This window comes from Cyprinodon tularosa, unplaced genomic scaffold (genome assembly GCF_016077235.1).
Source record: "Cyprinodon tularosa strain WSP-4 unplaced genomic scaffold, ASM1607723v1 ctg154, whole genome shotgun sequence".
Taxonomy (NCBI): Eukaryota; Metazoa; Chordata; class Actinopteri; order Cyprinodontiformes; family Cyprinodontidae; genus Cyprinodon; species Cyprinodon tularosa.
The window spans coordinates 613,443-684,345 of record NW_024038375.1 but is presented as its reverse complement, the minus strand read 5'-3'; the positions used below and the strand labels follow the sequence as shown (position 1 = coordinate 684,345).

Sequence of the window (70,903 nt, the reverse complement as noted above, 5' to 3'; positions counted from 1 at the left end):
TCAGTTTATGTTTAAGGTTTCAGTTTATGTTTAAGGAGAACGTGGGGATTAATGTTAGGCAACTAATGTCAGCATCTAAAAACTGCAGCTGAAAACATCTCTAATATTTTGATCATCATGGTTCTTAATACACATCAATGGTTGTGAGTTAAGTCCTGAAGCCAATCTGAGCTCTTAGTTTCCTCTGATAATAAACAAATCAAAACCTCACTATTAGATACAGAAATTTAAGTTCTGTTAAATAGAACCCTGACTAAGAAACATGTTCCATACAACATTGAGGAGAAGAAAGGTAAAAATTTGATCAAACATCAGGGACAACTTGCTAAAAATGAGATATACCACTCCTAACTCAGCAATGCCGGCCTAATAAATGGCTTAGAGTTTACAGGTCTGAGATTAATCACAGAATACATATAATTTAAATAAACTATTTCACGTACATATCTAATGTGGGTTGGGGGTTTTTCTATCTAAACTTTAAATCATCTTAGTCTAGCACCTCCTGGCGTAAAACTTATTCACAAAACTACCCCAATAAGGCGTGCTTCTACAGCCCTTAAAGCTTGTTCTTATTCTTCGCTGAGGTCATCTGATGTCAGCGGGTTTTCTTCCAAAATTTAAGATTGTCATCTTAGCAGTGAGAACCAGCCAAAAGTGGAAAACCAGGTTTTTAAATAATTTTATTTAAAAAAAATCCAAATTTACCTGACCCCATATTAAAAAAGAGGTGTTCTATAGGCTTTATAGTTTATTATGGCACCCTTGGCAGTAAGAACTTTTTAAATTGAACTAGAACCAGAATCTCTTCCATTGCTGTAAAGGAAGTTTGGCCTTAGCTTCTTCACAGACCTGTTTTAATAAAGCCTTATAAAAAGGCCTATGTCATGGACAGCCTGTTTAAGGTCATGCATCTTAGTTCTGTCTAAGTTTGATCTTTGGCTTGGCCAGTCCAAAACCATTTAATTTTTCAATTTGTAGCTCTATAGAGGTTGACTTATTGAATGCTTCAAAATTAGATCACAAACAGATGGCCAGAAATGTTTGCTATAGTTAGAGAGCAGGAAAAAATTTGACCATCACCGTATATGATTCTACCTTACACCTTTTTTATTAATGATTTGGTACTTTCACACCATATTTAAGAGGATGCAAACCCTAAAAAAAAATTGAAATTTTCCTTCACAGTCCAAAGAATATTATCATCCAAATTGTGGAGAATCATTTGGACGACCTTAAGTACTGAGGACAATAATAATATCAATTCAATTCAGTTTATTTATATAGCGCCAAATTCACAACACATGTCATCTCAAGGCACTTTACAGTTCAACCAGATCATACAGTCAAATTGATACAAAGTTTTCTATCTAAGGAAAACCAGTTGATTGCATTGACTCATTGACTCAAATACAATCCCCCACACTAAGCATGCTTGTAGTATCACAAAGGACTATTTTAGTTTGGATAGATATTTTTAAAGAATAAAATCATAACGGGGGAAATTACATTTTTAGAGCACTGTCTTTAATCTGAGTGGATTAGCTTCTCTTTTTGCTTGTTGTTTTGGGAATAATGCAAAAAAAAAAAAAAAAATCTTCCTCGAAACACAGCATCTATATTTTTTGATACCCAAAGAGATCCACTTTGGCCTCATCTCACTACATGGTATTCTACCAGCATCACTGGCTTGGCTAACATTAAATTAGATTCTATATGCTTTTTCTTCATTAATGGAGTCTTGTGCAGCTTGCTATTCTAAAGTCTTCCTAAGGCTTTCAACAAGTTGTGCTTTGTTTTTGCAGAGCTTTTTAGATTTGTTTTTACAGATCTTTCAGAAAACTGGAACAGGGTAACTGGTCCTAGCGGGTTTATGTTGAAATATTTATATTTCCACTTCAATATTATGGCTCCAATTGTGCCATTTAAAACATTCATAATATCAAAGATGAATAACTTGCTTTGGTTTATTTTGATGTGTGGATAACTGAGTTGTTTTTAACATCTGCTGTCACTTTTCCCTATCAATAAGATTAGAAAATTTTTCACTAAGAAAGTGGGTTTAAAAGTTGTTTTTTCCAGTGTAAGTAATCATTTATCTGCAACGTACCAGGCTTGATTTCAGTTAAAACTAAGTGGATTTGTGTTAGCTCCTATTCAACTCCAAATATTTAAGTAGAATAATGCAAACAGTTGAGCCTTCGATTTGATTATGGAGGAAAGCTGCTCTTTACAATAAGAAGCAAACCCTTACTTCTCACCTTTCACCAAACGTCACCCCAAGCCTCTCAAAAGAAGATTGACTGAACTATCAGTGTTGTTACGCGAGTCACACTACATCAAGCTGTAATCCATCAAAACTCTAAATGCAAGCTCCCTAATCTCCATAGCCTGCTGGATTTCACTGATGCTAAATTGGTGCTGGATGACGTGATGACCGACTGTGGGATATTTTGATTAAATCCATGTAATGAAACCTGATGGACTTAAAACAGAAGTAAAACCATCTTTGTGATCATATACCTCTTCTCATGCAATATGTAGCTTTACATACTGTTGCCTTCCTGGAACTGGAGAGATTATTGTGTGAATATTATTGGATTATTAATGTTATTTTTGTTTTAAATACTGTTAATAAAATAGAAGATTGTGAAGACTTTCTCAAAGTCACAGCTGCTTGAAAATGTAAAATGTACAAATATTTAAGTTAAAGTTTACTGTTCAGGGATTTGTTTTAGGGGGGGTGTTCTTTGGGTCAATGCTCACAATATTGGTCCTCCAGTTTATTTATGCCCCCCTCCAAAAAGTTTACTTTCTCTGTTTTTCTCTGTTAAATGTGGTAAATACAAAAATATATAAATCTATAAATATGCTCCTCTAATCCTAGGGGCCACCTGCCTTGCAGTAAAAATTCGGTAGATGACCAGCTTCTTTTCCATTCAGTGCAGACTGAAACAGATTCATTCCTAAAGCTAATTATTTCCTTAAATCATATCAATAGTCCAGTATCACACCAGATAAGTATAATTTTTATAATTTGTTTATCAGTGTTTCCTTCCCCTACAAAATTATAAATCTCGTTGTGAGCATTATAACAGTATTTCCTAGCTTTTCTTTACCAAAGCAGAAACTCTTGAATGTTTTTTTTTCGTTGGGGGTCGGGGGGTCTCCTATGCAGTCTTTCCATTGTGCTTTACACTAAAACTTGTGTCTTTAATCTCTTTAATGCTTGCATTTAAAGCTTGGTGTATTATTGCTTTTGCCTGCTGTGTCACCACCTATCCCAGCACTAATTAGTACTCCAAGAAAGAAGCTAGCTGTATATACTTGAAGAAATAAATTTTCCTTGACACCATAAATTATTTTCTGCAAGCTGGTTTGTTGTGTTACAAACATATTACACAGTGGAAAAACTGGACTATCGATGTCCATAGTAAAGCGCATATTTACAGCTGTGCTGTGTTATACTGCAATAAACATTTTTGTGGAGGGGGGTGGTTAATGTGTGGGATTTTCTGTCATGGATACAAGAGAGTGGGCTAAAGACTATCCATAAACATTCAGTTTGCTGTGTTATAATAATCTTTATCATTCATAAAAAAACTTATTAGACCTTAAACTACTTAGGTTGTTGAACATTATATGCATACTTCATTAATAGTAGCTAGTTTGTCCTACTCATATTATAATCATCTTTATTAACACATACCACATGTTAAAATTACCTTTGGTTGGAGAAAATGGAAAGATACTGGGAGGCCAAGACTGTGTTTAATAAATGGAACAAAACACCTGTAACTGGGCTGAATTAGAAGAACCAGCATTTATAGATTAGAAACTTGCCAATTAAACAGTCTATTAGATAACACCCCATGTGGTAACAGATCGCGCTACTAAAGTGTGAGGAAGTGGATGCTCCTTGCACGAGTGGGCCAAAGATATAAAAGTTTATAGGATTCATGATTCAAGTTCTTTTTAAAAATTCTGCGATCATGTTGGCAAGAGCCTTAGTACTGATTTTTCTACCCCTTCCTCTGCCTGGCTTAGAATAAACATTTTTTTTTGTGGTAAGTTGTTTTGGAAAATCGTCCTTTTAGTTTAAGAAGCTCAGAACATAGGACCCAGAATTTAAGCAGATGACAAACGCTAATGACCGTGTAAGTCACTAACCTGATAAAGTTTAGTCTGAGCCTAGAATACAGAATGAAGTCTAGAGGGATTATTTCTCAGTAGCTTGCGGCAGAAGCCGCTTCCAGAGTTCCAGGAGAGAAGCAGAGCAACAATGAGCAGAAGCCAGAGGATGCAGAGGAGCAGAAAAAATCTGGAGGGATAATCCGAAGGCAGAGTCGAAGCAGGAACAGGTTTCCAGGCAAGAAGATCAGAAGTCCGAAGAAGAGCCGAAGGGATATCCAAGCGGGGGTTAGAAGACAGGTCCAAGGTCATTAGCAGGCAGAATCCGGATAACACTCCAAAAACAGATCAGGTAAATGAGCAGAACTGGGGCAATCAAAACTCAGAAGTCCGAGGACGGAAACCATTTAGGATCAGATAATCAGAAACACACATATTGCTAGAAAACTCTCACACTTGGCTTGAATAATCTGGCACAGGTGGCTGGAAACACGTGGCTTAAATAGAAAGCAGAAACAAGTGAATCTGATGAGTGACAATGAGTGCTGGGGGGAGCTAAGCAGATAGGAAAAAAGAGCCAAATACAGCCATCAGTGCCACGATCATAACATGTAGGGGGAACTTGGTATTACTGTGGATCATTTCTGGGGTAAAAAACTTTGAGAACTTTAGAGGAAAAGTCTGATCTTTGAATAGACAGCTGGATCTTGAAAGTCAGCTTCACCTTCTTTGGATCAAATCTGTTCTGAGGTATCATTGGAAGAACCACAGTCCTGCTAACTAGCTTCAGACTTTTCTTGCTTCAGCTGCTGCACTATCAAACAAACAGAGGTGGGTTGAGTACCCACAATTTATACTCAAGTAAGAGTAGCAGTATTTCATCGTATTTTTACTCAATAGTTAAAAAATAGCAGTCCATTATATGACTAAAGCAAGAGAAGGCAGGGCGAGTTTATACATGTAGCACAATTCAGAGCAAAGACAATTCAAAGTGCTTTTAATCAATTAAACAATAAAATAGAGGGAAATAAAAGCAGAAATAAAGCAAGTAAAGACAAAAATATGATAAAAACAAGTAGTAACCAAATAACACAGTTGAACCATAAACTGAAACTAATAATATCTTAGTTTCATTTCAATTCAGTTCATTTATATAGCAACAATTTACATGTCATCTCAAGGCACTTTACAGTTTACCAGATCACACAGTCAAATTGATTCACACTTTTCTATCTAAGGAAAACTACTTGATTGGGTGTTCTTGGGTGTTTTTCCCTTCTAGATTCGGAAGAGTGCCTGGGAACAGCCTGAGAAGAGCCTCCATTCATGCAGAGCTTTTGTTTCTATTGGCGTGGTACAGCATCAACCCCCCCCAGGCCAACAGCACCGTCCGGTACTGCTGGACTCAGCAAGACCCCGTCAGAATGATGGCGCAGCAGTTACAGTACATACCTCCTTTTTTGAAGAGAGTTCAAGTCCGAAATTATCCATTTTGTTTTCCAATGAACGGATGTTGGAAATCAGGAATGATGGAAGTGGTGGTCTGTGGGGATCTTTCTTTAACTTCGCAGTTACTCCCCCTCTGCAGCCGGTCAAAAATGTCAGTATTTAAAACATTTTGTGACCGTAGCTCCAGCAGGTGTTGCCGATCATAGATGCAGATTTGATGTCTAGTTTGTATTATTTTAAGCCGCATATTTTGTGAAATTGTCGAGAGCAGCTGCTCTTGGTCGGAGCCCTGGAGCGCCGCTATGGATGATATTTTATCAAAATTCTGCGGTCTGTCTGAAAACGTGTTCTATGTTTTTATAGAATGCACAAGACTAAAGACAATTTTAGCCTTTTAATTTGTGTTTTTAGACTTTTTGGGATGTTTTTACCAACGCTCTTTTTGTAGGAGAAGTTTAGTATAACAGAAGAAATAAGCCGAAGGCCCAAATTTAAAAATTTTGAAACAGTGAAGCCAAGATGGCCGTTTACCTGTCCTCTAGAGATAGTCTGCAGGAGGAGCTCACCTTGATGCCATGGCTCTGTGGAAGTGCAACGTTAAAGCCAGAATAAGTCTGGAGTTTTACTTCCAGAGTGCAAACATTGAGAATTTTATTCAGTTGTGGGGTTTTAACATTCTATGTACTTTGTCAGATGAGGGAAAACTACATTTAACAAGCTCTTCATTGAATGATTTTTAGTTTTTTTCTAGTTTTTACCTTAATAGTGATTTTTAACTGACACTTGTTTTACGTCAATTGTTTATTTGTTTTGAATTGTGTAAATATAGTGTTGTTAAAAGTCAAAAAATCTTCTTCTTCTTCCTCTCAGATGAAAACACAGAAGCATGGTGGAGGCCGCAAGTGAAATGGAGCTCTTTCTGTAAATTGACAGACTACAAAATTGTAGTAGCCATGTTTTCCTCAGCCATGTCATTGTCCAAATACGTCATTGCATTTTCTTTTTAGGCTTTCCGCACAAAAAATTGCACAAACTGCCAAAGCAGCGCCTTTTACTCTAGTGAGCTTCATATTTAACAGGAGGCATTGACCCTTCCGTCTTTTTTGTCTTCTACTCATTTGGCTTCCAGATAGACAAGTTCAAGTAGCGCTATCTCACTGCAGAGCTGAGTCCGACGTGGTTTTTACAAGTACAGTTTGAGAAGGTAGATCGAATCAGAGCATTGGGGCTCGCAATGCGAGAAAATACATTGTGTGCTGTGAACTTAGCCCCTACAGTTTCGTCATACAGTGTGAGCTGCAGCTGCTTGCATCGAATGAAAAAATCATACAGTGTATGCCCGGCTTTATAGTTAGGTCTAAGTCTTCTTACAAAACCAATGAGTTAAAGGTTAAAAACCTTTCATTTATCTGCTGACCTTCAGTCCTTCAAAAACAAGGAGTGTGGCAGTTTACCGTTATCATTAAGATAAACCCTCTTATAAAGAAGTTATGGAATTACTTTTTTCTATAGTAATAGTGACCGAGTGTGTTAAAGAAGTAGATGTTGCAGGGGTCTCAGGGCTTTTAAATTCAATTCAATTCAATTCTTTTATTAAAGGGATAGTTCGGTATTTTTGACATGAATCTGTATGGCATCCCCATCACCAGTGTCATGCAATCACACTGACTTACCCCTGGCAGCGTCCTGTGAGCAGAGTTATCGTCCAGTTTTGGTCAAGCCGAAAGTAGTCCTGCAGGTTTTTAGGAACAGCGAAATAAAAATTTTCTCTTCCCAAAACATTATGTGCCATGTCTCCTTCCGCGGCGGAGGGAGACATGGCTGTTGTTGGGCTCGCTGTCTGAATGACGGCGCGCACTGATACGAACAGAGAGAAAATAGGACCAATTGATAACGACGTGTGACTTTTTCCACTACAATGTTTTTGGGATGCGAAAATATCACTCTTTTGGACACATAATGTTTTGGGAAGAGAAACGTTTTATTTCGCTGTACCTAAAAACCTGCAGGACTACTTTCGGCTTGACCAAAACTGGACGATAACTCTGCTCACAGGACGCTGCCAGGGGTAAGTCAGTGTGATTGCATGCCGCTGGTGATCGGGATGCCATACAGATTCATGTCAAAAATACCGAACTATCCCTTTAAGGGATAGCCCCTTGAGATGATCCATCTCGTTTTCGAGGGGGTCCCAAGAACAACAGAGACAAACAATACACACAGTCACACATCCATACCAAAGCTCTTCATCACTACAAGCTAAACAGTCCAACATCTCTACACAAATATATTTATGCAGGTAAAGTCAGTTGTTCTTAATTAAAAAAGCAACACTTTGAAATATGGTTAGTTCTTTGTTCGACTCCCTCTAGTGATTTGCAACTGTTTTACTATTTGCATTATTTTCTTTCTGTGATGCTCCATTTTGTTTTTGCTTGTAGCATTTTTTTTGTGTGGTTTCTGCATATTTTTTGTTAGCATTTTACTTTGCTGATTGCAGGTTTTTGCTTCTATTTTTGTTTACAATTTTTTTGTTTGCAGCACTTTTCTGTTGCGCTTGTTTTTTTGTTTTTTTATGCCGCCGTGTTTTGGACTTTGCATCATATGTGTGTTTGAAGTGGGTTTTCACCTGTTTGCAGGTTGTTTTTTTGTTGTTATGTTTTGCATTTGTTTTTTATGCTTGCATGCCTGGAGTTTGCATCATATGTTTTTGCAGCTTGTTTCATGATTTACTGCACCTGTCAACCACTGTACAAATGCCTTTTTGAGATAATTTATTGAATACACTTATTTATTTTCATTCTTTAAACTATCCAAACTAAATACATTTATCAAACTGAAATTAGAAACAAATCCAAATTTACATTAAGACTTGTAAGTGACCATTAAATATACAGGTTTTATTTATACCTAATTAGATATTTTTTTTTAGCACAACCCTCTTTCGGGATAATGAACTCAAGGTCACAGACTGCACTCTTGATATTCTATGCAAACAGTGAAGATTACACACAAAGCAGAGTTACCGAAAATGTTTTCGATATTCACAACCTTTTTCTGTAGAGAATGAGTAGGTTGCCAAAGGAGCAGTTTTAGAGCAAGAGGGTTTGCATTAAAGAGTGCAATGGTATGGCAATAGTCGACTCACTTTCCCTGTACTCTGAGCCAGAATGGAAAGAACCATAGAGAAACTTATTTTCTCAGCTACTGCTGGCTTTGTCCACAGAACATCAGAAAACTGTATATTCTCAAAGAAGAAAGATCTACTCCAGATAAAATGTATGTATCGAATATCTACAGAATTCCGAGAGTAATCTAGAAACTTTGAGAGGGCTGACATATTCGGCAGACATTTCCTACAAATTGCAAAAGGGTGAACCTTTATTAAAAAGAAAGAAAAATAGGTATGAATCAACTTTAAACATTGAAGACTAGGATTATTTCAGGTTTTTATTAATCATGATTTTCCTTATATCATTCGTCAAAATAGCTAAATAGTACTGTAAAATGTACAGTGAGTAGATAATATTTGCACAATTGAACTTTTCTTACTATGTGTGACAGCAACTTAGTCCTTTAATAAAATATGTTTATTTATATAAACAGACAAAACTAAAAAAAAACAATGGTGGGTTATATAAAAAAAAGATCCATGAAATTAGTCATTTTGAGTTTTAAACTTAGTGCCAATAGTGAAGTAGTTCTCTATTAATTCTATTTGAATCAGGAAGGGAAACTTGTAAAACCTTTACTAAGTCTTCTAAGGAAGTCATTATGAATTCTTAGAATTAATTAAGGATGACTTCCTGCCGAGAGGCAAAGACAAAAAACAACAAGGTAAAGACTCAGGTTGACAAAAACTCAGCTTGACTCAGCTTGGCTAGAGTACCCAAAACTGGCAAACACTCTGGCGTCGAGGTAGTGGCAGTCAGCAGCTTAAGAGTCCTCCGGTAATGAGGCAACCATCTGCAGGTGTGTGAGAAGGCCAACGAGAACCAGGCGCCACCTGGTGGTGGAGGAAAACAAACAAACAACACAACCCACACAAACTGGATTCCTAGCAATGCCTTGTTCTTCAACTACTGAGCTTGCCTGTTCTTATCCGAACTTTTGTTCTCCAATTTGTTCAATAAATGCCTTTAAGGCAATCAATATCTGTCTTGCCTTGAATATTGGGCCTTTCTGTCCTGCTCCAGACAGTCGCAGACTTAAAATCTGTTCATTTATAAACAATATTAAGAAGCTCTACAGACTTTGAGTGTGCTTGATTTAACAAAATCCACCGGGTCGCCGGCAAACTCAGAACGCATGAAAATTACACTGGTAAAATGTTTACCCCCATAGACATGTTATACATAATTGGAAAGTTTAGATTCTCCACAATTCAACCACCAAGTTAATTTTATGGACATAGCTTGGGCCCCTTGAAGAGGCGTGGAGCTGACGGGCCACTGACGGGGCTTGGAGGCGTGAAGCACTCGCTGAGGGTCCTTGGTTGTGGAGCACCTCTGGAAGGCACAGAGCTTGCTCATTAAGAGGATCTTACTGGGGAGTGGAGACAATAACAGGGTCTGACTCGGGGGTGCAGATGCTAGCAGGGTCTGACTGGGGAATGGAGACGCTAACAGGTTCTGACTGGGGAATGGAGGTGCTAACAGGGTCTGACTGAGGAGCTAGGACTGGGTGGAGTAGGCTGAGTGGCTAGGAAACTGAGGGGAGGGAAGTGAGAAGGGAGGGCTGGCCCGCTAACGGGCTCCTCCGGCTCAGGGATTGGCCTGCTAATGGGCTCCTCCGGCTCGGGGACTGGCCCTCTAATGGGCTCTGGCACGCTAATGGGTTCCTGCTTGGGAAATGGCCCACGAAGGGGCTCCGGCTTGGGAAACGGCCCGCAAATTGGCTCAGGCTCAAGAAACAGCCCGGAAGGGGTTCTGGCTCGGGAACTGGAGATGGTGGAAGAGAAGGGAAAACCTCTTTCTCACCATAAAAAACTCAAAAAACTCAGATACTCTAACTCATGGGGAATGTGAACAAAATATTTGAGATGATCTGGGGCCAAATGATTGTTTTAACGCACTGAGAGGCGGTCAGAACTGGGAATCATGAAGGAGGCAGCTGAGACTACAAAGGAAACTAAGCTGGAATGGAGGTAAACCATTGCAGGCATCAGGCTGACCCACTGGAAAGGGAGCTGTGGCCTTTCTCCTCACTTAAAGGTCTGAATAGTTGACACTGCAGAGGGTGAGGAGGGAGTGGAGTCCAGTCCAGAGCAGTGGATGGAACTGATGGAGGAGAGGTAGAACAGGCAGAAGCTGCAGGTGATGTGAGTAATTGTGGTCGAGGTGGAGGAGGCTTACCAAAAAGCTGAGCAAAAGCAGCCTGATCATTCCACTCCACCTTTTTAAGTAGGGCATAAAAAAGGTGAAATTAAAAGTTTAAAAACCTAACCTTAAATTTAATTGCAGAAAAAAAGCTAAATTAATTAAAGAAAAGTATGTTGAGAAAAAAAGCAAAGGTATGTTGATGAGAAAAGAATGTGGTAAAGATGAACAACTTTATTCTTTATTCATTTTGAAACATTTGAAAAATCTTCCTTAAACTAACCATTGTTTCTTTACTCTTATTTCATATATTAATTTATCCTATTTATGTGATTGTTCTACCCCTTTTGGGAGCTTTTAGTTTTCAGTTATCAGTTGTTCTGATTTTGATCTTTGGTTTATTTTCCATTATATTCAAGCAGTCTTTAGTTACTCTGTGTTGTGCTTGATACTTGTACTCCACCTCTGCAGTCGCTCAGTGCTAGTTCCTTGTCATTGAGTTTGTAGTTCCTTCCTCGTCCCTGGCTTCCCACATGAGTTGCCGATGCTTTCTCTTTTTTTGGTACTTAGTATTATGTATTTTTGGATGTAAGCCTAAGTTTTCATTAAATCTACAAGATTCACCTCTGTCTCCTGGTCTCTGCCACCTTCTATTATAAAATTGTACTGATAGCACTGTAAGATAAAATAATGCATGTATTCCTGGATGAGGACTTAAATTCACAGTCTAAAATTTTATTACATTGTTGGGCGTGGAGGTAGAGCACATGACCCATATACCACCTGGCGCGGGATCAAGTCCTGGACTACTGATCTTTGCTTAATGTCTCCCAATGCTCTTGTAACTCACTTAATTTGTGCATGCTTTCAAAAATAAAGGCACTAGAGCCTAAAAAAATATCTTGAAAGAAGATTTTTTTTTTTAACAAATTGTTGTTTAACTGATAATGAATCTGACTCATATAAGTACACTATCTCTGTACTACTGATTTCTCTTTAATGTTTAAACATGTTCCTTGGTCTGCATGAAAGGGTTTGCTGTCAAAGTCCTGAAAAAAGTACACAAGCTGGACATTCAGTGTAAATAGTAAAGGTTAAAAAAACAACTCAGCCTGGGGCAGTTTGTGTGGGTTCGTGATGACTGGAAGGGGTGGAGTTTCTGTCATAAATGTTTTTCTAATGAAAATAGGAGATCTGGAGGTGGAGACTAATAGTAACAACAATGAATTCATATTAGTAGCAGCAAAAGTTGACTTTGGTGGAATCAGACATTTCTGCTGCCTTTTCTTGAATCTGTCAGGAGGTATAATGAGGAGAAAACGAGAACTCTACCTCTTATGTCTTTTCCTGGTTCTGGCTGCTGCTCTACCAGACAAGGTAAAGTCTGATGCAAAAATAACTTTATTGTATTTCTGAAATTTCATGAATAGCTTATGCTTCCATTTTCTCCGACTTCCATTCCTTCAGAATGTTTAAAGTTGTGTATTTGTCATTTTCTTGGGTACCCTTTTTTGTACCAAGAATATACTTGGAAATATGCAGTCACTATTCCTGTTTTTGGTACCCCAATTATACTTAATATTATGGGCTTTTTGATAATCACTGATGGGAATATTTATTTCTTATATTATGTGTAAATGGTGGTGACAGTGATTTTTGTTTTTGTTTTTTAAGCATATGCACTGATCGATCGATGGCACTTTTTTAAAATTTCGTTGTTCTTGTGACAATGACAATAAAGATAAATTGAATTGAATAAGATGGAGAAATAGAGCATCACTCCTATTATGTTCCAGTTACCTTTTTATGTAAACTTTGCATAAAAATCAGTTGCCACAAATTCTTAAAAACTGTTTTTGGCACCAGTGACCTTCATTTGACTTTCAGCTGACAGAAAAAGGGGGTTGAGTCAGAGGGAAAGGACAGGTTGGAGAGATCCTAAAAGCATAACTGCATCGAGGACTGATGCCTCTGTACAGTCTGTGAGTTTGAAGCTCTCTTGCACTACTGACCCCAATAGGCACCTCCGTCCTCCAAAAACCAATCCGGGAGGGGGGCCCCGTAAGCTGCACCACCTAGGGCCAGGGACAGGTGGCAGGGCCCGTGAGCCAACCACTTACCAGGACCAACATACTCCCCCTCTCCGCCAACAAACCCAAAAAATCAAAATATAAAATCTAACCTCCTTGGATAACCATCCTGCCTGTACCATGCTCCCCGGATGGAACCCACACCAGGAGAAGAAATAGACTGGAACCAAGATAGCAAGCCAGACATGGAGCCCTCGAAACATCAACATCTCCACAACCCCTCTCCCCATCTGAGCATGTAATCTCACCCCAAAACTACCATTCAAACCGCTCACAACACACATACGACAAAGAAACCCAGGCTGGGTTTGTCCCAACTCCCCCTTCCTCCCCTCCCCCCACTAGCAGAGTGCAAACCCCTTGAAGGGGAAAGCATCAGTCATTAATTTCCATTTCCCCCTACAAGCTCAACAGGCCCAGGATCCCCCAGTGCACCAGAGGCACTGGTAGGGTCAGAGCTAGGCTTGCACCTGCCCAAAACCCATGCAGTACCCCCCACAGAACCTGATCCCCCAACACCTCACCAGGACACCCACCCAAGGGGGACACACCATAGGAACCCCAAATCCCTGGACATACCCCAGGCCCACCCAGCGAAGCAAAGCTACCAGGCCAGTAACCCACATCTGTCAGCACAGTATCCCCCAAGAGCCCCGTGTGCAGCCAATACAGACCTCCCAAGTACCACCACCCCTGGCCCAAGTGGGGTCACAGACCACGGGCCCAGACCCACCAGGCACCCCACTCAGAGCCCCCCACCCCCTCTAATTCAATTCAATTAAGTTTATTTATATAGCGCCAATTCACAACACAAGTCATCTCAAGGCACTTTACAGTACAACCAGATCATACAGTCAAATTGATTCAAAGTTTTCTATCTAAGGAAAACCAGATGATTGCATTGACTCATTGACTCAAATACTGTCCCTCACACTAAGCATGGTTGTAGCGACAGTGGAGAGGAAAAACTACCTTTTAACAGGAAGAAACCTCCAGCAGAATCAAGCTCAGTGTGATTCTGCTGGAGGCCAACTGGGGTTCAAGGTGACAGAAGCAGAGACAAAAAAAGCAGCTGTAAAAGGCGTCCCCACCCAGGAAACACACAGCCAGGCAGACGAGCTCTGAGCTAGCTCCCATGTCACAGGATGAAGAGGGCACATCCACCCAGTCACGGACAGAGAAACAGGACTACACTGAAAAACAGGCCGATCTCCAGCATCTATAAACAAGGGTGTTAATGGAAGCAGCACAGCTGATATTTCTCTCCAAAGTGGTGTCACAGCCAAACAGGAACAGAAGAGGCAAAGCTACCATGAGAAAATGCAGAGAGAGCATAACGTTAGAGATTGAACTAACAGATTCTGCAGAATAGGTGAATAGAGAGAGAATGAAGCAGAATGATGAAATGGGGGTCCCTATGTCCTCCAGAAGTCTAAACCTATACCAGCATAACTATAGAGATAGCTCAGGATAACCTGAGCCTCTTTAACTATAAGCTTTATCAAAAAGGAAAGTTTTAAGCCTAGTCTTAAAAGTAGTAGTAGTTCCTGTGGAACCAACTACCAAAACTGGTAGTTGGTTCCACAGGAGAAGAGCCTGATAACTAAAAGATCTGCCTCCCATTCTATTTTTAGAAATTCTAGGAACCACTAGTAAACCTGCAGATTGATAGCCAAGTGCTCTGTTAGGAACATAAGGAACAATCATATCTCTGATATAAGATGGAGCTTGGCCATTTAAGGCTTTATATGTGAGAAGGAGGATTTTAAATTCTATTCTGGTTTTAACAGGAGAACAGAAGATTTGAAGAGAAGCCAGGATAGGAGAGATATGATCTCTCTTTTCAATTTTCATCAGAACTCTGGCTGCAGCATTTTGGATCAGCTGAAGGCTTTTAACAGTAACAGACGAACATCTAATTGATGGAGCCGATCAAAGGAGCCCAGAGAGATTGATCTGATGCAGTTGCAGATGCTGTCTCAAGAGTAATATGATCCAACAAAAGATCTCTATACTGATTGATACTAAGATTTTTTTTCACTTTTCCAATTCACAAGAATAGTTTTCTTTGCGATACACATGGCAGTGAAAACCATGCAATTTTTTTTTTTTCCGAAGAGCTCTCCTCATAGTTATCAAGCAAACAAACTGATGTGGAAGGTGAGATTTTACAAGCTCCTTACATATCTGAACCCAGAACCTCTGAACAGGTGTACATAGCCATAACGCATGAAAGTAATTGTCAGGATTGTGGCCTGTCAATGACTTTCCAAACAGGTGTGGGTGTATGTGTGTGGGGGGCAGAGCACACATTAGCTCAATGTCATGACCCCCTTTTTATCTTTATTTCATGTTAGCCTGCTTTTAATTTTCTTTTATTGTATTATCTAATTCATGTACAGCACTTTGAAATGCCTATGTAATAAAATGTGCTATACAAATATACTTGCCTTGCTTTTCCTAAAATAAAGTGAAAAGGTTATCATATCTGCTGATACAAATATATCTATTGGCAATATTATTGGGATTATTTTTTTTGTTTTAGATTAAAATATAAGATAAAGGGAACATTACAAATTATTTTACGTTATCATAATAAAAAAGATGATAGAGATTATAAGTAAATCTAAATCATTAACAAGTAAATACCTGAGCCTTACAAGTGGACATTATTTAAAGCACTAAAAGAGATTTTTTTAATAACTGTAGTTATTTTTTTAGTTTGTTTTTTTTTACAATTAAGGGTATTATTTTAGTATTTATTTACATTTGTTATAAGTATTGGACAAAGAATAATCAAAGCAGGTATATTTGCAACAACATCAATAAATGCTCCCTCTACAAAAATTTTATTTTCTAAGTTTGGATTTTCTTTTTATCATGAATATGTATCTCAGATCTCGTATATAATCTTGATTTCTCTGTTTAAACAGGATGACTGGGACATTTACAGCTTTCACATCAACTCTACTGTGACCAGTCGATTTGCCACCACCGTCATCACAAGTCGTGTGGCCAATCGAAAGGATGAATCAAAGGAAATTGAATTTCATGTCCAGATTCCCAAGAATGCCTTCATCAGTAAATTCAGAATGTATGTAACACACATTAATATAAAATGTTTGGTATTGAAAATAAACTATTTAACATGTTTTTCTATCCTCCTACTAATGACATACTGTAAATTTAAACTTTAAGTTCTTAAATTTCTAATTTAAAATGTTTGACATGATGCTTTAAACATATAATTATAAACCCATATGAAATCAGGTGCTTTTCTTCATTTTATTAATAGGGTTTGTTATTTTTTTTTTACTTTATATTTTATATAAAGAGACATATTTAAGAATTTGATTAATTCATCCGTCTGTTTTTTTTTTGTTTTTGTTTTTTTACAATGCTCATTGACGATGCTTTGTTAAACCATCTAGCTAACATATTTGTTTCTTTTACGAAACAGTTTCTTTTTCTTTAGTACGACAAATAAAAATGGTTAGAAGTTTCTTACAATCTATATGTAATGTCTTATCCAATATTATTCAAATTATATAAGAAGGAAATTAAAATATAATGTTAGCTCCATGTGAATTCCTCAAATTTTAGCTCCAACCTCCCTAGTCCCTACTATCTCTTCATTTTTCAATCGGTCAACCTTAATAACACTATGCAGAGTAGGAGAGGAGTTTCAGACTGCTGTGCTGAATATGGACAACCCTCAATGTCATAATGGGTGAAGCCCTCTGTTATAAAAACATGAAACCATATAAAGGTGTGTGCATTGGTACGAGTCACACAGAGTACAACTTAAAATAATACAGAAAACATATTGTTCCCACTAGTGGTTAAAAAGGGGAGGAGGTTCCTATGCGAACTAAATGGTCACTGAAACTTGCTGGTCCTAGTTCTTTCTTTACTGCCAACCCTATTTGGAGAGCACTATTTAAACCATTGGCACATTTCCGCTGTGGCTTTAGTGTCCTTACTAATTTGAGGTATTCAGACTGAGCCTTAGACTTCATCGTACTTGAATAATTTATTTATTTTTTAACTTTGCAGGTTTATTGATGGTCAGGTGTATGATGGAATTGTGAAAACTAAGGAGCAGGCTCAGCAGCAGTACACTGATGCTGTGTCCCGTGGCCAAAGTGCTGGGATTGTCAGGTATATGAACTGATGGATTTCATTTCAGTTATTTGTAGAGGAGTGTTCTTTTTAGATCTTACTTTGTCTATTGCTATATGTCCTTAGACTTAGACAACTTTTATTGTAATTTTGTATACATAGAGTGTATACAAACGATATTTCGTTTTGTACAGCTCTCATACCATTTCAATTTTTTTTATGTCCATGCTTAAAACATTTTACTGTGTCACTGTAAATTGGCATATTTCATGCAAACACTACAATTTGCTTTGCAGCTCTGTAGGGAGAACGATGGAGGAATTTAAAACTTCAGTAAATGTGGCAGCCCACAAAAAGGTGACCTTTGAGCTCACCTATGAGGAACTGCTGAAACGCACACATGGCATATATGAGATGCAGGTCCATGCTCGACCTATGAAGCCTGTCAAAGACTTCAAGGTACATAACTATTGAGAAAACTTATTTGTTAGAAGAAGCTTCAGTTATAAATGTAATGTCTTTTCTTGTTGATAAGCTTGACGTTTACATCTATGAGAAAGCTGGAATCAGTTTCGTTGATGTGAAAGGAGGACTGAGCACCAAAGCCCTGGCTAATGCCATCACCAAAACACAGACAGATGAACAGGTACAACCTATTCTTGTACTATAACATCTTCAGTTTATTATCTTTACCCAAATGAATAACCCTGCAACGCTGAAAATACCAGACAAAAAAAATTAACAAAACCTAAACAGAAAGATGGAAATTGGTCAGAAGGCTGACAACAGCCCAATTGCAACTCTGATGGATGCACAGGAAAATGTGGTTATAAAATGTGGTTGTTATAGGTTATGTTCTACATGGAACATAACATTTAAAGTATAGGAAAAGGCTTTACATGAATCATTATGTCCTTATTTTTTTCACATCATCTGACATTTTACCACTAATGTTTAGACTAGGCAAATCCAATGTATTTGAGCCACTAATAAAAGAAGTAGAAAAAAGGATTACATTAACTAAGTTATTTGGTTTGTAGGCTTGGGTGCATTTTTATCCAACTGAAGACCAACAAAAATCCTGTGAATATTGTGGTGAGGATGGTATGAATGGAGATCTGGTCATTGTTTATGATGTTAAACGAGACACAGGACTTGGAGACATCAAGGTAAAATAATCCAAATTTAGAGCTTTCAATAGGATTGTGCTATGAGATAATAATTTTTTCACAATCATACAAATATCCTTGTTAATGATCTTTTTTAACAAGTGCTGTTTAATTCTACTTTATTCTAGTTGACTTCGGATGGTTACTTTGTCCATCACTTTGCTCCATCTAATCTTACCAGAATACCAAAGAACGTTGTATTTGTTATTGATCAAAGTGGCTCAATGAACGGCAAGAAGATGGAACAGGTAGAGTAATTCTAAGTAACATTCTTTGTATTCATGCTTCAGGTGATCAATTCAAGAAAAAATAAAACATAAACTCTTATATGTTATTCCCTAATTTCTATCAATTTCTTTCTGTGCAGACCCGAACAGCTTTACTGCATATTTTGAATGACCTGGCAGAAAATGACTTCTTTGGTCTTATCACTTTTGACAGTGAAATATTTCACTGGAAACGAGAACTTGTTCAAGCCACAAGTGAAAATTTGCACTTAGCCAAAGAATTTGCACGTAATATTGTAGATAGAGGAGGTAAGAGGACTCTCTGAAATGTAATCTTAACATCTATCAGAAGGATTGTAGTGTAACAGCTATTCTTTTTTTAGCTACCGACATTAACGGAGCAATTTTGGAAGGAGCTCGCATGCTGAATGCACACCCCAGAGAAGGTTCAGCCTCCATTCTTATTCTACTCACAGATGGAGACCCAACCTCAGGTTAAAGAACACAGAAACGCACAGAGCCGTAAAATAGATCATTCCAGAAAAGGAAATGAATGGTGCTATACAGTATTTGATTTTTGATATACTTACTATGTTTGATAGTAAGTTGTGTAATTCCATAATTACATACTCGCCCTTGATCTTAGGTATCCTGTGATTTAATTAATTTCCCTTTGTGATTAATAAAGTATGTTTGAATTGCACTTGCATTGAATTTTGAAACTCTTAGAAAGTTACAGTACAGAGTTAGCAAATTCAGTGGTGTTTTCTTGTTTTCATAAACTTTAATTAAGTGCGTCCTTAATTCTTAGTTCTGTCATGACTAATCAAAGTCAACACATTAACTGATGTGGTGTTGATCTTTTTGAATGTGTGCAATGTGTGTGCTTCCACCCATCCACATTTATTAATTTATTCCCCTACATCTGAGCAGTTATTTTGTGCTCTGTTGCAGTATTAACTGTTATTTTACAATTTGTCATAGTGAATTACTAGAGTATATGGCCCATGCTAATCACTCCAGCATAAAATGCTTTGGGAAAAAAAGTGAAAAATGCCATATTCTTTTTAAAAATGCTGTTCTTGAACTATGTATTTTACATTACTCCTCTTGTTTGGTTGTGATCTAATAACAAAAATACCCATGTATTGTGTTGTTTCAGGTGTGACAAATCCTCAACGTATACAATCCAATGTAAAGCAAGCAATTGCAGGGAAGTTTCCTCTCTATTGTCTTGGTTTTGGGTTTGATGTCAACTTTGAATTCTTGGAGAAAATGTCACTCCAGAACAGCGGTCTGGCAAGAAGGATTTACCAAGACTCTGATGCTGATTTACAGCTGAAGGTATTTTCCTCAAAGTTTGCATACTTGGCTTACAGTGTCTTGCAAAGCAATTTGAAGCCTGTTGATATTTTGTGAAGAAACAACCATAACATCAAGATATTGGGATTTTATTTGACAATGGAGCACAAAGTGATCCATAAAGAGTGATGATAAATTGCTAAAGCTAAAAGTACTCAATTCAATTCAGTTTATTTATACAGCATCATTTCATAATACGTCACTCTTAAGGAAATTAAACCAGATCATAACAGTCAGATTGGTTCAAAGCTTTCGATCTTAGGAAAACCAGCTGATTGCATGGGCCATGCATGTAGCGACAGTAGAGAAGAAAACTTCCTTTAACAGGAAGAAACCTCAAGTAGAACCAGACTCAGTGTCAACACCATCTGCCGAGGCCGAATGGGGTTCATGAAGACAGAGGCAGACATACAGAAAGAAGAAGAGATAGAAAGGGCAACTGTCAACCAGCTCCAGAATCAGAATCAGAATCAAGTTTATTGCCAAGTAGGTTTGCACTTACAAGGAATTTGACTTGGTGTTGTTGGTGCAGACAAAAAACAAAATAAGATAGAATATAGAAGCTATATACAAACAGTAGACTGTGCGTTAATGTAACGCAGAAATCCTGAATGGGGGAGAGAAACATTGTCCAGTGTCACAGGCGGCTCTTGGCCTTGTTGATAAGGCCGGTTGCAGATGGGAAAAAACTGTTTTTGTGACGGGAGGTTCTGGTTCTGATGGACCGCAGCCTCCTGCCAGAGGGAAGTGTCTGAAATAGTCTGTGACTGGGGTGTGAGGGATCGGCCACGATCTTCCCTGCACGTCTCAGAGTCCTGGAGGCGTGCAGCTCCTGGAGAGATGGGAGGTTGCAGCCAATCACCTTCTCTGCAGACCGGATGACACGCTGCAGTCTGCTCTTGTCCTTAGCGGTGGCACCAGCGTACGAGATGGTGATGGAGGAAGTGAGGATGGACTTAATGATGGAGGAGTAGAACTGCACCATCATTGTCCTGGGCAGGTTGAATTTCTTCAGCTGCCGCAGGAAGTACATCCTCTGCTGGGCTTTTTTGGTGAGGGAGTCGATGTTCAGCTCCCACTTTAGGTCCTGGGAGATGATGGTTCCCAGGAAGCGGAAAGACTCCACAGTGTCAATGGTGGAGTCACAGAGGGTGATGGGGGTAGCTGGGGCTGCGCACTTTCTGAAGTCCACAACCAACTCCACTGTTTTTAGAGCGTTGAGCTCCAGGTTGTTCTTCCTGCACCAGGTCACCAGATGGTCAGCCTCCCACCTGTAGGCGGACTCGTCACCATCGGAGATCAGTCCGATGAGAGTGGTGTCGTCCGCGAACTTCAGGAGCTTGACAGACTAATGACTGGAGGTGCAGCTGTTGGTGTACAGGCGGCCTCATCAAGGAAACACACAGCCAAGTAGACAAGGTCCGAGCCAGCTCCCTTGTCAGAGGATGAAAATGAGCACATACAGCTAGGCACAGTAAAAGAAAAACAAGACCAAATTGAGAAATAGACCAAGCTCCAATATTTATAAACAAAAGGTGTTGGGTGCAGCAGCACAACTCATCTTTCACATCCATACCGGAAAAGACCAGAAGAAACCACAACGATTTCTTCTGGTTGATTCTTCTGGACGATTTCCCATTCTACTTTTAGAAATTCTAGGAACCACTAATAAACCTGCAGATTGAGAGAGACGTGCTCTGTTAGGATGATAAGGAACAATCATATCTCTGATATAAGATGCAGCTTGGCTATTTAAGGCTTTTGTGAGAAGGAGAATTTTAAATTACATTCTAGATTTAACGGGCAGATAAACGATGATAGAAGTAATATGATCTCTCTTTATGATTTTAAATAGAATACTGGATGCAGGATTAACGTGTGTGGACTTTTTGATAGTACAGAATTACAATAGTCCAGCTTATAAGTAACAAATGCATGGTCTAGTTTCTCAGCATCACCCCTGGGCAGGATTTTTCTAATATTTGCATTATTCCAGAGGTGAGCAGGAGCAGGAAATTGTAAAAATCTCTTTGATAAGGGATTTAAATGACGGGTTCTGATCAAAAATAACACCAAGATTTTTTACTTTAATATCTTAGATCAATTTAACACCCTCCAAATGAAGTGATTCATCTTCTTTTGCACAGACCCTGACCAAAAACAACAACTTCTGTTTTGTCTACATGAAGAATTAAAAAGTTAAAAGTCATCCAGGTTTTTATGTCTTCAAGACATACCTGTAGTCTATGTTATGGCTTAATTTCATCTGTTTTTATAGTAAGATGAGTATCATCAGCATAACAGTGCAAAGTTATCCCATACTGTCTAATCATTCAACCGATTGGGAGCATATATTGTATATAGTAAAGGGAATTTGTCCCAGCACTGATCCCTGTGGTACTCCATAGGTAGCCCTGGAAAATGAAGAAAAGTTATCATCAACTGGAATAAACTGAAATCTGTCAGATGAATAAGATGCAAACCACCCTTGTGCAGTTCCTTCAATTCCTACAAAATATTGAAGTCTTTCTAAAAGAATAATATGCATTAAATGCATAACTGTATTAAATGCAGCACTGAGATTTAACCGGACAAGTACAGATACAAGTCCATTATCTGAGGCCGTTAGAATATCATTAGTGACTCAAAGCTGTTTCTGTGCTATGATGAGCTCTAAACCAGGTTAAAACTCAATTACATTATAGAGTAATTGGTTACAAACTGTCCTGGTAGTGGCACAATAGACCAACTCCATACCCTTCATTTGGTGCTCGAGGTTCCGTGGGTGTTCCCTCAAACAGTCCACATGTGTTTTGTGGATCTGGAGAAGGCTTATGACCGTGTCCCTCGTGGTGTCTTGTGGGGGGTGCTCCAGAAGTATGGGTTCTTGGGCCCTCTGTTAAGAGCTTTACGCTCTCTGTATGACCACAGCAGGAGCTTGGATCGCATTGCCGGCAGTAAGTCAGAGCTGTTCCCGGTGCATGTTGGTCTCTGCCAGGGCTGCCCTTTGTCACTTGTAATGTTCATTACATTTATGGACAGAATTTCTAGGCGCAACCAGGAACCGGAGGTTGTCCGGTTTGGGAACGGTACCTCAGGATATCGTCGTCTACGGGTTGTAGATGATGTTGTCATTTTGGCCTCATCAAACCAGGACTTCCGACGTGCACTGGGGCGGTTTGCAGCTGAGTGTGATAAAGCTGGGATGAGGATCAGAACCTCCTAATTTGAGGCCATGGTTCTCCACTGGAGAAAGGTGGACTCCCCTCTTCAGGTTGGTTGAGAGTCAATGTCTCAAATGGAAGAGTTCAAGTATCTTGGGGTCTTGTTGACGAGTGAGAGACGGATAGAGCGTGAGATCAATAGACAGATCGGTGCAGCGTTGGCAGTGATGCAGCCACTGTATCGGAATGTCATGGTAAAGAGGGAGCTGAGTCGTGGGACAAAGCTCTCGATTTACCGATCTTTGTTCCCACCCTCAACTATGGTCATGAGATCTGGGTAATGACCGAAAGGACAAGATCGCAAATACAAATGGCTGAAATTAGTGTCCTTCGCAGGGTAGCTGGGTGACCCTTAGAGATTGGGTGAGGAGCTCAGTTACCTGGAAGGAGCTTTGAGTAGAGTCGTTGCCATGTCGAAAGGAGCCAGCTGAGGGGGCTCGGCTATCTAATTTGGATGCCTCCTGGTCGCCTCCCTCGGGAGTGCAGCCTCGAAAATAGTAAAAAATACATAAAAACAGTAATATAAACAGTAATATAATCAGGGATAGTTAAATCATCAAAAATGATAAAAAAAAAATAAATAAATAAGGTGGAAATCTGAGGGAATACTTACTTAAATAACTTGGTTTGAACTGGATCTAACATAAAAAGGTGAAGGCTTAGATGCAAATAATAGTTTTGCTATTTCTGAAAGCTCAACTCAAAACAGTGTAAACCCAGTTCAGATTCTTTAGTTACCTCAGATTCTGCCTCACCTTTCGGAGATAAACCAATCATATTTAGAGGGGTGTAATGATCTTATTTTAAATAGAATCAATCTTATATATAAAGAATCCCATAAATTCATTACTGTTAAGAGCAGGGGGGATGGACGGGTCCACAGAGCTATGGCTATGAGTGAGTTTAGCAACTGTATTAAAAAGAAATGTAGGATTATTCTTATTAATGAGGAGAAATATGCTGCTCTTGTTTAAGAAGGGTCATCCTATGCAGCAGTAAACTGTCTTTCCAGACTAGGTAAAAATCCCCATTGTCATGTAGAGCGCCATTTTCCCTCCAGTTTCCTAGCAATCAGCGCAGCTCTGCATTAAACCAGGTAGCCAGCTTTCTATTTTAAATTTCTTTTTTTTTAAGGGGGCTACATTTTCTAAGGAAGTATACTGGGAACTAGTAACCACATCAGTGAAATAATATATTTTTTAAGGGGAATGAATTAAATAGTTGCCCTCTGCAGAATTGTTCAGTGATACAAAAAAGATAGAAAGTGGAACAGATGCTACAAAATTTATGACTGCATTATTTGATGATGGTCTGCTAAACTGCAACCTTATTTTATGGGAGAAGAACGCTGTTAAATTAATTTTGAAGGTTAATAGAAACTGGTCAGAGAGAACAGCTTGTGTGGAAATACTGTTATTTCTTTATATACAATGTTATATTTCACAAAAAGAGTATGAAGAAGAGAATGTGTGGGACTGTTCACATTTTGAACAAAGCCAATTGAGTCTAAGATAGCATTAAAGGCTGCATTTAATCTATTACCTTCAATGTTGGCATGAATATTGAAAAGTCCACTATTATGACCCTGTCAGTATTTAATATTAAACCTGTGTTACGGTGTTTAAAGAATGCCCTCTGTTTAGCTCCAGCCCCCATCCTACAAACTTTAATTAGCTCACCTGCTGAAGAAAAGTCACCCCACATCATGATGCATATACTTCAACTTTTCACAGTGACTAATTTTGACTGATGTGAGGTATCACGATTTCCCAAAATTCACTTTTGGTCTTCTCTGACTAATATTTTTGTGGTTCATATATTTTTTAACAGCAGCATGGTGGATTTCTGAAGATCCTTTAAAACAACTGTGAGCCTTTTGGCCCCTTCTCTGCTTAATTTTACCTTAGGTTAACCTGTCAGTCTAAGTGCAGTTTTAACTATACTCTGTAATATTTCCATTTTTAAATATTAGATTAATCATACCTCCATATTAGTATTTTTTTTAATTGTTTTAAAACCTAACCCTCTATTCCTTTAATTTTATCTGAAAAAGAAAAATGTCTTAAGGCCCAGAGTAACTGTGTCGGAATTCCGATGGGCACAACACTTTTTAGATTTTTACTGTACAGCTGAATTAAAAAATAGTTAATTGTTTGCTTTTCACCTTACATTTATGCGTCTGTACTTTGTGTTGGTCTATCACATATGATTCCAACAAAACACACTAAGATTTGTGGTTGCAAACAGATAAAATATAAAAATACTTAATGGAGTTTAAAGACCTTTACAAGCCATTGTTTATTAATCTCCAAGGTGCCAACATAATTGTTGCAGATAAGAAATCTCCACCTTTTTACACTATGTAGAAAGTCTATGGTGAAGAAGATTAAAATACATTCATTTTTTTTATTAACAGGGTTTCTATGAAGAAGTGGCCACTCCTCTGCTAACAGATGTGACAATGATATATATAGGTGGAACCAATTTAACCCAGACTAATTTTAGTCAGTTTTATAATGGCTCTGAGATTGTGGTGGCCGGGAAGATCATTGATAACAATATTGAAACCTTCATTCCACAAGTTGTTGCCATTTCAGTAAGGATCAATCCACAAAGCAAATTCAAGTATGATTCCATAAAACTGCTTAAAACTCTTTGGAATACTCATAATTAACTCTGTTGACTGCAGTCTGAAAGAAAAGTGAACTTTTCAAAAACAACTGGCTCAATGGATTCTTCTAATGGAACAGTTTCTGATGGAGTTCTTCAGAGGGTCTGGGCATACCTGACTGTTAAACAACTTCTAGAGAAAGAGTAAGTGGGACTCAGTTTCTTTCTTGAGCAATTAATTTTGATATAGTCTGGTGAAATAAAATCACAGCCATAATTAGTGTTCTTGTATCTTAACATGTTCTGACACTTTGTTGTTGGGGGTGAATTCAAAGTCTTGAAGGTTGGAAAACATCCTTACTATTTGTCTTTCTTTTAATTGAAAAATCCAATCTGGCTCAAAGAAATCCAAAAACATTGTCCAAAATTAGGAGTCAGAAGTTAAAAGAAATCAGGAGGAACCATTTGATAAAAGTTGTTTTTAATTTTTTTTTTAACCTAAATTAGTCAGATATATTAAGTACGGTTTTAGCTGATGATGTCACTGTTTGTTCATAAAATTTATATTAATTATATCTTTCCAAAACAGTGAAAAATGGTAAGGGCCTGAAGCTTTGATATTCATTAGTGCAACAAAACATTTATATATTTATAGAATTGCAAGCTGATTATATATAAATTACATCGTATACAATTTTACATATTTTAATTGATCCATTATAAACATTTAAAGAAATATAATTGCACAATATTTTTTATGGCTAGTTGTAAAAACACCAGTTATGCTGTTTGAATTGAAATAAGTTTCCAACTCTAATAAGATATTTTTATACAGGCTGCTTCTTTCTGGATCTGAGAAACAAAAGGTGAAGGATGAAGCTTTGCAGCTGTCCCTGAAGTACAGCTTTGTGACTCCACTTACATCCATGGTGGTGACTAAGCCTGAAGGGGAGAACACACAAATCCTTCACAAACCAAAGGAGGGGAAAGCACCACAACTTCACGGTAAACTGCCATTTTTTCAGTCCTTATTAGAAGTAGAGCTATTTCTCTCTGTGTTCCCTTTAATAAAATCAGCTATAAATTAAGGTCAAATAGACTTACACCAGAAAAATTGTGAACATGTAACATAGAAATTAATTAAATAGTTATATAATGACTAATATCAATCCATAAAATGATGACTGTTTAACAGCTGTTGGGACACTCAGTCATAATTGGACATGACGTAAATATTATAAACATATCTAACATTTACTATTAGATTGATGATAAACTCCCTATTTTATTTTATTTCTAAAATAGTAAGGCTTCAAAAAAAGAAAGAAAAAATGCTAGCAATTTTCGGTTCTATGTAAAGTATTTTTCATATCATAAAACACTACATTTTATAAGTTTTGGAAATAAGTTTTAAATTATTTTCCAATTAATTTCATTTGTAATACTCAGATTAGAAACTGTTCCTCTACTGTAATAATTCCCAACTATTTACTGTTAATAATTTCTTATGTCTACTTCTATTCAATAGGTCTTTCTCTACCTCCTGGTCCTCCAGGTAAATATGGCACAGTATTCTTTACGGTTAATGTTCATTTGAAAACTGTTCATTTGAAAATGTACCTCCAATTACTGGTAATTATCTCCCCCCCTTCTTTTTTTTTAAGGATTTTCATATGCTGCATCTCCTAGTCATATTGGTAGGTATGGCACAGCAGAGTTTAAAGTGGATAACCAAGCAAAATGCCTTTTACAGATACAAGATTCTCCAATTTCATAATCTGTTTTGATTTACAAGGTTTACATTTGATTTTTTTCTAAAAACATGCATACTAAATAAGCAATTAAGAGAAAATATGTACTCTTTTTTTTTACTAATTGCTCTTGCAAGATCTTTGTACCAACACTGTAAACATCTCCAAGAATTGTCTCAGGGTTATTGGTACAAATGTATACCAAAATTTTGACATTTATGTTTAAAAAATATTTAGAAAATCATGCCTTATTTTAGCTCTTCTCACAAGTTTATGTGATTAAACCTCAAAACTTTCTGTTAAAAAGAAGATAACTATTAAAATATGACAAGAAAAGCAACTGTAAAGTTGAATTCACACAAGTTATTATAGTTTAATCAAATAGATATAGCAGATGACTGAAAATGACTGAAATATATAACTAGAGGGATAGAGCTGCTTTGCTTTAAAACAAAGTTCATATTTTAATACTTCTTATTCTTTGTAATACTGTGATTTGAAAGTATGAATTAAAACATATTTGTCATTTCATAAACCATTAACAAATTAGGTAGTGGAAATTTATAAATTATTTTCCACAGTTCATGTGTAATATTTCAAACTACAAACTGTTCATTTGAAAATGTACCCTCAATTACTGATATTTCCCCCCCCCCCCTTTTTTTTTTAAAGGATATGCAGGTTCTTCAAGTCCTAGAGGTAGAGGTAGGTATGACACAGCAGAGTTTAAAGTGGATAACCACGGAAAATGCCTTTTACCCTTATCAGACAAAGCTATGGTTATACATTTCAGTAAGGTATTCCGTTTTCATTAAAATTGTTTTTATGCATAAAGTTTTTATGAAAACTTGCAAGCGCAACGACTCTCTCCATTTATTTTTTCATTTAAATTACTCAAGTTAGAAAATTTCTCTAAGAAATACTTTGTGAAAAGCTTTATTAAAAATAATTAGTCATTAACTCTATTTCTCTTCTGAGATCGAACCCTAGTATCAGTCTGATAATTTATATGATCAACTGTTGTTAGCAATTTTAAACATTGCTGAAATAAAAAAACTAAAAACCTGCATGGAGAAGCATTTCTGTCTCCAGAGACAAGATTCTCCAATTTTATAATTTGTTTTGATTTACAAGGTTTACATTTGATTTTTTTTATAAAAACTTGCATACTAAATAAGCAATTAAGAGAAAATATGTACTTTTTTTTACTAATTGCTCTTGCAAAATCTTTGGAACAAGACTGTAAACATCTCCAAGAATTGTCTGAGTTATTGGTACAAATGTATACCAAAATGTTGACATTTATGTTTGAAAAATATTTAAAAAAATCATGCCTTATTTTAGCTCCTCTCCCAACTTTATGTGAATAAACCTAAAAACTTTCTGTTAAAATTAAGACAATTATTAAAATATGACAAGAGAAGCAACTGTAAAGTTGACTTCACACAAGTTATTATAGTTTAATCAAATAGATATAGCAGATGACTGAAAATGACTGAAATATATAACTAGAGGGATAGAGCTGCTTTGCTTTAAAACAAAGTTTATATTTTAATACTTCTTATTCTTTGTAATACTGTGATTTGAAAAGATGAATTCAAACATATTTGTCATTTCATAAACCATTAACAAATTAGGTAGTGGAAATAATTTGAAAATTATTTTCCACAGTTCATGCGTAATATTCAAACTACAAACTGTTCATCTGAAAATGTACCCTCAATTACTTTTTAATTTTTTTTAAAGGATATGCAGGTTCTTCAAGTCCTAGAGGTGGAGGTACGTATGACACAGCAGAGTTTAAAGTGGATAACCACAGAAAATGCCTTTTACTCTTATCAGACAAAGCTATGGTTATACATTTCAGTAAGGTATTCTGTTTTCATTAAAATTGTTTTTATGCATAAAGTTTTTATGAAAACTTGCAAGAGCAACGACTCTCTCCATTTATTTTTTCATTTAAATTACTCAAGTTAGAAAATTTCTCTAAGAAATACTTTGTGAAAAGCTTTATTACCGTATTTTCACGACCATAAGGCGCACCGGACTAAAAGGCGCAGTCTCAGTTATGTGTGCCATTTCTGTATTTAACACACACATAAGGCGCACCGGACTATAGGGCGCGTTTTTTATATACAGGTACATGTCCTCTAAGGTAGAGTTTTCCCACTTAAAAACATATTAAAACTACTTTATTCCCACTGATCACAGCAAATAAAGCTGCAAGGTGTATTTATTACAAAGTATTATTCAAACCTGGGAACCGGCATGCTGATGACACAGGGCTGTGATTACTCCTCTGATACAGTTTATTGAGGCATAAATTAACTTAAAACATAGGCAGGATAATAATCTGGATGAACTGACTGCAATGATTAAATTTTCAGGTGGACTTTCTCACTTAAAAAGATTTAGATTATTTAGATGAAAAAACACCTGCGGAGGTGAGCCCGTATGCCCCGCGGCCCAGAGGCTGCTGTTGAATTAAGTTTTCAGGTAGAAAAATACAGCGGGAGCAAAACTGAGTATGATTGTGCTTTATTCAAGTATTTATTACAGAGTATTAATCAAACCCATCAAAGTCATCATCCTCTGTTTCTGAATTAAACAGCTGCGCTAAATCCGACATGCCAGTTCCCCTTCTTCTTCGTTTATTGACGCATAAATTAACTTAAAACATAGGCAGGATAATAATCTGGATGAACTGACTGCAATGATTAAATTTTCAGGTGGGCTTTATCACTTAAAAAGATTTAGATTATTTAGATGAAAAAACACCTGCGGAGGTGAGCGCTGATGCGCTGCGGCCCAGAGGCTGGTGTTGAATTAAGTTTTCAGGTAGAAAAATACAGCGGGAGCAAAACTGAGTATGATTGTGCTTTATTCAAGTATTTATTACAGAGTATTAATCAAACCCCTCAAAGTCCTCATCCTCTGTTTCTGAATAAAACAGCTGCGCTAAATCAGACATGCCAGTTTCCCCTTCTTCGCTGTCAGTCACTTTCCGTGCAGCGCAGCTCCTCAGAAATAATGCCGGCTTTTGCAAAAGCTTGAACAACAGAGCCAGCAGATACGTTAGTCCAAGCATCTACAATCCATCCGCAAACGGTGGCGTAACTTGCCCGGCGCTGCCTCCCACTTTTCCTGAAACTGTGGTCTCAGTCTGTCATCCATCGCTCCCACGCCGCTCGCAGCCTTACTGTGAACGGCCGCGTCACACCGATGTCGAGCTGTTGAAGCTCCTTTGTCAGACCCCCGGGATAACGGCGAGCACAGCGTTCATTTGATTCACCTTTTTTTTCACATCGGCTGTGAGATGGGCACGCAGCAATGGTGATGCGTGGAAAAAAACACCTAGTCTTCTCAGATACACCTGCCTCAGCCACGCATCCATACGGAGCCACCCAGCCTTATATGCGCGTCAACCATTGACTTTGCATGTAAACTCGCTGCTTCTGCTGCACCTGCTGGGTCCGGTTCACACCGATGTCGAGCGGTTGAACAGCGAGCACAGGGTTAATTTGTTTCCCCATGTTTTTCACATCAGCTGTGAGATGGGCACGCATGGAGTTACATATTAACAGCGATTGTGAGGGGTGGAAAAAAAAAACACCTGGTCTCCTTACATTCAGCCACTCTTTCATCATCTCCTCAATGAGGTGGTCTCAAAAGTCGCAGTTACAACACACATAGGGCGCACCGCACCATAGGGCGCACCGCACATTTTGAGGGGAAAAAAAAACGTTTAAGTGCGCCTTATAGTCGTGAAAATACGGTAAAAATAATTAGTCATTAACTCTATTTCTCTTCTGAGATTGAACCCTAGTATCAGTCTGATAATTTATATGATCAACTGTTGTTAGCAATTTTAAACATTGCTGAAATAAAAAAAACTAAAAACCTGCATGGAGAAGCATTTCTGTCTCCAGAGACAAGATTCTCCAATTTTATAATTTGTTTTGATTTACAAGGTTTACATTTGATTTTTTTTTATAAAAACTTGCATACTAAATAAGCAATTAAGAGAAAATATGTACTTTTTTTTACTAATTGCTCTTGCAAGATCTTTGGAACAAGACTGTAAACATCTCCAAAAATTGTCTGAGTTATTGGTACAAATGTATACCAAAATGTTGACATTTATGTTTGAAAAATATTTAAAAAAATCATGCCTTATTTTAGCTCCTCTCACAACTTTATGTGAATAAACCTAAAAACTTTCTGTTAAAATTAAGACAATTATTAAAATATGACAAGAGAAGCAACTGTAAAGTTGAATTCACACAAGTTATTATAGTTTAATCAAATAGATATAGCAGATGACTGAAAATGACTGAAATATATAACTAGAGGGATAGAGCTGCTTTGCTTTAAAACAAAGTTTATATTTTAATACTTCTTATTCTTTGTAATACTGTGATTTGAAAAGATGAATTCAAACATATTTGTCATTTCATAAACCATTAACAAATTAGGAAGTGGAAAATAATTTGAAAATAATTTTCCACAGTTCATGCGTAATATTCAAACTACAAACTGTTCATCTGAAAATGTACCCTCAATTACTTTTTAAATTTTTTTAAAGGATATGCAGGTTCTTCAAGGCCTAGAGGTGGAGGTACGTATGACACAGCAGAGTTTAAAGTGGATAACCACAGAAAATGCCTTTTACTCTTATCAGACAAAGCTATGGTTATACATTTCAGTAAGGTATTCTGTTTTCATTAAAATTGTTTTTATGCATAAAGTTTTTATGAAAACTTGCAAGAGGAATGGCTCTCTCCATTTCTTTTTTAATTGAAATTACTCAGGTTAGAAAATTTTTCAAAGAAATACTTTGAGAAAAGCTTTATTAATAATAATTAGTCATTAACTCTATTTCTCTTCTGAGATTGAACCCTAGTATCAGTCTGATAATTTATATGATCAACTGTTGTTAGCAATTTTAAACATTGCTGAAATAAAAAACAAAAAACCTGCATGGAGAAGCGTTTCTGTCTCCAGATACAAGATTCTCCAATTTTATAATTTGTTTTGATTTACAAGGTTTACATTTAATTTTTTTTTATAAAAACTTGCATACTAAATAAGCAATTATGAGAAAATATGTACTTTTTTTTTACTAATTGCTCTTGCAAGATCTTTGGAACAAGACTGTAAACATCTCCAAGAATTGTCACAAAGTTATTGGTACAAATGTATACCAAAAATTTGACATTTATGTTTGAAAAATATTTAAAAAATCATGCCTTATTTTAGCTCCTCTCACAACTTTATGTGAATGAACCTCAAAACTTTCTGTTAAAATAAGGATAATTATTAAAATATGACAAGAAAAGCAACTGTAAAGTTGACTTCACACAAGTTATTATAGTTTAATCAAATAGATATAGTAGATGACAGAAATTACTGAAATATATAACTAGTGGGATAGAGCTGCTTTGCTTTAAAACCAAGTTCGTATTTTAATACTTATTCTTTTTAATACTGTGATTTAAAAGTATGAATTAAAACATATTTGTCATTTCACAAGCCATTAACAAATTGAAGTAGTGGAAATTATTTGAAAATTATTTTCCACAGTTCATGTGTAATATTAAAACCACAAACTGTTCATTTGAAAATGTACCCTCAATTACTGATATTTATCCCCCCCCTCTTTTTTTTTTAAGGATATCGAAGTTTTCCGAGTCTTAGAGTTGGAGGTAGGTATGACACAGCAGAGTTTAAAGTGGATAACCACGGAAAATGCCTTTTACTCTTATCAGATAAAGTTAAGATTAAAAATGCTGTGGGGTATTCCATTCTCACTAAAACGTTCCAGTTTTTGTTTTTTTAATTAACGTGTTCAAGTGCAATTTTAAAAATTAATAAATATAACAAACAAAAACCCTGTACTATGGCGAAAGTGATAATGCTCTGCTTGCCAGAATAAAATTCGTTGGGGTTTTTCTGGCATTAAGACAACAATCCTTATTGCCACATAGCATTACAGGAACCTTTAAGATATGAAATAAAATAACAGCAAACAAACTACCTGCATAGAGAAGCATTTCAACCTTAAGAGATTCATACAGAGAAAAGCTGCAGTTAGAAAATATTCAAGTCGTTTATACAGGTAACACACTCATTTGCTTCAAAATATTTTTATCCAAGGAAAACCGGCTGATTGCAATGACTCGTTGACTCTCTGCAACCCCTCGCACTGAGCATGCATGTAGTGGAGAGGAAAACTTTCTTTTAAGTGGAAGAAACTTCCAGCAGGAACAGGCTCAGTGTGAGTGGCCATCTGCAGAGGCTGACTGGGGTTCAAGGACACAGAAGCAGATAAAGACATAAACGAAATTAGTTCTTTGAAGATCAGGCCCTGGCAGAAGACTTTGATGCTGTGAATAAATTTATGCATTTTCTGTGCCCTTCCACCATAACATCCAGGGGAGATTTCGATAAGGGAGGAGGCCGAATCCAAAGTAATTCTTTTGAGAGCAGGCTGCAAAGGAATTTCCCATCAGCTTTGAATCTTTTCTTTCTGGCTCTACATGGTGGATCCAATATTCCAAATTTGTTGGGCTTTTCTGCCTTTAAGCAAGCGTGCCCATCCAAGATATTATCCTATCCCACCTTAGAGTTCAACCACCACAGCCAGCCTGCGTTCAATCGCACCCAGCACACGGCTCAGCTCCTGGTCCTGCTCATTCACAGCCATCGTACCGCTTAAATCCTCTAATTGTAGGTTACAGGAGAAATCAGAGAATCATAAATCTGTAAATCCATACATCTTTGACTGACAACATTGCAACACACACCATCCTCCAATTCTTCCATGACTCCATGGTGTATCCCACAGGTCCCCTTTTCCCTGTCTTCCAGTTGAGGAAATTTGATCGATATCATTAAGAGACCAGCTGACCAGATCCATTGTTTGAATTTGGGTGATATGAAGAGAGGGCTCAGAAAAGACAAGACATAGTAAAGCAGGGACAGATCAAAGCAGGGAGTTGCAGAGCAGCAAGAAAATGTGACCGCCTCCTTGAAGACTCAGAGCAGAAATGCTAATGCCACTCTCATTGCTTTTCCTGCCTTAAACTCAGCCTTCTCTCTTCCTGATTGGCTGTGTTCTAGTCCCAATGTGCCCATAGTTTATATTTTATCCACGCTACAATACCGCAGCTATTACAATTGATATTAGGCTACGAAACAAGTCCCAATTAAAATACAAAATGTTATCTACGCAAAATCAGATGAAAGCTAATGATTGAAGTTCTGTAAAGAAGCAGGAGAGGATGTTTTGATTTATGGACCTTGAGAAATGTAAGTAACCAACATTGCCATCTCAAAATAATATTTATTCTGAAGTGTTATACATTTTATCAATCAAAAACCTTTTTTTCTTTGATAAAATTTAATATTCTGACTCAGACAGTAGTTCTGAAGACTGCTGGAAAAATGGAGTAGCAAAGACTGTAAACTATAAAAAATTCTGATTCTTAGCCATTGCCAACTGAAAAAGAAAATTTGACGGTATCCCTTTTACAAATATTTAGATTCTATTAAATTTTTTGACAAAACTTTGAGGCAATTCACATATAAATAGCAGGTTTTATTTGAAGACTTTTGATAAAATATGACAACAAATTCAACTGTAAAGTTTAATTTACACAAATACATTTTCAAGGTACTAGACTATAAACAAATAAAGATTAGTGAGGAAAAGGATAGAAATATATAAATAGATAAAGTTTCTCTATATTAAAAGAAAGATCATATTTTAATAATTATTCTTTTAACTCTGTTATTTGAAAATAATTGACTTTATTGCAAAGTATTAACCAACAGTAAAAGCCTATTGTCAGGTGAGCCTTTAAACAGTAAATTCACCCCCAGCTTTTATTGTCATTACACTGTCACAGATACAGAGCAATTTTTTTAAAAACACATAGAATAGATTTCAACTTTATTGTCTATACACTGTCACAAGTCAACAAAATGAGCTCTCTGTATTTAACCCATCCCCTTGGGGAGCAATAGGGCTTGAACTCAAAACCTCTGGATTCCTGGCAGAATACACCAACCACTAGGACGCCACCCCTCCTACTTTGTGAAATCTAATGGAGATTATCTATACCTCACTTTTTTTATTTTCTTTTTCTCCATTTAACAGTGGGTAAGAATTACCTTACCCCAAAAATTGTGAAATTGTAATTTAGAAATGTATGGAATAGTTATATGATAAGTTATCATTGACTGATAAAAGGACAAATGTGTTAAACAGATACTCAGCCAGTTTATGACATATCTAACCTATTGTAATTATATTAATTATAAACTGATAAGAACATGAAATTTTCAGTAGTATGAACTAAAACATATTAGTAAGCTCTTAAAACATTACCAATTAGAGGTTGTGGAAATAATTTCAAAATAATTTCCTAGAGTTTACATGTAACATTGAAGCTAAAACTGTTCATCTGAAAATCTACAGCTAATTGATTAATAATTTTGTCGCCCTTTTTTTCTAAAGGACATGGACATTCTGGACTTGGTAGAGGTAGGTATGGCAGAGCAGTTTAAAGTGAATAACCGCGCAAAATGCCTTTTGCTCTTATCAGATAAAGTTAAGGTAAAAAATGCTGTGAGGCATTCCTTTCTCACTATAACATTATTTTTACAAATAATGTTTATGATACACTTGGAAGATCAGCCATTTCTATCATTTATTTTTCAGGACAATTTTTGTAGGTTATAAAAAGATCACTAAGAACTGCTTTTTGAAAAGCTTTATTGTAAATAATTTGTCATTAACTCTATTTCTCTGCTGACTGCAACCCTTGTATACATCTTATAATTTAAGTATTCAACAGCAATTTTAAAAATTATTGAAAAAGACAACAACAAACAAACACTCTGTATAGAGAAGCATTTCTGTCTCCAGACACAAGATTCCAAAAAAATTTATTTTGTTTCATTTACAAGGTTTACAGTATTTTTTTTTCTAAAACCATGTATACTAAATAAGCCATTAAGATAATAATATGTACTTTTTATTATTTCATCTAAAAGGATTTTTGAAACAAGATTCAAAACAGGTGTCCTAGAATTCAGGGTTGCTGAATATAAATAGATATCATGATTTTACAAGATCCCAAAATTTATATTTTTTTCATTTAGAGGGTTTACAGTGATTTTTTGGTTTCTAAAACCATGTATACTAGATAAACCATTAAGAGAAGGTACTTTTTTATAACTATCTCAAAAAAATTTTTTTTTTTGTTTGAGTTAAGAGCACTAGTGGCTCATTTTTTTTGGACAAGGAACGGTATATGAGAATTTAATGGTAATCTCTAAATTTTTTGGCTCTGCACTTCTATAGCTCAAAGATGTTTGAATCCATAAATGCGAGACCCACTCCTATGTAATTATAAATTGCAATTTTCTAAGTCAAGGCTAACATGAAGATTGAGACTTTTAGTCCATAGATGATAATTAACACAGACTACTTATGTATAATATATCACATTTCTGTTAGTAAATTGCTGTAACTATTACACATTGGTGGTTTAATAGTAGCACAAACTACTAGAAATATTATGTTATTAGTACTTTTAACACATTTGTTACTTAAGTAGAAGTATAGATACTGCAGTTTAAAAACACTGGTAAAAGCTGAAGTATCAACTCGACCGCATTACTCAATTAAAAGTGAAAAGGTATGTGCTCCAAAAACTACTTAAAGTATAAAAGTATAAAGTAACCTTTAAAGAAAAACAGCCAGATGCAACTATATGAATTAAAAGCTCAATTCTTCAACTATTTCGAAAAATTCTTTGAGATAGGACCAAGGATGAGGGAGGTCTTGTTGGTCTCCGGCTCCCGATACGCTCTCGACTGTGTCCGACCTTTCAGACATTTAAACATCTTTTTCTGAATCCGACATTGTAGCATGGCAGAGACAATTCACAATTGCAGTTTGAAGAACACCTGCTTGCATCTGATTAATTCCATTGGCGTCAGCACAAATTTGATGAATAGTTAGACAATGAGTGTTTGCATTGACTTATACAATTACAGTAGTTTTCATTAGATGTGGATCACACCAATGATCTGCACTGGATGGCGCACATGACGTGAAATTATATTTTATAACATTAAACTGAAGCCAAGAGTAACAATTAACGTTTCTTTTAAAAATTGAATTTTTAAAACAAACGTTATGTATCTGAACTTTATATTCCTTTTTTAAAAGAAATATAAAGTACAGATACTTGTTTGAAAATGTAATGAGTAGAAAATAACACCATGTCATCTCTATGATATATTTTGATAGAATATAATTTGCAAACATGGACAATTTTTTTTTACTAACTTAACTATTGCTTTATTTAACAGTACTAAAACCAGATATGGCTCACGCTCCACCTGTTCATCCGACCTATTCCTCTTCCCGTAAGTCTAATAAGTCACACACATTGTCAACATCGACTTTTTTTTTATTACAGATGTTACAAATGCTAAAGCAACTAACCATAGTTTATCATTCATTCATCCCTAATTCAAATGGGTTGTATGCACAAAACCACCACCGTACTTCCTGGACTTAAGGCAGCTCTTTTTTTGCCTGTCATTTTGTACTACAGGAACTGATTAATCTAGGTGTGCAAGTGCATTTTGAGAAATGGAAATCTCATGAGAGTTTGTTTTGTATACACTCACAATAAAAGGTGTCTAAGCCCAAGTCTAAGACGGTAACCATGCCAGACACACTTGGATTAATCAGTTCATCCTGTACTGAAAGAGAGGAAATAGAAGAGCTACATTAAATTCAGTAATTAATGAGACTGTGGAAAATCAAGCATTATTTTGCCTTCATTTTTTCATGACGTTCCACTTTGTGTTAGCCAACACAAAATGATTCAACTAAAATGGGTAGAGAAATTTTAATTGAAATATATTTTGAGTCCAAAATATTTTGTGTCTGTATGTATGTATATATATATATATATATATATATATATATATATATATATATATATATATATATATATATATATATATCTACGGTATATATATATATATATATCTACGGTATATATATATCTATGAAGATCCTGTCTGCGGTCAATTACAATTTGGGAGAGGTGCAGCTGAGGAGGGCGGGGACGGCTTTTTTTTCACTACGACACCTACGCAGAGGACCTGGTTTTGAAATATAAATCAGCCTTAAGTCATAAGATGCCTTGATTCAACTTGGAATGTTTGTGTTTAAATTAAAGGCACCAGAGGTGGGAACTGGGCTATGCCTCCTCCTCGTAAGTATATTTTAAAGCCATTTAACGTATTCATCCTGTAATTTAGTGTAGCTAAAGAAAATAATTCATATTTCCTACACAGGATTTCAACATTTTTTGAGTTCAGTTTACAACTTTTCTAATTATTTATTCTAAGTATTTATTTTTTTGTTTACTATTTAGAGCTGATGTGAATTCAAAAACAACAGAGATTTTTCCACAGTGGGAGAAGAATGCTAGCTTTTTCATGGTTGTACAAGTTTAGTTCTGATGCGTGGCTGAAGCATCTTTGCTGCTTTGGCTGCACGTTGGAAAAAGTGGGTCTGATGCGCATTGGGCGGAGCTACGCTATCCTTTCTTTGCCTGTAACAATGGCAGCTATATTTGCTGTGATCAGTTGGTAAAAAAGTAGTTTGAATCTATTTTGAAGTGAGAAAGTCCATCTGAAAACATTGTCAGTGCAGTCAGTTCATCCAGATTACCATCCTGCCTTCAAATATTACTTCTGTTGGAGCCTTTTAGGCCCCTGTACAATGGCGGTGCGCTTTTACTAGGAATCCCATTCAACAGCAGCTTCTGGCCCACTCGCCCATTCGCGTTTTTCATGTACGTAATCCGAACTGCAGGCACCAGGACAATAAAAATGAACATGTTTTGTTGGCAGATTTCAGCATTTTAAGTTAATTTACGTGTTAATAAACAGTTTCAGAGGAGTGATTATAGTGCTCTTCAGCTGCTCAGACGCACGGCTCCTGCTGCTCTAGACAGGCTGCACGCAGCATGCGCGTTCATGAGTTTTGAAGGCGTAGTTTCGAGGGGTGGTCTAAAGGGAGAGGCATGGTTGTGTATGTTCAAAAAATTATGGAAGCAAATCGTTACCATATTTAAAATGAAAAAGCATTTTCAGAAATGCTTTTTCATTTTAAGAATGTGGCTGCATTGTTTGACTCATAAATGAAATTAGTAATCAATCATCCTGTTTGCATTTTCATTTTCTTCTTTAACACCGCTCATTCTTTTACTTAATTAAAATTAAAAAGAAAAGACATTTGAGATTTATCATTCAAAATGTACCCCAGCAAATACATACCAAAATTCAATTTGAAATATAAAATTTGAGACATTTGAGATTTATTTTCAAAAAGCATTTTTGAAAATGTTTTTTCATTTTAAATATGGTAACGATTTGCTTCCATAAAAAAATTGCTTGATGGAACAGTTTTTTCAAGATCTCCTACAGCACCTTTAATACACAGAATAAACAGTTAGAAAACATACAGAATAAGACAAAGAACGAGCATTTTTAAAGAGAAATAAAAATATAAAAACAAGAACGTATTAACATGGAATTTGATATGCAGTATTTGCTTGCTTGTTCTGAAATAGTTTTATGAAAGGTGGGGATTACCTTCTCATCTTCAGGAAGAAAATTGTTCCTGAGTCATAGAAAAAAATAGTCAAAAAAGCTACCAAAAAGGTCCTGGAAATTATTGTTGTAGAGGAAGCCTAACATACTGTTTGTAAATGTAATAAGAACGGAAAATATGCAATAATATGGGTAAAGTAAAATAAGGAAGTATATAAAAAAAAAAATGTTACCGTTTTTTTTTTTTTTTTTAGTTGTATTTGCTGTATTGTATTTGCTGTATTGTATTGTATTGTATTTATTGTATGTATGCAAGTTTTATAACACAGCTTATAGTAACTGCTGCTGGAAGTACCAGCTGTTTTTCTTACATCTGTTATTTTACTCCAACTTTCTATCTCTATTTAGGTTTTGCTCCTCACAAATTTCTGCTGAAAATGGAAAATCAGTCTCAACCACTTTGCTTTGAAATCAACAAAACGTTCATTCTTTTACTATTTCACCATCCAAGCAAAGGTCTGTTTTTTTCCATTACATTTAAAATTTAAATATGAAATTCTTCCTAAAAGCTGCCCATACAAACTAAAAAAAAATCCAGTTTGATTTTGTTATCTATGATACTGTGTTGAGTTGCATTTGGTCACTTTGTTTTCAGAAGTGCGTGTGATTGGTATGCTGGACGCAATAACACATGGGGGCTTCAGGACTATTTTAATCCAAGCTGGCTCTGAGGAAATGGTTGCGTTTAATCACCTTGGAGTTCTAGATCGACGTGATGGGCCTTTTGCACAGCAAACAACAAATGACAATTTCACAACTGGAAGGTCAGCTTTTGGGTTTTTGTTCCACAACCATAAACAGTCCATTATTATGTGTTTTACAGAACAGTAACCATTGCAAATTAACTGATCCAGTGTTCTGGCTAGTGCAGCTTTCTAATGTCATTTTTTTTTTAACAACTAATAATTGAACATACACAGTTAAATCTCAGATAATAAAGTAGGCCAGATTTTACAGAATAAAAGGTTTCTAAAAGTTGCACAATATTGAAAATTCAACCTGGAGAGACTCAAACAGTAAAAGCTGGAGTTAGAAAATATCAATTTCATTTATACAGGTAAAATAATCATATTCTTTAAAATATTTGTATCTAAGGAAAACCAGCTGATTTCGAGGACTCATTGACTCTCTAAAGTCCCTCGTATTGAGCATGCATGTAGCAACAGTGGAGAGGAAAATTCCCTTTCAACAACAAGAAACCTCCAGCAGAACAGGCTCAGTGTGAGCCGCACTCTGCCGAAGCTGACTGGGATTTAAGACAGAGGCAGATGAAGACATGAACAAAATAAGTTCTTGTGATGCTGTGAATCAGCATACACTTGGATGAGTAACATAAAAAAAGGATTATAGTAATCCCCCCGGGCCTTGCTAGTAGGCTAGACTCGATGACTAGACGCGATGTGCAGATAATTTTTTTTTATGTATTTTGCAACTCATGTTGCCCAGTTGCTTTACTGTGCTTTTATTGTTGACATTTTATCTTTAATCTTTTCAGTGCTCACAGAGTTCAAACATTTTGCTTCAGACATAGAGAATGCAAGGAATCATGTTTGAAAGATTTTGCTGATTTCTGAGAAAAATTTACAAAACCAATGGAACATTTGTTATTCTGATGCCATTATGCAATATCTTCATAATCTTCACCAGCATGTTGCAGACTTATTTAACATTTCGATCCGAAAAAAACTCACACGGAGAGAAAAAAACAATTAGAAGAAATTTATTGATACAATTACTTAGTCTTTTGAGCTCACACCTCGGCAGGAAACATAGCGCTGAATTTTCATTGATATGCATGAACAGTAGTAAAGAATAGGGCTGTATCCCCCAGGCTTGAAACTGGTGGTGGAGTGGAGATACATGAAGTTGGTCAGTCTGTAGACTGCTGGTTAGCGAGACGGTATGCTGAGCTTTATGGAGAGATCCAGTGGACTGAGCTGATACTAGAGCTTCACTCAGGGACCTAGATGATGGAAGTTGGATAACACAGGTTGAGAGAACCCGTTCATGATGAGCAAGCATGAAGCGACAGTGGAGAGGAAAAACTCCCCATTGGGAAGAAACCTCTCGCAGAACCAGGCTCAACATGGTGATCTTCTGCAGGACTGGTTGAGATGAGATGCAAAATGCAGTAAGAGTCTGGGAGTAATGTTTTAGCTGCGATGATGGAGGAGGGGGTGTAGGTGGATTAAAACTGGGTTATCTGAATGAAGTCACACAGCGCAACCACCGCCTGCGCACAGGTGCAGACGAGTTGCGGATCGGAGGCCTTTTAAGATGAACTTTGGATGCTGCTTGGCCCTAGGCTCTATTTAACATACCCAAAAACTTAAGCAGAGAAAGCAAGCTTTAAGAAAAATGTTATACTAATCATGACAAGATTTTAAGACTCAAAGACAGAAATTTAATCCAAGGTTCTACATTTTCCAGAATTAAGGTGATCCGACAACCGGACAAAGAATTTCATATTACACTGGAAGACATGCATTTGGTCATCTTTGTTCATGAAAAAGATGGTTACAAATTCCTTTGGCCTGTCGTACACAGAATGCCAAATGCCAATAACATTGAAGGGATTTTAGGTAAGTTAACAGTCCTTGTTTGTCTTCATAACCAAAATACGAAATAGCCAGAATTTTAATGTCATGTCTTCTGTTGTTGTTTGACTGACTGCAGCGTTAAGCATAACTTCCTATGTGGAGGTGGAATCGACCCCCCTAACAAAATTAAGAATCAGAGACAGAGAGGTCTATGTAAACAGGTACAATTTACATTTCTGTGCACATATTCCAGGAAATAATAATAAAACAACTTTTAAAAACAGTTTCTTCTTTTTTGCAGCTCTAGTGCAGCCGATTATAGCATTACCGAGCCTGTGGATATATCATGCTGGCTTACCCCAACCGACGATGTCTTGGAGAAACCATTGCGGCATTACATCCTGTACGATTTTCAGTGAGGGTCACTTTGAATGATAAAAATAAAAATTCTAACTGAAATGATTAATTTTGAAGGACAAATGTAATTGTTATGTACCATCAAATATCAAACAAAATAAAAGACATCCACTTGTAAATGCAATGTTAAGATTTAAATATAACAAAATTAAAAGTGAGTCCATCTATTGAGCTTAACAATCTTTAAGTGAGCAGATATGCAGAGAAGACGTTTTATGGTATGTAGTTGTCTAGCAAATGCTAATAATATGAAGACAAGAAAAATGTGTAGGTCCCAATCACTCCCATTGTTTAGATAATTTGACTCATAAATCTTTAAAGGTGAATGGAAAAAAGTTTTTTTTTTGCATGAGATGAAAACAACATTGACTATTACCAATAAACAAGTTAAACCAAGGAGGTTATGAAACAAGAAAAAATTATAAAATGTAAGTTAGCATTATCAGGGTATTATGGAGCAGGAGGGGAAAACAGGTGAAACATTTGCACAGACCATATGAAAGGAACTAGTCAGGTCTCATCCACACAGAGACAACTGGGTGAAGGCAACCCTGGATGGATGGATGGATGGATGGATGGATGGATGGATGGATGGATACATTACTAAAAAAAATAAAGGAACACTTTGTAATCAGAGTAAAGCATCAAGTTAATTAAACTTCTGGGATATTGATTTGGTGAGATAAGTAGCAGTTTCAGCTGCTTTGGTGTTAATGAAATTAACAACAGGTGCACTAGAGGGGCAACAACGAGACGACTATCAAAACAGGAATGGTTTTACAGGTGGAGGCCACTGACATTTGTTCCCCTCCTTATCTTTTCTGACTCTTTTTCACCAGTTTTGCTTTTGGTTAGGGTCACTTTCACTACTGTTATCATGAGGTTCTACCTGGACCCTACAGAGGTTGCACAGGCAGTCCAACTCCTCCAGGATGGCACATCAATACGTGCCATTGACAGAAGGTTTGCTGTGTCTCCCAGCACAATCTCAAGAGCATGGAGGAGATTCCAGGAGACAAGCAGTTACTCCAGGAGAGCTGGACAGGGTCGTAGAAGGTCTACAACCCATCAGCAGAACCGGTATTTGCTCCTTTGTGCAAGGAGGAGCAGGAGGAGCACTGCCTGAGTGCTACAAAATGACCTCCAGCAGGCCACTGGTGTGAATGTCTCTGACAAAACAATCAGAAACAGACTTTACGAGGGTGGCCTGAGGGCCCGACATCCTCTAGTGGGCCCTGTGCTCACTGCCCGGCACCGTGGAGCTCGATTGGCATTTGCCACAGAACACCGCAATTGGCAAGTCCGCCTCTTCTTGCAAAGCAATATGGGATTTGCTGTCACACCGGCCCGCTGTCATCATAGGCTGTCTCTACCCAACAGCGGTGACTAATAACAAAGATGGCGCAGGCACTGCGCATTGGAGGAGGAGTTACCTGACCAACGGGGAGCAAAAAGCAGTGATCATCGTTCCGAATGGTAGGTTAACTGAGTTTGCTATAAAGTCAACTATATAGTCTCCGCTCTATATAGTGATTGAGGGATTTAGGGGCTAGGTTGGACGTTCGGGCACAGGAAGCTTGTATGAGTTATGAGAACAGCAACTTTTAAAAGCCTATTAACGCAGCTTTTAAACGCCTATTAGTAGGCATTTCCTCTCAGAAGCGGGTACAGGGTTGTGTATTATCGTTTTTTTAAAGTGGAGAGGGCGATTCTTTTAATAAAATCGTGAAAATCATCCACAATATCTTCAAACTTCAGATTCAGGATATTCCTCTTAAACTTCTCAAAAAATTTTACCTGCGGTATTTTTCTGCCACTCATTGAGCCACTTTTATCAATAACAAAGACGACATTCTTGGGTATTCTGGCAAGGTTAGATGGAGCAAAGTGATGGACAAAGTATCCATCCGAAGACTTAAAGGAGCCTCATGTAGTGAGAGTATGCAGGCAGTTCCTGGAGGATGAAGGAATTTATGCCATTGATTGGCCCTGACGTTGTCAGGCATGCATGCCTGCACGTGGGGGCCATAAAAATTACTGAATACCATTTTGAGTTGCTTCAATAAAATTTCAGCAAAATGGGCTAGCCTGCTGCATCTTTTTTTCGCTGTAATTATTGGGGTGTCTTTCATTTCAGCCCTCTGTAGGTTGATCATTTTTTTATTTCCATCAAATGATGTGACATCCTTTTGTTCCTAACACATCACCAACTCCATATCACTATAGAAAACAGCATGATTTATATATATCTATATATATATATATATATATATATATATATACTGTATGTGTGTGTAATGATGGTGTCATATAGTTTTCACACTGTGCACATATTTCAAGGCCTCATACTTATTATACTTAGCAACACAGAATATACAGTGGGCAGGACACAGAAATAATAGCTGTTGGAGGTCATGTACAAATCTTGGCAAAGACAAGTTTCCTAATTGCTGATTCGCTCGCAGTCAGGTTGTAAGGTAAGAGATTTTGGCATAAACAGAGAACACCTTTTTCCTGTTCAAGTGCCGGAGCCATATGGAGAGATATTTGTGCCATCGGTTTGAGCGCGCAGGAACCAATCCGAGCGCGCAGTGAGACAACACGCGCGCGCGCAAAACCGGTCTGGCGCGCGCTCAACTCTGAAAAACCCTCTCAACACACTGTTCTCGCGCTCAGTTTCATCTCTGCGCGTGCTCGAATCCGTCTCTGCTCGCGCTTGCTCTCCTGCTCTCTCTCTGCGCTCAACACCAGCTGTGCGCTCGGCTGTTTCTCCGCTCGCTCGACTCTCTGCGCTCGCAACTTCAGCAATGTATGTAAATGAACCATACCATCAGCCAATCACACTCAGCTTCTTTTCATCCAATGAAAGCATTCCTTCCTTCTTCTTCTTCTTTTCTATCATGGCGGATCGCAAGCAACTTTAAGGTGCATACCGCCACCTACTGTTCATGAGTGTGTAGCAACATTGTTTTACATCTATTAAATTCTATTTTTTAATTTTGCATTCTGAAGATAACTAAATAATGCTTTCCTTAATCTATAAACATCCTTTATATTTCCTTTATTTCCCAATAATCCTTTAAGACTCCATTCTTGGCCTGTCATTTCAACTACTCTTCTCAATTTTTCCCTTTCAGGTTCATATGTTTTACAGTTCATTAATATGTAAGCATTCGTTCCAAATACTACATCCGGTTAGATGAAAAAAAATACATAAATAAATAAAAACACAATCAGGAAAATCAAACAACTCTTACAGTTATTTTGTCAACATTCCTAAGATAGTACTATAAAATATCTTGAATTATCTCAAATAAACTTCAGTAAAACAGTTATTAGATCATTGCCTCATCCATCTCTTTTACCTGCTATTGACATGGATTTAAATTTGATGTTTTAAAAGAAAATTAAGGAGGATATTTCAGGTTCCAGTATGGTTCAACAATATATAGATAAAAAATATTATGGATATGTTAAATTTTTTATGGATGCTTCAAAATATTCCAATATTAGGAATGGTGTTTTGTTTTAGTTTCATAATTTATTTTTAAATCGGGTAAAAGAATCAGTGATGGAATTCAGCCTACAAAGGAGAAATGTTTTGGATCATATTGGCCTTACAATGGATTGAAGAAATCGTTCCATTAAGAAGTTTAGTTTGCTCTGATTTTAGATCAGCGACCGTTATATTAATTTAAACGCAATTATTCAGACAGCAGACCTGATCTGAAATTTAACAATTATTATTTAGAAGACCTTTTACAGATGGACTCTAAATAAGAGGGTTATTCTTTATTATATATATTAAAAAGAATAATTTGATAAACAGGATTTTTCAGTTGGTGGCGGTAATTGTTGTTTGCCAACCTCCATAAAAAACAACAAAAAGAAGAAACACCCGCCACAAAAGCTAAGAGTAAGGCCAATATGATCCAAAACATTATCTATATACTGTTGAACCATACTGGAACCTGAAATATCCTCCTTATTTTTCTTTTAAAACAGCAAATTTAAATCCATGTCAATAGCAGGTAAAAGAGATGGATGAGGCAATGATCTAATAACTGTTTTACTGAAGTTTATTTGAGATAATTCAAGATATTTTATAGTACTATCTTAGGAATGTTGACAAAATAACTGTAAGAGTAGTTTGATTTTCCTGATTGTGTTTTTATTTATTTATTTATTTATTTTTTTCATCTAACCGGATGTAGTATTTGGAACGAATGCTTACATATTAATGAACTGTAAAACATATGAACCTGAAAGGGAAAAATTGAGAAGAGTAGTTGAAATGACAGGCCAAGAATGGAGTCTTAAAGGATTATTGGGAAATAAAGGAAATATAAAGGATGTTTATAGATTAAGGAAAGCATTATTTAGTTATCTTCAGAATGCAAAATTAAAAAATAGAATTTAATAGATGTAAAACAATGTTGCTACACACTCATGAACAGTAGGTGGCGGTATGCACCTTGAAGTTGCTTGCGAACCGCCATGATAGAAAAGAAGAAGAAGGAAGGAATGCTTTCATTGGATGAAAAGAAGCTGGGTGTGATTGGCTGATGGTATGGTTAATTTACATACAGGTGCTGGTCATAAAATTAGAATATCATGAAAAAGTAGTTTGATTTCAGTAATTCCATTTAAAAAGTGAAACTTGTATATTATATTCATACATTACATACAAACTCATATATTTCAGATGTTTATTTTGTTTAATTTTGATGATTACAAATGACAACAAATGAAAATCTCAAATTCATCATATCAGAAAATTAGAATATTACTGAAGACCAATAAAAACAAAGGATTTATAGAAATGTTGGCCAACTGAAAAGTATGAACATGAAAAGTATGAGCATGTACAGCACTCAGTATTTAGTTGGGCCTCCTTTAGCCTGTATTACTGCAGCAATGCGGCGTGGCATGGAGTCGATCAGTCTGTGGCACTGCTCAGGTGTTATGATAGCCCAGGTTGCTCTAATAGTGGCTTTTAGCTCTTCTGAATTGTTGGGTCTGGTGTATTGCATCTTCTTCTTCACAATACCCCATAGATTTTCTATGGGGTTAAGGTCAGGAGAGTTTGCTGGCCAATTAAGAACAGGGATACCATGGTCCTTCAACCAGGTACTGGTAGCTTTGGCACTGTGTGCAGGTGCCAAGTCCTGTTGGAAAATGAAATCTGCATCTCCAAAAAGTTGGTCAGCTGCAGGAAGCATGAAGTGCTCTAAAACTTCCTGGTATGTGGCTGCGTTGACCCTGGACCTCAGAAAACACAATGGACCAACACCAGCAGATGACATGGCACCCCAAACCATCACTGACTGTGGAAACTTTACACTGGACTTCAAGCAACGTGGATGAAGTGCCTCTCTTCTTTTCCTCCAGACTCTGGGACCTTGATTTCCAAAGGAAATGCAAAATTTACTTTCATCAGAGAACATGACTTTGGACCACTCACCAGCAGTCCAGTCCTGTTTCTCTTTAGCCCAGGCAAGACGCTTGTGACGCTGTCTGTGGTTCAAGAGTGGCTTGACACAAGGAATGCGACAGCAGAAACCCATGTCTTTCATACGTCTGTGTGTGGTGGTTCTTGAAGCACTCACTCCAGCTGCAGTCCACTCTTTGTGAATCTCCCCCACATTTTTGAATGGGTTTTGTTTCACAATCCTCTCCAGGGTGCGGTTATCTCTCTTGCTTGTACACTTTTTTCGACCACATCTTTTCCTTCCCTTCGCCTCTCTATTAATGTGCTTGGACACTGAGCTCTGTGAACAGCCAGCCTCTTTAGCGATGACCTTTTGTGTCTTGCCCTCCTTGTGCAAGGTGTCGATGGTCGTCTTTTGGACAACTGTCAAGTCAGCAGTCTTCCCCATGATTGTGTAGCCTATAGAACTAGACTGAAAGACCATTTAAAGGCTTTTGCAGGTGGTTTGAGTTAATTAGCTGATTAGAGTGTGGCACCAGGGGCCATCAATTTTGAACCTTTTCACAATATTCTAATTTTCTGATATGATGAATTTGAGATTTTCATTTGTTGTCATTTGTAATCATCAAAATTAAACAAAATAAACATCTGAAATATATGAGTTTGTATGTAATGTATGAATATAATATACAAGTTTCACTTTTTAAATGGAATTACTGAAATCAATCCACTTTTTCATGATATTCTAATTTTATGACCAGCACCTGTACATTGCTGAAGTTGCGAGCGCAGAGAGTCGAGCGAGCGGAGAAACAGCCGAGCGCACAGCTGGTGTTGAGCGCAGAGAGAGAGCAGGAGAGCAAGCGCGAGCAGAGACGGATTCGAGCACGCGCAGAGATGAAACTGAGCGCGAGAACAGTGTGTTGAGAGGGTTTTTCAGAGTTGAGCGCGCGCCAGACCGGTTTTGCGCGCGCGCGTGTTGTCTCACTGCGCGCTCGGATTGGTTCCTGCGCGCTCAAACCGATGGCACAAATATCTCTCCATAGAGCCAAACAGGCACATTTAGGACACACATACATACACACACACACACACACACACACACCCACACCAACAAGATTTCAAAATAGCACTTGGTGCTAGAGTATAAATACAGCTTCATGTGCGTCTGCCATTTTGCAGGAAAACTGAGATGTCTGATGATGTAGCGCTGAACTTATGAAGTGTTTAAGACAGCTGTAGAAATTTGAATTGTCAACAAAGGTTTCGCCCCTCCAGAGCACAAAATGGTGTGAATCATGTTCAAGTGTCCTTCTTTCTGTCATAAGACCAATGAGCTTCCACAGTAGCTATATATATATATATATATATATATATATATATATATATATATATATATATACACACACACAGTGTTGGGCATGTTACTTTTATCTTCTCCCAAAACGTGACGGAGTTACTAACTGAGTTACTCCACAATAAAAGTAACCAATTACTAGTAAAAGTAAGTATTGCATTACTTTTGCATTTCTCGTCCCCGTAACCCTTACCACCAGGCCCCCACCTCGCCGTGTGTTTCAAAAGCCAGCTGAATAGAGTGGATAACAAAGACAAGTACCTGCAGAGAGTTTTGCATTTATTGCAACTCAATGTTAATGACATCGGGGGAACGCTATCCGACGGGCCTATAAACCCCGTCAGATAGCGTTCCTCCTTCTTAAAGGAATAGTACACCCAAAACATGATTAGCCTTCATTTTCTACTCACCCCCATGCTGAACAACACTCTGGAGTACTTTTTTGATATCTCAAATGCATCTGGAGATCTGGGAGGCTTCTTGCTGTCTGCTGACATTCAAATAATGGAGGTCTATGGTGACCGAGACAGAAAGGTCCATAAAAGTCCACAAAAACGTGTCAATATTCCTCCATACTGCTCGTCCAATGTATTCCAAGTGTTCTGAGTGGGTAGCATCCAGAATTTACTCGAAACGAAGTAATTTAGAATGTTTTTAGAGCATAAACAGTAGTGTATAGGATTTCCTGAAAGCGCGCGCCGGCGCGTTCATGACGCTACGGAAGCCGGCAGACCAAGCCAGATGAAAGTGCGCATTCAGCGTCTGCTCTGCCAATAATGCAAGCGTAGAAGAAGAAATGTGCTGTTTACCTGTGCAAAGAAAGAAACAACGAAAGAAAAATGTCTGAGGACTTCAGTGTTGAGGAAGAGCATGAGTTCTCTGCCGAGCTGAATGCGCTGGTTTGGTCTGCCGACTTCCGTAGCGTCGGGAGCGCGCATGTGCGCGCTTTCAGGAAGCCCTATACACTACTGTTTATGCTCTAGAAACATTCTAAATGACTTCGTTTCGAGTAAATTCTGGATGCTACCCACTCAGGACACTTGGAATACATTGGAAGAGCAGTATGGAGGAATATTGACACGTTTTTTGTGGACTTTTATGGACCTGTCTGTCTCGGTCACCATAGACCTCCATTATTTGAATGTCAGCAGACAGCAAGAAGCCTCCCAGATCTCCAGATGCATTTGAGATATCAAAAAAGTACTCCAGAGTGTTGTTCAGCATGGGGGTGAGTAGAAAATGAAGGCTAATCATATTTTGGGTGTACTATTCCTTTAACATGGGGGAAACGGTATCTGATGTGGTGTAAATGTCATCAGGCTGCATTACCTCTACGCATGGGTGTGAAATTTTTTAACAGGGCGTTCAGATCTGGTGAGTGTATGAAATTAATAAATCGGGAATGTCTAATTCTAAAATCCTTTGTGTTTGGCTTGCTATAGATACTGCAACATCCATCCATCCATCCATATAGGCTAACATTTGATCGTTCACGCTCTCCATAGTTCCCCTGCGACCCGAGCACAGGGCGGCTGTTACGCGCCTTTAACGAGCATGCACGTTTCCTGTCGCTTGTGCGGTTAATCGTGCCGCCTGCGCTGTGCGGAGATGCAGGGGAAACCGTATCTGATGGGGAAACGCAGCTCTACGTAACACCGGTATTTCCATCTGGAAAACGCTGTTTTGCTGCTGGAGTCCTCCTCACTCTCCATCTTTCTGTGTGTGCTTTACTTTAACACCCACCTCACCAACTGACAGACTAATCTCACTATACATCAGCCAATCTCATCCTCCCCTCTCTCATGACAAGGCGTGCACGAGTCCTATCATGAAAAAAAGGTTAATTGCGCGACCTGAGTAACGTGCAGTAACGTGGTGTCGGCAATGGTAACTGCGTTATAGTTACAGTTAAAGTAATTAGTTAGATTACTTGTTATTAAAAGAGTTAGGGCTAGGGTTAGGTTAGGGTTAGTTTCAACGTTACCCACATCACTGTATATATATATATATATATATATATATAAAAATTCTCATACATAATATTTTCTAAATACATCTCTTTAAACGACCTTTAATTTACAGTAGGTATAGACATGTTACCTGCTTGCTAATATAGCAACTGATATATCTACACCATTTTTAAGTTTTCATTTTTGGTACAACATATACTGTCGAGTTATTTTGGGGTTTGTCTTCCTGAACTCGACCAGGCTTGGCACAGAGGACGCAGGAAACAACTCAGATCAACTTAGTCATTTCTTTTATTTGACTTTTGTCATTTTCTGTTGAAACATAAGCAGGTTGATAACCTCAACAAAGAAAAGAAAAACAAACAAATTAGCTCCACCATGAACTATAGTCAAACATGCAAACATGTATAGTTCTCTATATTAGACTTAGTATAATACAGAAAAAATTAAATTAAACATTCCTTCTCTGATTTATTTTCTCTAATTTTCTCATCTAATTTCTTAAATTAAATATTCTGATCAGTATCATCAATCTCATTTCATGATTTACTGGAACATAAGTGGGAAAATGAAGTAAAATACATACCAGTAGCGTCTCTGTGCTCCACTGACTCAACCACACCCAGGGCAAACAAACAAAAGGCCCAAAAACAAAAGCTTCTTGCTCTCTACTCTCTCTCTGAACACCACGTGAACACTTAGGCTCTCTACTGCCCTCTGACACACTCCATGCACAAAGTAGACATCATCACATCCCAGAGTGAAAAATATTAAAATAAAAACATGAAAAATAAACAGCATACAGCACATAACCCAACATATACTGTAACGGTTTTTTCCACATTCAATGATTATAACCATCTCTTCTTTAATCTAAAATGTATTTGAAAATAAGAAAAAAAATGAATATTTTTCTTATTCATTTAGAAAAAGCTGCATTATTCTTGTTATTATTTTAGACCTATACAAATCCTAATAGATACCTAATACATACCTAATTGAACTCAACTCAAATGTCTTCTACTGAATTTTTGCACTATATATATATATTTATTTATTTTTGCACTGCTCTGAACTTCCACATTAATGTCTTTCTGCACCATGTCTCTCCTACACTTTAGACTTTGTTTACATTTGATCACAGCGTTTACTTTTGATCACTGCTTATGTATGGAAATGTTCTTTTTCACTGTTAAGCCGCTGCTCATTCACTGTCGGAAAGCTGTATAAGTGAAATCTTGTTTTGTATACACTTTGCTTATATAAAACAATAAACTTTGTCTAAGTGTATTTTCTTAAATAGCTGCCGGTTGTTTAGCTGGACAGCAAATGTAATGGTCAGCAAAATTACCTCTTTTTTATGTTCCGTTAGCATGTTATGTGTTTACCATGTTGGATTGTATTTCTGTTTTTTTTTTTTTTTTTTTAACAGCGTCCTCTCTGGCAATGTGGCAATAAGAGTATTTCTGTTTTTAATTACACATAGTCTGGTAGTTTTGACTAAAAGCAATAGGAAAATGGTGACCAGAGGTCTGTGCCACGAGGCAGGATCACTAGCAAGGTAACTTCAGCTTTCGCCATTTAACTGCTACTTCTCCTCGCCCAGGCATGGATACCTTTTTAAGAGTGAATTCAAGAGATTCTATACTGTTTTGTTGCCATGTTTGCAGGAAGAATCTGCATTACGTTGAGCCTTTAAGCGTACCCTCAGGTTGCAGCTCAGCTTTGTTCTGCATTTTCTCACCAGCAGAGAGGGGCAGAACTATGAGGTGCCCCCAGGGACATAAATCAGAATTAACTTGCACATATTAAATTAACTCTTCCATATAATATACTGAAAACCTCACACAAACACTAGTTAAAAGCTCTCACATAAACTAGTGAAAACATTTACCTCTTATATAATCTACTTAAAAGCTCTCATACAAAGTAGTGAGAACTGTTCATATAAACTGGTGAGAAGCTTTACCTTTCATACACACTACTAGAAAGCTTTCATATACACTATTAAAAAGCTCTCATATACACTAGAACGCTCTCATATACACTATTAGAACGCTCTCATATACACTATTAGAACGCTCTCATATACACTATTAGAACGCTCTCATATACACTATTAGAACGCTCTCATATACACTATTAGAAAGCTCTCATATACACTATTAGAACGCTCTCATATACACTATTAGAAAGCTCTCATATACACTATTAGAACGCTCTCATATACACTATTAGAAAGCTCTCATACACTACTAGAATGCTCTCATATACACTATTAGAACACTCTCATATACACTATTAGAAAGCTCTCATATACACTATTAGAACGCTCTCATATACACTATTAGAAAGCTCTCATATACACTACTAGAATGCTCTCATATACACTATTAGAACGCTCTCATATAGACTATTAGAAAGCTCTCATATACACTATTAGAACACTCTCATATACACTATTAGAAAGCTCTCATATACACTATTAGAACGCTCTCATATACACTATTAGAAAGGTCTCATATACACTACTAGAAAGCTCTCATATACACTATTAGAATGCTCTCATATACACTATTAGAAAGCTCTCATATACACTATTAGAACGCTCTCATATACACTATTAGAAAGCTCTCATATAAGCTATTAGAACGCTCTCATACACACTATTAGAAAGCTAAAATATATGGTCCCCCTCCTTTAATTTAGGCAAACATTGCTCAAATATCACCGAATCTAGATGGTTTGTTGTTGATGAAGAGAGGAATAAACACAGTTTAAGATTTGCAGCTAAATTAATTTGTTTCTATATTATGGAACTGCTATCAGGCACTTCCCATCATCTTATATCAGTAATAAAAAATTTTTTTTTTTATTTTACAATTTTGTAAACAACAGCGGCTGATTAAACTAAATGTCTCAACCTTGTATAATTTTACGACTTTTTATTTAACCAAGAAATGATCCGAAAGGCCAGGGAAATAATCAGATCCGCTTATGTGGCTGCAATGCGCGGCGCGCTCCCGACACAGGTGGAACAGATTTTCACATGGGAACAGAATTTCGCACAACACCGGAAAAGGATCTCTGTTGAAGCAAAAACATAAAAAATAAAGTCGAGTAATGCCCGTGCTTCTGTGAGTTGTTTAGCGGATAGCTGAGCATTAATCAATAATTTTATTTGATACAATTTCGGCCGGAGATAGCACAGAATGTACAGAGCTAGCCAGAATGACCTCCGTTTAAAACGACTTCCGGTGTAATGACGGTCCTTCCTGTTTCACTGAAACACCTTCCGTTTCAACTGAAATCCGCTAATAGCTTTAAGTAGTGTGTATGAGAGCTTTCTAGTAGCGTGTATGAGAGCTTTCTAATAGTGTTGTCATGATCGGTTCTCTAATGGAGACCCAAAGATGCAGAACACCACTGACGGACACAGGATGAAAAGTTTAACAGGTTTATTTGCACAATCACACTGAATATGCCGAAGGCTGGTTCGGGCCTGGATTCTGGTTTCACCGGAGTCTGCGTGAGAGACAGCACAGTTAAGGACTGTTGGCGGGGCTTGGTTTTCAATGATGCACAGAAAGTACCTTGAGGGTTCTTGAGGTTCTCTTTGGGAGAGTCACTGTTGGTTCTGGAGAAGGATTGAGTAGCAGAGTCCGTTAGCTGCTTCAGCGTCTCACGTCTAGTTTGAGCAGACCTTGGCCTTGGTTTCCCAGCTCTAGCCCAGAGCTGCTTGGAGGTTGTCTGAGAATCTTCAGGGTTTGGCTCTGAGGGTCAGCTCGGCAGGTTAGCTCTTCCAGAGCTTTCACGGAGGAAGCACGAGTTTCCTAGAGGCACAGAAACAGAGGTTAGAATCCAACTAGGGATTAGAGTCATGGAGATAATCACTGAGATCAAGGCTTTAGCGCTGACCAACTGGAACAACACTGCGGCGTTGAGGCAAGGTCTGAAGACAGCATTATGTAGTGGATCCTCTGATGATCTAGATGAGCTGCACCTGTGCAGGAGGCTCCCTCAGAGGATCCACGGCGGACTCTGCTGGAGAAAGATGGGATTTTCTCCAGCTCCAAACAGTACCCCCCCCCTCAACGACCGACCCTTGGCGGTCCGGAAGAAGTGGAAGGACAGGAATGCTCGTACTCCTCGATGAGAGCAGGGTCGAGGATGTACGAGCCTGGGACCCACTGACGATCCTCCGGTCCGTAGCCCTCCCAGTCGACGAGGTACTGCCATCCGCGACCTCGTCGACGGGAGTCTACTATGCGGCGGACCGTGAAGGCCGGATGGCCATCGACTTCCAGGGCGGGTGGTGGGGAGTCGGATGGCGGGCACAGAGGGCTCGAGGAAACAGGCTTGATCTGGGAGACATGGAAGGTCGGGTGGATTCTGAGGGAAGGAGGAAGTTGGAGACGGACAGCTGATGGGTTGATTACTCGTGAAATCTTGAATGGGCCTATGAATCTCGGGGAAAGTTTTTGAGACATCCCCTTGAGGGGGATGTCTCGAGTGGAAAGCCACACTTCCTAGCCCACAGAATACTCAGGGGCGGGGCGTCTCTTGGCGTCAGCGAAACGCTTGACTGACTCAGATGACTGGTTGAGTGTGGCGATGGTCTCCCTCCAAATCCTCCGACAGCGACGGATGTGTTGGTTCACGGACAGCACCGATATCTCTCTCTCATCTGCGGAGAAAAGAGGTGGTTGATATCCGAGACTGACCTGGAATGGAGACTGTCCAGTGGATGCGGAACGGAGAGAGTTGTGGGCATATTCTATCCATGGAAGGTATTGGCTCCAATCCACCGGGTTATTTGATGTTAGACAGCGGAGGGTGGATTCCAGATGCTGGTTCATACGCTCGGTCTGGCCATTCGTTTGAGGATGGTAACCTGAGGTGAGAGATGGTTTGCAGCCGAGAGCAGAACAAAAAGCCTTCCATACCTGGGATATGAATTGGGGACCTCTGTCCGATAGAATCTCCTGGGGGATGCCATGAAGCCGGAAAACATGTTTAATTAGAAGCTGGGCTGTCTGGAAGGCCGTGGGAAGTTTTCTCAGGGGAACTAGATGGCAAGACTTAGAGAAACGGTCGACAATGGTTAGTATGGTGGACATACCTCGGGAGACAGGGAGACCGGTGACGAAATCAATGGCTATGTGGGACCATGGACGCGAGGGAACAGGTAGTGGTTGAAGGAGACCAGAAGGAGGTTGATGTGAGGCCTTGTTACGAGCACATGTGGGACAGGCCAACACATACTCTTTAACGTCTCGATGGAGCGTAGGCCACCAGAAGCACCTGGAGATTAGAGCGACAGTCCTACTCACTCCTGGATGAGCGGAGAATTTTGCGGCATGCATCCACTGGATCAGACGGGACCTGATAGAAGAAGGGACATATGTGCGATTAGACGGACCGGTACCTGGATCTGGTTCGGTGGCTAGGGCTGAGTTGATTAGGTCCGTTATCTCCCAGTTGACCACTCCTACGGTGCATGAGGGTGGGAGAACAGGTTCAGGTGTCTCAGGATGATCGACGGAGTAGAGACGAGAGAGAGAATCGGGCTTCACGTTCTTGGATCCGGGTCTGTAGGTGATAATAAGATTAAATCGGGAGAAAAAGATGGACCACCTGGATTGGCGAGGGTTAGCCTGTTTGGTTGACTGGATGTGAGCCAGATTTTTGTGGTCAGTCCACACAAGGACCGGATGCTCAGCTCCCTCCAGCCAATGCCTCCATTCTTCCAACGCCAGTTTGATTGCCAGGAGCTCACGATCACCCACATCATAGTTTTGTTCAGCTGAGGAGAGCTTACGGGAAAAAAAGGCACAAGGGTGTATTCTTTGATCTGAATCGAGTTTCTGAGAAAGAACAGCTCCAACACCGGAATCTGAAGCGTCCACCTCAAGGATGAATTGTTTTGAAGGATTAGGTTGAATTAGTACAGGTGCTCTGGAAAACATGGATTTTAATTTCTCGAATGCAGCTTGGGCCTCGGGGGTCCACTGAAAAGTTCGTTTGGAAGACGTTAGTGAGGTTAATGGAAGGGCGGTTTGGCTATAGTTCCTTATGAACCGACGATAGAAGTTAGCAAAACCTAAAAACCTCTGTAGTTGCTTTCGATTCTCTGGAACTGGCCAATCTAGGACTGCCTTGATCTTGTCCTCAGAAGGTTTTACCTGGCCGCCCTCGAGCACAAACCCCAGAAAGGTGACTGAAGACTGATGAAATTCGCATTTCTCGGCTTTCACGAGCAGCTTATTCTCCAGTAGTCTCTGTAGAACGAGACGGACATGTCTCTTGTGTTCATGGAGATCCTTGGAATAAATGAGAATGTCATCAATGTAAACAAACACAAACACGTTGAGGAAATCTCTGAGAACGTCATTAACAAGGGCTTGGAAACAGGCTGGGGCGTTAGTCAGACCAAAAGGCATCACCAGGTATTCAAATTGGCCCAAGGGTGTCTTAAAGGCAGTCTTCCATTCATCACCCTCTCGTATTCTGAGGAGGTGATAAGCGTTTCTTAAATCCAGCTTGGTAAAGACAGTTGCACCCTGCACTGGTTCAAAGGCTGAGGCGAGAAGAGACAGTGGGTATTTGTTTTTAATTGTAATTTGGTTCAAACCTCGATAGTCAATGCATGGCCTCAGGGAACCATCCTTCTTCCACGAAGAAGAAACCGGCGCCCAGGGGAGAGGATGAAGGATGGATTATTCCAGCAGCCAATGATTCGTTGATGTATTTCTCCATAGTCTCTCTTTCTGGTTTGGAAATGTTATACAATCTGCTGCTTGGAAGAGGAGCACCAGGTAAAAGTTCTATGGCACAATCGTATGGTCTATGTGGAGGTAGGGACGTCGCACTGACCTTACTGAAGACGGGGGCTAAGTCGTGGTACTCAGAGGGAACTGAAGAAAGGTCAGGAGAGTCCATCTCCCCCCCACCTCTAGGAGGCCCCAACATCGGGGCAGCAGAACGAAGGCATGTTTCGTGGCACGTAGTAGACCATGATTCCAGGAGACGTTTGGTCCAATTTATGTGAGGGTTATGCTTCTCCAACCACTCGAATCCGAGGACCAGGGGGGAACATGCAGAGGGAAACACAAAGAAGGTGATAGTTTCTCGGTGGTTACCTGACAAAAGTAGCTCGAGGGGCTGGGTTTGGTGGGTAACACGATGAAGTCTCTTTCCGTCTATGGCGGACACACTGAGAGGCTGAGACAGGGGAACGGTTTTAATCTGGAGCTGCTGGACGAGGTCTGAGTCCATTAGATTACACTCACAGCCTGAGTCGATGAAGGCGGAGAAAGAGAGACTCTGGTTATTACAGAAAAGGGTGGCTGGCAGCAACAGTCGAGGAGATTTAATTGAATTTATATGGCCCGCCAGACTCCTCATATCCTCTGGCGGGCCCCGGCTTTTGATTTTGCCGGGCAGGAGGCGATAAAGTGACCACTCTCACCACAGTAGATACAAAGTTTTCCTAGAAAACGCCTCTGTCTCTCCTCAGGAGAGAGCCTAGTGTGTCCCACCTGCATAGGCTCATAATCCCTTTCGCCTGAATGAGAGGCCTGAACAGGCAATGATAGAGACTGGGGCTTAGATCTCTGTGTGGGCATCTGCTCTGTAGAGGGAGAGAGAACAGCCATGTTATGAGAGGCAGAGGAAAAGTTACCTTGCTTCTTAGAACTGTTTCTGGCTCGAATTCTGTTATCTAATCTGATGGAGAGACGAATTAAATCTTCGAGGGAGGCTGGTTCATCGAGGGTAGCAAGTTCATCTTTGATTTGTTCATTTAGAGCCATGAAAAATGCTCCTTTTAGAGCGCTCTGGTTCCATCCGGAAGCTGCCGCTTTTACCCGGAAGTTAATTGAAAAATCTGCCACTGAAGAATTACCTTGTTTAAGGTTGAAAAGAGCTCTGGAATCAATCGTTTGGTCTGTCTCCTGGTTAAAGACCTGGGAAAATTCAGCAATGAAGTCAGAAAAACGGCAATTTAAACCGTCGTCGATGGCAAATCTTGCCTGAGCCCATTCTAAAGCTCTTCCTGTTAACTGAGAGAGAATGAACATTATCTTCTTGTGATCTGTAGAAAAACAACCAGGAGAGTTCAGAAAAATCAGCCGGCACTGGAATAGGAATCCCTTACAATCTTTCATGTTACCAGAGAATTTTTCTGGGAGACTAGGACGGAACTCTGATGACGTCACAGGTTGTGACCTCGGGGGAGGAACTGAACCCGGAAATGGTTGCTGTACGGATGTAGCATTTGCGCCATTGAAGTAGTTAACGTAGCCTTGAATAGCTTGGTTCTGTCTTTCAATATGGGCGTTTAACTCACGTAAAGCCAGGCTCAATCCTTGGATTTGGGCAGCCTGTTCTTCTAGTCGACGGAGATGGTAATCTGCTGGGCCTTGAGTTTGGCCGCAGTGTTCTGTCACGATCGGTTCTCTATTGGAGACCCAAAGATGCAGAACACCACTGACGGACACAGGATGAAAAGTTTAACAAGTTTATTTGCACAATCACACTGAATATGCAGAAGGCTGGTTCGGGCCTGGATTCTGGTTTCACCGGAGTCTGCGTGAGAGACAGCACAGTTAAGGACTGTTGGCGGGACTTGGTTTTCAATGATGCACAGATGGTACCTTGAGGGTTCTTGAGGTTCTCTTTGGGAGAGTCACTGTTGGTTCTGGAGAAGGATTGAGTAGCAGAGTCCGTTAGCTGCTTCAGCATCTCACGTCTAGTTTGAGCAGACCTTGGCCTTGGTTTCCCAGCTCTAGCCCAGAGCTGCTTGGAGGTTGTCTGAGAATCTTCAGGGTTTGGCTCTGAGGGTCGGCTCGGCAGGTTAGCTCTTCCAGAGCTTTCACGGAGGAAGCACGAGTTTCCTAGAGGCACAGAAACAGAGGTTAGAGTCCAACTAGGGATTAGAGTCATGGAGATAATCACTGAGATCAAGGCTTTAGCGCTGACCAACTGGAACAACACTGCGGCGTTGAGGCAAGGTCTGAAGGCAGCTTATGTAGTGGATCCTCTGATGATCTTGATGAGCTGCACCTGTGCAGGAGGCTCCCTCAGAGGATCCACGGCGGACTCTGCTGGAGAAAGATGGGATTCTCTCCAGCTCCCAACAAGTGTATATGAGAGCGTTCTAATAGTGTTTATGAGAGCGTTCTAATAGTTTATATGAGAGCGTTCTAATAGTGTTTATGAGAGCGTTCTAATAGTGTTTATGAGAGCATTCTAGTAGTGTATATGAGAGCTTTCTAATAGTGTATATGAGAGCGTTCTAATAGTGTTTATGAGAGCGTTCTAATAGTGTATATGAGAGCGTTCTAGTAGTGTATATGAGAGCGTTCTAATAGTGTATATGAGAGCTTTCTAATAGTGTATATGAGAGCGTTCTAATAGTCTTTATGAGAGCGTTCTAATAGTGTATATGAGAGCGTTCTAGTAGTGTATATGAGAGCGTTCTAATAGTGTATATGAGAGCGTTCTAATAGTGTATATGAGAGCGTTCTAATAGTGTATATGAGAGCGTTCTAATAGTGTATATGAGAGCTTTCTAATAGTGTATATGAGAGCGTTCTAATAGTGTATATGAGAGCTTTCTAATAGTGTTTATGAGAGCGTTCTAATAGTGTATATGAGAGCGTTCTAGTAGTGTATATGAGAGCGTTCTAATAGTGTATATGAGAGCTTTCTAATAGTGTATATGAGAGCGTTCTAATAGTGTTTATGAGAGCGTTCTAATAGTGTATATGAGAGCTTTCTAATAGTGTATATGAGAGCTTTCTAATAGTGTATATGAGAGCGTTCTAGTAGTGTATATGAGAGCTTTTTAATAGTGTATATGAAAGCTTTCTAGTAGTGTGTATGAAAGGTAAAGCTTTTCACCAGTTTATATGAACAGTTCTCACTACTTTGTATGAGAGCTTTTGAGTAGATTATATAAGAGGTCAATGTTTTCACTAGTTTATATGAGAGCTTTTTACTAGTGTTTGTGTGAGGTTTTCAGTATATTATATGGAAGAGTGTAATTTAATATGTGTATATGCAAGTTAATTCTGATTTATGTCCCTGGGGGCACCTCATACAGAACAGTAACTTGGTTGCTGCTTCAGGTAAACAGCGCCAACTCAGCAGAGGGCAGGAAAACACTCCAGATGGCCAGGACAGAACTTTGTGCTATTCCGGTTGATTGACAGGCAGATATTGCTGTCTCCACATCTGTTAAAAACAATGGATGGTACAGTACCAGCAACAGGTAATGCTTTTTAATGTTTTTAGCTTAGGGCTTCTTCGAGGAGTGCGATGCAACCACCAGCAAAGTCAGACCACAGCTCAAGAGTTTCCACAATGTGGAGCTTGATGTACATGTAAAATATTGGGGTCTTTACTTTCATGGAGTTAGATGGAGGAGGAAATTAACTTCTCAGACTGTGGTTTAAAAACAGTTCTCCCATAGATTGTGATGTCAGAGGAATGGACCACACTTAATGCTTAACCCTAACTATGCACTCCTGTTAATTAAAGGAGATAGATAGTTATTCATTCAGTCAGCACTTTGTTTTATCTTTGTACACTTGAGCTCAAGACAGATCATAATACACAGCTCCGTGTTCTGCCCTGCTCTGGTAACACAGGATTTCACCAACAACTTAAGAAGCACAGAAAGAGACAAAATTGACAGTTTCTCACATAGTTAATTCCTCACAAACCAAAGTATTTGTTGAAATAACCTTGAGTCTAAGGGTGTCTAGGCTATTACAAAAACATCTAAAACTGGGAAAACAGCTTCAGAGGAGTCAATAAGATAAGACTTGCATTCCGCCTTGTCTACCAGGACAATCAATTGATTTTTGATTTTTTTTCCCCCACAACTCAGTTAACCCTTTAAGAAGGCTCTAGTCCTCAACGTAGCTCTCATGGGTTAGGGTCCTCATCATTTTTACCTTTCTTGCATGTCTACCCCCTCAATTTCAACCCTCCTCTCTGCTCAGATTCAAATAAAGGCCGATGGTCTAAAAAAAGGTGGAACTGATGTTGTAGGTTGTCATTTTTTTTTTTTTTTTTTTTTACAGATTAATGGGAGTGAGAGGGAGGAGTCTAAAATAAGTTTCTTCAAAACAAACTTACATTGTACATGCTGAGTTGGAATTCAGACAGTGGCATCTGTTTGAATCAAATCCTAGGCTTCATGGGGAAAGCAGTGATGCTACTCTCCCTTTTTGGGATTGTTGTGGCTTTGGCTACTGCGCAACCAAAAAAGGTACATTCTCACAACACTTGCACTGAAAATTTAAACATTTAATTAACTAGATAACTTTGTGTTAAAAAAAAATGACATGCTTATGCTTGTCTGTGTTTACAAACTGAACTCAAACTGTGCACATGTTTTTAAATTGTCAAGTTTGTAAAGCTAACATTGGAACATGTGAAATTAGATTAGGTGATTTTTAAAGCAAACCAAAACTCTTTAACATGGAGAAATGTTGTGCTATGAGTACTTAGAGAGTGTGGTAATATGTGTCTGACATGTTCTAACAGTTTTTAACTAATCGGTTACTTCATTTGAAATGAACCATACTATCGGTTACTTCATTTGAAATGAACCATACTAAATAATAATTTTATTTTTGAAGGAATATCCAGGCAACATAATCATTCAATGCCTCCATTGCTAAATATATATAAAACGTATCTACTAAACAAAAAAACAAAAACAAAATAATACAGACATAAGTCAATATTCTCATGAGCAATAGATTTTAACAAAAACATGCCCAAATGACCAACCGAGATCCAAGTATGATTCGTTGTTCTTTTTTCCCCTTCTAAAAAGGTGTGTTTTTTGTGGTAGGGAATGCTGTAACCTGTAAATGTTAACTACTAAATCTAGAAGAAAAAGGTATATAATGCAAAAAAAACTTTACATAAAATATTACATTCATGAAGGAGCTCACTAACAAATTTTTAAAAACACTGATAAGCATTATAAAAAAATAAAAAAAAATTTTGCATTTTTTTCCTGATCACCTCCAAATTTTCAGATAATCATAAAATGTGTGCCTTACTAAATAATTACTGTAAGGGTGTTGTGGTTACATGTGTTATTTCAAACAACTTATTCTAGTTATAAGGAAAATTTTGTTTTTATAAGTATTTATGATTTGCTGATAATGTAAAATAGAAATGTATTTATATCAGTTTAGGTCCTATATAAATGTGAGAAAAAAAAAGTACACATCAATATATTTGTTAAGTAAAAAAAACTGCCCTGTGAAATATCCAAACAACAGTTCAAAGATCAGTCAGACAGGGTTCAAATTTGTTTTTACTGTGCAAGAACAAACCTGGCTGAGGACATCACTGTTTACTTTAAACGGATGGGTGTTTATTTTTACTTCTCGGACATGTTTTTCTTTATTACAATGTTGCAGAACAAAGGTCAGATTGTTTATCTGGAGCTAATCGCTTTAAATACAGTGGCTTAATCTTGGTAACCAAAAGTGTCAGGCAGTAAGTTGCATTGCTGGAGTTTGGCCCACATTTTTAGAACTGGTAAGCAGTAGCAGGCAAAGTCAGTAGAAGAAAGCAAGTGCACCCTTTCTGAGGCTGCCCTTGGAAAGGTTGCTAAGTGATGATTTGAATCCAGCCTGAGATATATATATATATATATATATATATATATATATATATATATATATATATATATATATATATATATATATATATATATATATATATATATATATATATATATATATATATATATATATATATATATGAGTATATAGCCAAGAAATGACTCGTTTGTGCAGGAGGGGAATTAAGTAAACAAGAGGAGAAAATATATCTGTGCAAGAAGCATTAGATCTATAGGAGCAGAAAGCAAGATTTGATGGAGAAGAGAATATATCTAAAGGCAGAAGTTTTGAATGTGAGCATTACATGTTTTGAGTACAAGTAGTTTAAATCCTCATCTCAAATTGATTCCAAATGGCTCTTGGATTTTGGCAGGGAAAATCTTCCATACAAATGACCCCCTTTGCACGTCAGTAAGTTTATCAGAGGCCTGGCAATGAACCATATATTTTGTTCAGGTGTGTTGAAGAAGAAATACATGCAAATGCTACAGGGGGTGGTACTTAAAGACTTATGTTGCCTTCCCTTGATATAGCAGTTGCTTTTGTCCCCAAGCACAGTGGGGTGAGGATTGCATCTGTGGATTTGTCTAGTAAAGGGTCTGCAGTCCTTAGACACTTGGAGAGAATGTAATAGTCTTATTTAGTTTTTTTTTATATACCACCAATTCACAACACATGTCACCTCAAGGCACTTGACAGTTCACCAGATCATACAGTCAAATTGATACAAAGGTTTCTATCTAAGGAAAACCACTTGATTGCATCGACTCATTGACTCGAATGCAATCCCTTGCATGCTTGTAGTGACAGTGGAAAGGAAAAAATCCCTTTTAACAGGAGGAAACCTCCAGCAGAACCAGGCTCAGTGTGAGCGGCTATCTGCGGAGGCCGACTGGGGTTCAAGGAGACAGAAGCAGAGATACAAAAAGCAACTGCAAAAGGCGGCCCCGTCCAGGAAACATACAGCCAGGCAGACAAGCTCCAAGCCAACTCCCATTTCAGAGGATGAAGAGAACACATCCAGCCAGTTACAGTCAGAGCAACAGGACAACACTGAAAAACAGGCTTATCTCCAGCATCTATATATCCATTCAGCTTTTAGAAATTCTAGGAACCACAAGTAAACCTGCAGATCTTGCTTTACAAGACTTTGAACTCAACTTGAGCAGCAGTTAAGGAATAATTGATTGTGAATCCAAATTATATATATATATATATATATATATATATATATATATATATATATATATATATATATATATATATATATATATATATATATATATATATATATATATATATATATATATATATATATATATATATATATATATATATTTACGCCAAAGAATAGGGATTTCATTTAATATTAAATGTAAACTTTTCAAGGGTTTTTTTTCAGTCAGAGGATTTTTATTGTTCACTATTTTAGCTCTGCTCTCTCAACTCAATTTCATTCTAGGCACAATATACATTGTATGTAATCTTACAAATAGAACTTCAAAATGTAAATTATTTCATACGAAATAATTCTGAAGTTTGGCAGTACAAATTCTCAAAGTTTGCTGTGTTGATTGTTTGGAAGAAGTCCTTAATCTTTTTTTTGTTTTCTTTGTGTTTACACAGGATGACTGGGATATATACAGATTTCATATCTCCTCCAATGTGACCAGTCGTTATGCTACCACTGTTATAACAAGCCGTGTTATAAATCGCATGAATGAATCAAAAGAAATTGAATTCCATGTCCAGATTCCAAAAAATGCCTTCATCAGTAAATTTAAAATGTGAGTGGAAGAAAAATATACCTGGATATGTCTGATTTTTTTACTATGCTTACAATTTATTTGTTTTTCTATTTATTTCTGATAAACCCGGGTTAACCATAATTTGAAAAAAACAAAACAAAACAAAAAAAACCCTTCCTCCTTCTTCAGGAATATTGACGGTCAAATATATGATTGAGTTGTGAAAACCAAGGAGCAGGCTCAGCAGCAGTACAATCAGGCTGTGTCCCGTGGTCAGAGTGCTGGTATTGTAAGGTAATGACTGCTTAATTCACTGAAATATAAGTTTCTTGTTTTTTTTACAGTCCTTTTTTTTGTCTACATGCAAAAGACATTTACATATTGCGTTATAACTAAACTTAAACATATTCCAAACAAAAGCTTATGACTTCATTAAATAATACAAATTTCCCCATGTAGCTCTGTGGGGAGAACCATGGAGGAATTTAAAACCTCTGTAACTGTGGCAGCCCACAAAAAGATCACCTTTGAACTCACTTATGAGGAACTGCTGAAACGCACCCATGGAAAATACGAGCTACTAATCCATGCTCAACCCATGCAGCCTGTGAAAGACTTCAAGGTTTTTAGATTGTTCTGAACATCTTGTTGTGTGATGTGTCCTGTGAAGACAGATGTTTCTAACTGGCTGGTTTGTTTTATTTTACTCACAATCAGGTTGATGTGTATATTCATGAAAAAGCAGGCATCAGTTACATTGGTGTGAAAGGAGGACTTAGCACCAAAGCTTTGGCCAATGCCATCACCAAAACCCTTGCAGACAAACAGGTACAGTTGGTTTCAATGTGTTTTTTTTCTTCTTTTTTACAGTTAACAAACTTGCAACCAGTGTTCCCTCTAAACTGCGCGCTTGCACAAGTGCGCACTGCTCACACAATTGCACTCTGCAACATTCTCAGCTAACAAGAAAATTTATACAGCACATAAAATAAAATCCAATATAAAATGTAAATCAATTAGACGGACAAAATGGAGAAACTAAGAAAAGTTTTTGCTTGCCATAAACATGTTAAATACAATAATAATAATAATGATAAAAGTGTACAGGGAATACATTCATCTTCTTTATTCATTATTTAATTTGGGCTCTTACAACATCTCAGCCAGCTGGATGTGTAAGCTGGCTTTATTGAATCCACAAAACATAGTTTTTCTGGCACATAATATAGCTACTCTTCAATGCCATTCTTGTATACCACTATTAATTAAGTTGTAAAATAAAAGAAGTTACATTTAAGTATTGTAGTTAGATTAATATATGTTTAATAAAACATTGTCCTTTAAAAAAAGTTCAGCAAATATTTTTATTCAGCACATCAAAAACTGCTACAGGTGCATAAATAAATAATCCAACAGGTGGAAGAATAATCCCCAATTACCAAATACCCCAAATACCAAAATTATTTACCAGTCTAAGCTTCCAGAGCAACAAAGCTCACCCATTTGTAACAGCTCTGCTATCCAACATGCTCACAGTTTAAGACACACTTTTTAAAATGTATATAATGAAGCAAAAATGTTAACTGTTTATCAGGACATTCCCAGGTAGGTGCCTTGGAAGTACTTAGATGAAAGGAGCTAAAGGAGATCTCACAGCTTGTGGATTTTTTGCTACATGGCAGCATCCTGCGATTATTGTGAAAGAAGATATAGATTAATAAATCCTATCAAAACAGCATCCAAAAAGCTCTTAAAGTGGCTTATTTGGGAAAACGGAGAAGTGAGAAGTACAAATGTAAAAATAGATTAAATTGCACTCAGATTTGTTTATATTATAGTGACATTTAATAAAATGTCTTATTTATGGATAATAAACATGAAATGCTATACTAGTAGAAATGCAGAAAAAAAACTGTAAACGAATAGTTACAGGCAGGCCAGCTGACAGCTTTGCTGGGGCCACAACACAGTCTTTTTGGCCCCCCCGCTACACCAAACACTGGACTTCTGAAAACCTCAAATTCGCAGCGATTTGCAGCGAAATTAACTTTAAAAGTTGCAGCCCGGCGTTGTCCTTTTCAAACCATTTCATGTTGGGTGGGGGGAGTTCTAATTGGCCCTTATTTAAAGAAAACATACAACTTATATCTAATGCAGATATTTTTTTATATATATTTATGTCAGGTCTAAGCACCTAAAACATCATACATACATACAGGGAAAGAAAGAAGGCACATAGACAATTAATTTAGTTTACTCGTGAAGAGAGTAGGAAGAGGCTGTGGAGTTTACAAATCTCCAACCCACTCTGCTGGTCTTCAACTTTCTCCTCGCTATTTATTGAAGTCAGGGGATGTCCCTAATTACACAAGCTGAGGTTTAACTAAGGGAAAGGGAAACAAAATTATCTTACTTTAAACCTCAGCACATATGTTAAAACAAAGCATGTGGTTGTTTTACAATTATATTGTTCCAAGATAGATTATGTTCAGGCCTCTTTCACAACCCGTCTGTTGCATGACCTTTATCTGGAACGATCTTTAGCAAGAGTTAACAAACGATGAATCACACATTATACATCATAATAGTTCATTAGTACACAACCCATGAAACACAAACGGAATATAAATAAAATATTTCTAACAATTTAGTTACTCTAGACACTGAGTTATAGGAATTTATACTGTAACGCAAGCTTCAGCACATATCATAGTGCAAAATGTAAATGTTTTTAATGTGAACAAAAGCTATGTCTGAAAAGTATGTCTCAGTTCTTCCAGATCAGAAACATGGCCAAAGCTGGACTCTTACATACAGCATACTACACATGTCATGAATAAGTTGTTGTTGGATCTTTTTACTTTATTTATTTTAAATGGACCAAATCACTTAAAAAATCTGTATGTTCACCAAGACACATGAAAAATACAGGGAACATTGTTTGCAAGCCAACATTTTTTTATTTTAAATAACATAGTATATTACTCTTTACTGTTGTATGATATAGCACTAGAAATTTACATGTTTTAATGCATTAATTATTTAACAGATATTTTTTCTCCAACCCCCTCTTATAACTTCTCCTTTCCGAATCAGGCTTGAGTCCTGATTTTGTAATAAAATGGGGAAGCAACAGTTAAAAAATATATAGTTACCAATTTTCTGGCCTCACAGAATAATAGAAAAAGATTTGCACAATAAAATAAAACATGACACAATGTTTTCCATCCATCCATCCATCCATCCATCCATCCATCCATCCATCCATCCATCCATCCATCCATCCATCCATCCATCCATCCATCCATCCATCCATCCATCCATCCATCCATCCATCCATTATCTGACACGCTTGGCCCGAGTGGGGTCGCGAGGGGTGCTGTTGCCTATCTCTAGCAGTCAATGGGTGAGAGGCGGGGTACACCCTGGATAGGTCTATTCCTGGCTCACTTTTTTTTTTTTTTATCTCATTACCAATTGGCTTAAATGGCAATATGCTATACAAGTAGTATTATATCTTCTCTGATTTTTATAAGCAGATCTTAAGAGTTATTACCAGGCTCAGCAAGGAAACACTCAATGGAAGGCAGTTTCTTGAAATGAGAGCCTTAACTGTGGCAATATGGGAGGTTCAAGCAGTCCCAACATGAATTGTGGAGTGTATGCAAATTATTCACCATTTTTAACTTGAATTATGGGAATAAAATTGCTGCGACGTTGTTATAACTCTTCCAAAGCCAAATCGGATCTGTTTTCTGTCCTCTTCATGACTGTCTGTCGTTTTTTTTTTTTTTTTTTATTAAAAGACTTTTATTGTAAAAAAGACCCATACAGAATATAGTAGAATAGAAAATCCCTTCATTGTCCCACAATGGGAAAATTCTGGTATTTATAAAAGCAAAAATATTACAGAAAAAATGGTCACACAAATGTGGACCTTAGAAAAATGCATAAGAATAACATAATAGTGAAGGGTTAAAGTTTAAACAATAAAATACTGTACTGTAAAGTGTATACAGTACAATATACCAAGGATTTGTTTAAATCCCCAAAACGTACTCACAACAAATTGTCTGGGAAAAAAATAACCTTTTTGACCAAAAAAATTAGGGGTACAACATAACAACTACTAGTTCTCCAGTATGCATTAGGAAGTAAGTGGAAGCTAATATCCAAAGCACTTAAAAATGTGCAAATGTAAAAATACTATAAAAACACAAATAAAAAGCAAAATCTTTTACTGTGCAATATATAAAACCCACTTTTCTATATTTCAGGCATGGGTATATTTCTATCCTACAGAAGACCAACAAAGAGCCTGCGACAGCTGTGGAGAGCAAGGTATGAATGGAGATCTGGTCATTTCATATGACGTCAATCGAGACAATGGGCTGGGTGATATCAAGGTAAAACACTCCTGAAAATAATAGCTGCCTATTAGCAGCATATTTATGAATATGTTGTTTGAAAAATGGCCAAAAATACCTACTATCTTGAAAATCATATTTTGATCCCTCATTAACATGTAGTTCTTCTTTCCTTTAAGACTTCGGATGGATACTTTGTCCATCACTTTGCTCTATCTAACCTTGCCAGAATACCCAAGAATGTCGTCTT

At 37.8% G+C, this 70,903-nt stretch overlaps 2 protein-coding genes across 5 annotated transcripts in view; both read left to right on the top strand.

Moving 5' to 3' along the window:
- Positions 1-12,078: 12,078 nt before the first annotated feature.
- LOC119779993 (inter-alpha-trypsin inhibitor heavy chain H3-like) lies at positions 12,079-43,275 on the top strand. 4 transcript variants are annotated; one of them, XM_038279877.1, is made up of 27 exons: positions 12,079-12,275; positions 15,922-16,082; positions 17,045-17,149; positions 17,407-17,569; positions 17,646-17,756; positions 18,151-18,279; positions 18,408-18,527; positions 18,647-18,815; positions 18,890-19,000; positions 19,669-19,850; positions 25,509-25,688; positions 25,782-25,906; positions 26,538-26,707; positions 27,231-27,257; positions 27,367-27,399; positions 28,126-28,158; positions 29,200-29,232; positions 32,039-32,071; positions 33,126-33,158; positions 35,975-36,001; positions 37,840-37,896; positions 38,724-38,759; positions 40,513-40,620; positions 40,760-40,928; positions 42,595-42,746; positions 42,838-42,925; positions 43,006-43,275. In XM_038279877.1, the coding sequence occupies exons 1-27, from the start codon at positions 12,207-12,209 to the stop codon at positions 43,121-43,123; spliced, it is 2,742 nt and encodes a 913-aa protein (XP_038135805.1). In that variant the 5' UTR covers positions 12,079-12,206; the 3' UTR covers positions 43,124-43,275. The 4 variants fall into 4 exon arrangements, with proteins under 4 accessions (XP_038135805.1, XP_038135807.1, XP_038135808.1 ...); XM_038279878.1 differs by having other exon boundaries at positions 12,081-12,275; positions 42,841-42,925; XM_038279879.1 differs by lacking the exon at positions 32,039-32,071 and having other exon boundaries at positions 12,080-12,275.
- A 19,727-nt stretch (positions 43,276-63,002) lies between these two features.
- The window catches only part of LOC119779996 (inter-alpha-trypsin inhibitor heavy chain H3-like), a 72,787-nt gene continuing 64,886 nt past the window's right edge, over positions 63,003-70,903 (top strand). Inside the window, exons 1-7 of the mRNA XM_038279883.1 lie at positions 63,003-63,160; positions 66,165-66,325; positions 66,476-66,580; positions 66,746-66,908; positions 67,004-67,114; positions 70,564-70,692; positions 70,833-70,903. The exon at positions 70,833-70,903 is cut by the window's right edge and continues 46 nt beyond it. Coding sequence (XP_038135811.1) covers positions 66,762-66,908; positions 67,004-67,114; positions 70,564-70,692; positions 70,833-70,903 — 458 coding nt within the window. The 5' untranslated portion in view covers positions 63,003-63,160; positions 66,165-66,325; positions 66,476-66,580; positions 66,746-66,761. The remainder of the gene's footprint in view (positions 63,161-66,164; positions 66,326-66,475; positions 66,581-66,745; positions 66,909-67,003; positions 67,115-70,563; positions 70,693-70,832) is intronic.

Bases quoted from the DNA above. Each gene is read 5' to 3' on its own strand.
- LOC119779993 (XM_038279877.1), top strand. From the start codon at position 12,207: ATGAGGAGAAAACGAGAACTCTACCTCTTATGTCTTTTCCTGGTTCTG. The intron at 17,757-18,150 runs GTACAACCTATT...TTTGGTTTGTAG, and splicing joins AAACACAGACAGATGAACAG to GCTTGGGTGCATTTTTATCC. The intron at 40,929-42,594 runs GTCAGCTTTTGG...TACATTTTCCAG, and splicing joins GACAATTTCACAACTGGAAG to AATTAAGGTGATCCGACAAC.